The sequence below is a fragment of the Watersipora subatra genome, chromosome 5 (assembly GCF_963576615.1).
Source record: "Watersipora subatra chromosome 5, tzWatSuba1.1, whole genome shotgun sequence".
NCBI lineage: Eukaryota > Metazoa > Bryozoa > Gymnolaemata > Cheilostomatida > Watersiporidae > Watersipora > Watersipora subatra.
Genome location: NC_088712.1, coordinates 62,780,502 through 62,852,590, shown reverse-complemented (window position 1 = coordinate 62,852,590; position 72,089 = coordinate 62,780,502). Strand labels below are relative to the sequence as shown.

The following is a 72,089-nucleotide window of genomic DNA, read 5'->3' as shown; positions in this document are numbered from 1 at the left end:
AACAAGTAAATATATAAGTTTGTAAACTAAAAACTGTTACATCTCCTTTTCCATGGAAATATTAAAGCAAACATAAAATCATTGGTAAGTACAATGGTATGAAATATGATGTGAACATGTAACAATGTCACTGGTTTGGACTTCTAAGTTGGTTAGAACGTCAGATAGTCAGCGTTACAGGAGGGGAGTTTTCTATTCCGGGGAGGCAGAACACGTCTAGGGGTTTGGTCAGGGACACTGCTATCAGAGGCTGGCTCAGATAATGGTAACGAATGTGGAGATTCTGGCGGGTTGTTGGGAATGGGTACAGTGTCGTTTGAGGCTGATAGAGAACTATCTTGGGCTGTTTTTCTTGCCTGGGTACAAAGATTTTCAGCCTGTTCTGGGAAATGGTCAGCCAGGGTATAACTCTGATTCTGCGGCGCAGGAAGCTGTGATACCCTTATGTCTTTACGGTTGCGTCTTACGGTACAACTACCTGTCGATAAATGGTAACTGCGATCCCCTGCTATGTCAATTATCCGTCCTGGTTTCCACTCACCTTACGCAGCTCTGAAATACACGGACTGTTCTGGTTCGAGGGGAGATTTCTCGCTACCTGCCCGTCTATCGTGATAATACTTATCAGAACTCTTCATACTACTCAACATGTTTCTAACATGCTCCAAATCATAACTGTTGACTTTGTATCTCTCAGTAGATACTGGCATTGAATCTCTCAACAGCCTACTTTGAAGCAGTTCAGCCGGAGATGGTAGGCCATCACATACTGGTGTATTACGTATCGTTACCAGACCACCTAACCAATCGGTACCTTCATCTGCACACTTAGCCATCATTGATTTCACTGTACCAATAGTCCTCTCGGATTGACCATTACCTGATGGATGCAGAGGTGAACTTGTTTGATGAGATATTTTCAACTCAGTACAGAATCTCTTGAACTCATCACTAGAAAACTGAGGACCGTTGTCCGATACAATAACATCTGCCTGACCGAAATCAGCGAATATCTCTCTCAAGCACTTGATAACGACACCACTACTTGTACTCTTAGGCAAATGTTTCACTACAGGCCACTTTGACAAATAGTCAACTAACAGAAGATAATCACTTCCATTCAGATGAAACAAATCTACACCGATCATCTCAAATGGCGTGTTGGGAATAGGAAAAGGCATTAATGGCTCCTTCTTTTGACAGCCTTCCGACTTGAGGCACGCCTGACAAGACTGACATTTGTCCTCTATGCAACGCCTGAGACAAGGCCAGAACACAGACTGCATAGCTTTCTGTAGAGTCTTCGTGATCCCTTGATGAGCCATATGCAGCTGGTTCAACACATCATTCCTCAACTGTGTAGGAATGACCAATCTCTCACCATAGAACAACAATCCATCCAGTTCACAGAGATGATTACGCAGATTCCAGAAAGCCAGACCACGAGCACCACACGACTTTTTGTGTGTGGGCCAACCATTCCTTACATACTCTAGCACTACCTGCAACTCCTCATACTGAGAAGTAGCGTTTTGATACTTGTCCATAACTCCATCACTACGAATTACAACAGAACACACAGATCTGAGAGGATCTACACCCAGGTCATCATAGCTGTTCGCTCCCTCTGGACATGATCGACTTAATGTGTCTGCCAGGACTATATATTGACCAGGCTTGTACAACAGCTCTATAGGATAGCCCAGCAGTTTTATCCGCATGGCAGCTAACCTTGGAGATAATTGATTGATATCTTTAGACATAAGACCAATCAGAGGGAGATGGTCAGTCTCAACAACCACTCGTTTCTGACCAAGGCAGTAATATTTGAATCTCTCACAAGCGAAGACCACTGCAAGCAACTCCTTCTCAATCTGACTATACCTTGATTGACATTCTGTCAGGGACTTAGCAGCAAACTCGATGGGTTTACCATCTTCTAGTACTACAGAGCCGATACTGTGCGATGATGCGTCAGTACTCAGGGTCACCTTGCCTCCTGAGTAATATGCCAAAGGAGGAGCATGTATAATCAGGCTCCTGAGCTTTTCAAATGCCTGAATGTGGGCCTCCTCTCAGATGAACTGCACATTCTTCTTACACAGATCTCGGAGAGGCTTAGCATGCTCACTCAGATTTGGAATGAACTTAGCAAGATAGTTAACAAAGCCAAGATACCTCTGAACACCTTGCTTATCAACCGGAGCAACCATATCCTTGATAGCCTCGACTTTTGAATGACTAGGTTTTACACCCTCAGCTGTTAACTCATGACCAAGATATGACACAGAGTCTTTACAAATCACAGTCTTATCAGGATTCAAAGTCAACCCAATCTCTCGAAACCTCTGTAGGAATTGTCTCAGAAACTTGTCATGCAGCTCTTTCGATGGAGCGTAGATGACAACATCATCTACATAGACCTTCATGAATGGCATATCGGCGAAACTGTTAACAATTCTCTGGTGAAATATCTCTGTGGCGTTACAGATACCCATACCAAGTCTTACAAATCTGAACTTCCCAAATGGAGTGACAAAACTCAATAGCTTAGAGGACTGCTCATCAAGCGGAATCTGATAGAACGAAGATTTGACATCTGTAGTGGTGAAATATTTTGAGCCAAACATACTTGAAAATATCTCAGTGGTGGTCGGTATTGCACATTGAGCTCTTACCAGTTGTGTATTCCAGTACTGCGGATCTAACACTAGCCGTAACTCACCATTAGGTTTATTCACCAGTACCAGTGGTGATAGCCACTCTGTTGGTGATATATCCTTTACTATCACACCCTCACCTAGTAGTTTATCTAGCTCTCGTTTTAGTTGTTGTTTGAGTCGGTGGGGTACAACACGAGGAGGTGCAGCCCTTGGTTTAGCATCATGTTTGAGTTCTAAAGTAACTGGTTCACCCACCTTTCCTAGACCAGTGAAAACATCAGAGAACTCGCCACCTAGCACTTCATTCACTTGGTCAACAACTTTAACATTAGACAACAATCCTAGATCTTTGATAGCCGGCATGCCCAATAATGTTTGATTATCATCATCGGTGACATAAAATTTGACCAGTGCGGTTTTACCATCTTGTAGCTGCACATCTAGTTTTACTCTACCAACTACAGTGATCTCTTTGTTACCATACCCAGTTAGCTTAGTATTGGTTCTAGTAACTTTCTTACCTCCTAGTTTAGTGAAGAGGGAAATGGCCATAGTACTAACTTGGGCACCAGTATCGACCTTTGTTCTCACTTCATGATCTAGAATGTTTACTGTCAGTAGCCACTTGTTCTCATGAAGGACACCATTAGTTCTGACATCAGCCATATCCAGTGTGTGCACGTTGAACGTCATGTCATCATCTGAGCTAACGTCACCATCACCCGCTTGTAGAAATGGCACTCTCTGAGTTGTAGCATTACTCTTCTTCAGACCAGTATACTTTTTTTTGAAATGCCCTCGTAAGTGACAACCGTTACATGTCTTATTATAAGCAGGGCATCTACCTTTGACATGATCATAGCCACAGAATGAACAATCTGTGATCATGTGATTAGCTGCTGCATTATTCTGGCTTTGCGGTGTATAGTTTCTAGGCTTATATGGATACAAGCCTACTGGTTGTACTGAACAAACACCATCTAGTTCAACCTTTTGGTTTCTTGCGATTACTTCCTTAGTACGCATTTGCTGCTTTATCTGCTCAAGTGTTATGTCTGCACGTAACTGTAGCTCATGACTCAACTCCTTATCCTTCATACCTGCCAAAAGTCGAGTGCGTAACATATCCTGTCGGTGTCTATCATCCCAATTGCTACATTTCACAGCCAGTTCATGCACGTTCCTTATGAATTTCTCATTACTCTCATCAGGAAGTTGAACTCGGGAACCCAGCAGCACTGCATAATGCAAGTGATTATCACGAGGAGTGAAGTAATTATCCAAAGCTTCCACAGTTCTATCAAACAACGTACCATCTGCGTCCTCAGCTGCAATACCGGCATCTGGATTAGCCACACGGGGAGGGCGCACAGTCAGCTGACCATATATACTCTCCGCCTCCTCACCCATACAGTACAGCAGCATGTCTACCTGACGCTGAGCATTCCTTTCATTCAGTCCAGAAGCACTGCGATATCTCAAAAATCTCCTCTTCTATTCCGGCCAGCTCTGCGGTGCAGAAAAATTCATCTCTTTTGGAGCAGACACCTTGAAGTCACCCATAATGTTGTTGAATAAGACACCAAACCAGACTAACACCAAAAGTCAGTCACAATTCAGCACAAACACGCTGAAAAACAACGGGCCTATTCAAACTCCAACAATCTCACTTCAAGTAGTATTCAGTCCAGCTATACATCCAACAAAGCAATGTTCGTCGCCTACGACGCCATATCGAGTTTTATATATATTAGTTTAGTTAGAATTATTGTCCAAGTAGCATTTATTTTAGTCCAGGATACAAGAGAAACAATACGTCCTTTTTTTAGTAAGCCAAAACGAAGAATGCCGGATGTGAGTAATGAACAAGTAAGTCATCTATACAGGAAATACCTCACTGAGCATGTGTATGTCATCACCATGGTAACAAGTAAATATATAAGTTTGTAAACTAAAAACTGTTGCAAGAACGATAAAATCAGCCATGAGAATGATCATGAATTTCCTCAGTTAAGATAGTAATGATTGCTCATATTAAAGAAATGATGATTATAGTTTATTACTCTAATAAATGCTTATTATTTACAGCAATTCAATACCTACATGCCTTGCAAAGGCACTGAATAGATAGTGTTAAGTAAGTGAGTTAATGCAATCAGTTACTCCGATGATATACAGCCCCCACACATGGGGGCTGTATATCTTTGGTTACTCATATATAAGATAGATAGTCATACTGGGGTTGTATTACATTGGTGTGATGGGAAGCTAATCGACTGCCATCAACTGAAAGTATTGACATTGTATGGTGATAGAGTGATTCATTGACACCACAGTTCACAAACAGCCCTTGCATGTAATATTAGATTTCAATACATATCAATCAAATACATAGACTAGCTTGAAGCAAAGATGTCCACTAGTTAGTGGACATCTTTGCTTGAGGTAAGCAAGCAAAAAGTTTGAAAGTTAGACTGGCAAATTTTGTTATATGTTAGATAAAAATAAATTATACCTAATTATACTAAATTATAATTACTTAAAAATGAAATATACTTTTTTATTACTTTATTTATTAAATAATTTTTTACATGGTAATCATAGCTAAACAGATTATATTTAGCCATCACTTGCTAAATATTTTACATTTAAACACATTTACAGTTTTTTTTTCGTAATTTATTTCATCAAAACACTTCTTTCATGATACGAAATTTAAAAGTTGTAGTTGTTTGAAAAAGTTTGAAAACTCTTACAGTTGTTTTCTTTTTCCTCTTAATTCATTTGAACTGCTTAAAAATATTTTCTCATGATATGAAGTTTAAAAAGTAAAATGGTAAATGTTATATAAAAATAAACTTTCTGTCCAAAGACTTCTTCATTACTCGGGCAACTCAGGTAGTACAGCTCATAGTTGATGGCAGTCGATTAGCTTTCCATCACACTAATGTACTGCAACCCCAGTATGACTATCTATCTTATCTATGAGTAACTGATTGCATTAACTCACTTAGTTAACACTATCTATTCAGTGCCTTTGCAAGTCAAGTAGGTATCAGGGATTACGTGTATGTCACAATTTCCATTTCCATAATTCGTTTCCATATAATTTCCATTTCCATAAAATTTCCATAATTTATTTCCATATTAATTCCATTTCCATATCTTTCCATAATTCATTTCCATATTATTTCCATTTCCATAATTCATTTCCATATTATTTCCATAACATTTCCATAACATTTCCATATTATTTCCATAACATTTCCCTACTTCATTTCCATATTATTTCCATTTCCATAACATTTCCATAATATATTTCCATATTATTTCCATTTCCATAACATTTCCACATTATTTCCATTTCAATAACATTTCCATATTATTTCCATTTCAATAACATTTCCATATTATTTCCATTTCAATAACATTTCCATATTTCTAAAATAAAATTTCCATATCCATTTCCCTAAAATTATGGAAATATTTATGTTTATGGAAACAATGATATGCAGGGGGCTGTATATCATTGCTACGACTGACTAGCACAAAAAAGGGGCGTGGCCTAAACGCTCCTTGTTGGCACCAGAAACGCTCGTGTAGTGATCACTCTAGGGGGAGACAACTCTATGGCTAAATTCTAATATCAAGAGAGTCTATTGTCGATATCGTTTTGCCGAAAACAAATTACAGTAGCCCTAATACGTCAGGACAAAAAAGCATCGCGTGTCATGAAGCTTAAAGAAAGCCATCGAGTTGAAATTATTACGTCAGTTTTGTGTGAAAACGGCAAACGATGAATAGGTTATGTATACATGTAATAGAGGCATGTACTAACCAGAGATTCTCGTTAATGCGCCCTAGATACCTAGTAGCGGCTAATAGTCCGAAAAGTACGGTACTCTATAAAGCGGACAGATATGCAGATAGATAGACAGACAACGATTGCCGTTTATATAGTAGATTTACAACTCATTAATTTATTTAATGAGTAGTAAATTTTATTTAATTCACTTCTAATATTTACTACTAATTTAATTTTACTACTTACTCATATAAATTAGGTTTGCTTCGTACGAACGAATCGAAAAAGAAAAGACCGCTCTGTAATCTATTTATACTACTCGTATTCGGGAGTTATCGGTAACTCAACATATCAAGAAGACAACTCCAAAGGTTACGATATTATTAGCATATCAGTATTTATCGTCCATCCTTACGATGAATAGTAGGTTATGTATAGGGGCGTCTACTAACCGGAAATTTCCGTTAATGCGCCCTAGCAGTAAAACAAAAATCCATAGAATAGCCGCGCACTTTTATAAGCCGCATGGCTCACAAACCATCAGAAAAAAGTAGCGGCTAATAGTCTGAAAAGTACAGTACTCTATAAAGCGGACAGACAGATAGACAGATAGATAGACAGACAACGATTGCCGTTTATATAGTAGACTAGCTGCATTACCCGCCTACAGGAACAGATTCACGTGCAGCATGAGGTTTATTGAGAGTTGTCTTTCATACTGTAAAACAACTCCAAATATGCAGTCTACTGAAATTGTTGTCCTGATCAGAGTATGCATGCACATAATACATGTCAATGTTGGAGAGAACAATGGAAATCTGCAATGTGTTTTACAGCTAGATGCGTGTAAAATCTAGTAAATATTCTAGATTCATGTGTCTAGATTCATGCATCCTTTCATACCCGTCTATATTTGCAGTTGACGATCGCGCACTTCTGCCGCTGAGCCCCCGCCTCGGCTGACCAGTCTTTACCCGCCAAGCAGTTGACAATCACACTTTTTCACTCGCCTCGTAATCAATCGGTTCGCACTCGCAATCAATCGCCTTGCAATCAATCGGCCTGCACCCGCCTCGCAATCAATCGACCCGCACCCGCCTCGCAATCAATCACCTTGCACTCTCCTCGCAATCAGTCGCCTCGCAATCAATCAGCTCGCACCCGCCTCGCAATCAATCGCCTTGCACTCTCCTTGCAATCAATTGCTTCGCCATCATTCGCCTCGCAATCAATCGCCTCGCAATCAATCGCCTCGCACTCGCCTTGCAATCACCTCCCACTCGCCTCGCAACCAATCGCCTGGCAATCAATCGCTTCGCACTCAATCGCCTTGCAATCAATTGCCTTGCACTCACCTTGCAATCAATCACCTCGCACTCGCCTTGCAATCAATCACCTTGCACTCGCAACCAATCGTCTCGCAACCAATCGCCTTGCACTCGCAATCAATCGCCTAGCACTCAATCGCTTTGCAATCAATCGCCTCGCACTAACCAACTCATTTATCTGGAAAGCCGCGCCTGGAGACTCTTGCTGTACTCTGGGAAAAAAAGGTCTCCCGCGCATCCCCGAGTGACGCCACGGTCCCAAGCCTAGCTGTGCTACCCAGCGTTGCTCGGGTAGTAAAAAAAGTCTTTGCACACAAAACTGATTTGTATTTAACATATAACAACATTTGCCATTCTAACTTTCAAACTACATATCATGAAAGAAGTGTTTTGTGTAGTTGAAATAAATTAAGAGAGAAAATAAAACAACTGTAAAGGTTTTCAAATTTTTTCAAACAACCACAACTTTCAAACTTCATATCATAAGGAAAACGTTTTCTGCGAGTCTAATAAATTAAAAAAAATAAAACAATTGTAAAAGGGATTAGAGGTAAATTTCAAATAATTAATAAATAATAGCTAAATTATGTCGGTTTTACAACAATTACAATAAAAGATGATACGGTAATAATACAATTAATACAAACTGAGAAAAGAAAATAAAATTTGTGAATATGTTGAATTAATAATAACAATTCTTGCATAGATGTGTGTGGGTATAAAAAGGTTTCTGTCCCACCAGAAACTATCCATCAATTCTTTGAATACGACGATACTAAAAAATAAGACAGAATATCATAGTATTTGGTAGTTGAAATTTTATTAGAACAATGTCTGTCAAAAATGGTTGAATAAAAGAATAATATTAATAATAAAGATTGGAAACTAATCAAGTAATAATAACAGTGATAGGCAAATGAATAATGTCTTAACTTCAAACACGATACTCAATTTATGTTTAAAATAATGCAAGTTGAAATAATAACAACGATGAAACAAACTTTAAAAAACTTATATTTTAAATTCAAAAGTAATGAGAAGTTTATAAATGTAATAAGAGAATTTTAACTTATATATCTTCTATATATATATATATATATATATATATATTTCTCAAAGTATGTAAATGTATGTAAATATAAGAGAGTGGAGAATAATTGATACTTGCAATCTTACACGATAAATCTTACAGTAATCTTACAAATGTTTGTTGTAAAATGTGAAATTAATTACAAAAAACTAATTGGTTAGGTTTAAAAAGAAAGATGTGTAAGCTAATACATCTAGCTGTAAAACGCAGCGTTGCCCGGGTAATAAAAAAAACTGAACAGAAAATTGATTTGTATTTAACATATAACATTTGCCAACAACTGTAAAGGTTTTCAAACTAACTTTGTCAAAAAACTTTTAAACTTCATATCATGAGAAAAATGTTTCGTGCAGGTCTAATAAATTTTAAAAATAAAACGACTATAAAAAGGTTTAGATGTAACAGTGAAACAATTAGCAAGTAATAGCTAAATTGAATCTGTTTTGCTACGATTACAATATGAGATGATTCGGTAATGATACAATTAATACGATCTGAGAAAACAAAATAAAATTCGTGAATATGTTGAATTAATAATAACAATTATTGCATAGAATTGTGTGTATAAAAAAGTTACAGTTCCACCCACAGCTATCCATCAAAACTCTGAATACGACGATATGTTATGTAAAAATGAAATATTGTAGTGTCTTTGTCTGATCAAAGGTGAAAGAATCTAAATGCTATTCCTACTCGAGATAATACGATTGTCTGCGTGAAAAATAGTGACCTTAACAGCCATTTAGCAATTGAACCTTAAGAAAAGCCAGAAATAGAGGTTCACAAAAACGGCATCGTATTTCATAGAGTTAATAAAATTTATTCGCCAAATTTTAATATCGAGAGAGTATTGTCGATATCGTTTTGCCAAAAACAAATTAGCCCTAATGCGTCGAGGACAAAAAACATCGCGTGTCATGAAGCTAAAAGAAAGCCATCGAGTTGAAATTATTACGTCAGTGTTGTGTGAAAACGGCAAACGATGAATAGGTTATGTATAATAGAGGCATGTACTAACCGGAGATTCTCGTTAATGCGCCCTAGATACCTAGTAGCTGCTGATAGTCCGAAAGGAACGGTACTCTATAAGGCGGATACTCAATCAAACACGCAGACAGACGACGATTGCCGTTTATATAGTAGACTAGCTGCATTACCCGCCTACAGGAACAGATTCACGTGTAGCATAAGGTTTATTGAGAGTTGTCTTTCTTACTGTATAACAACTCCAAATGTGCAGTCTACTGAAATTGTTGCCCTTATGTATTATTATGTAAACTGTCTACTGAAATTGTTGCCCTGAATATGCATACACATATACATGTCAATAATGTTGGGGAAAACAATGTAAAACTGCAATGTGTTTTACAGCTAGATGAGTGTAAAATCTAGTAAATATTCTTGATTCATGTGTCTAGATTCATCCATCCGTTCATACTCGTCTATATTTGCAATTGACGATCGCGCACTTCTGCCGCCGAGCCCCCGCCTTGGCTGACCAGTCTTTACCCGTCAAGCAGTTGTCCATTGTGCTCTTGCAATCGCCTCGCAATAAATCGCCTCGCAATCAATCGGCCCGCACCCGCATCGCAATCAATTGCCTCGCACTCGCAATCAATCGCCTCGCACTCGCAATCAATTGCCTCGCACTCGCAACCAATCGCCTCGTACTCGCAATAAATTGCCTTGCACTTGCAATCAATCACCTCGCAATCAATCGCCTAACACTCAATTGCTTCGCAATCAATCGCCTCGCACTCGTCAACTAATTCATCCGAAAAGCCACGCCTGGATACTCTCGCTGCACGCGGGGCAAAAAAGATCTTTCCCACGCATGCCCGAGTGATGCCACAGTCCCAAATCGCTAGCTGCATTACCAGGCCACGGGAACAGATTCATGTACAGCAAGAGGTTTATCGAGAGTTGTCTTTCATACTGTAAAACAACTCCAAATATGCAGTCTACTGAATTGTTTTGCCCCGATCACACTATGCATACACATATGCAGTCATATATGTCAATAATGTTGGGAGAACAATGGAAATATGCAATACATTTTACGACTAGTCTACAATGCATCAGTCTCAAACCACTCAAATCGGCATTGCCCTATTTGTGTACAGAGAACTGATAACGAAATTGACATTGCTAGGCAAACTGAAGTTCTTCAAACTGGCAGTATTGAAAGGTTTTGCATCTTTTAAAAAATTATACAAAATATTTTGCTATCGCCAGCATTTATTGAATGGAGACTTCTACATTCTTAAAACACTAATCATAGCTCACCAGTTTTTCATCTATAGCCTGTGTTTTGACATGGTATATACAAACAGTAATGCGGTTGTGTCGATAAAATTTATATGTATAACAGCACAGACAGTATGATGTCAAGGCAGATACAGCATTAGCACCTTACAATAATAAAACATAGCGCCAATATGATAGCCTTTGTATGAGATACAATAAGGAAAACAAATGCATGAAAATATATATATACTGAAAAATATGTTAGGAAATGCTGCATGTGGTATAGCAGAACATGAAGAACATAACATTAACACAATGGTAGTTTAACGCAACACTTGCGGATAGACAACATTTTTTGTTTTTCTGTCGGGTGTATGAACAAACAGTTTTCGGCTTGTGCCTACTTTTGAGCAAGCGACGTACAGCTGGTCATGGCTAAAGCAGGGTGACAGTAAGTCGATAGCAGCTGCTCTCTTTCTTTTCACCATCGCCTATCGCAACCCTCGGAATACTTGTGCAAGTTCTGTAGTAGCTGTAGTTCTGGGTACTCGTAGCTGGAAAAAAAGTAAAAGTAACTCGGCTGCGGAAGGAAATGAACATGTTTACCATCGCCAACAGTGGCAAATCCAACGTTTTTAACCTTTTCACTGAAGTAGACTTATTTATGCGTTTTCTATGGTCGACCGCGTAGACGCATTTTTGCGATTTTAGCAGCAGTTGCTAGTAACTGAAGTTTATTATTCGTTGACAACATAACCGACTTTAGGACTTTTTATGGTAGTGACAGTGTTGTCCTAAGATTTCTTTATAAAATTAGCCTAAAGTTTAATACTTCAATCTTTTTTTGGGGATTTCCAACTTAAAACAAACATTTTTGTGTAAGTTCATCAAAGGCGTCCAAGTTAGAAAACAAATAACCACTTATGTTGATGAAACTATAGCCGATTCAGATTTTTGTGATTACACAGTTAATTAAAATAGCAATAGCAGCACTGACTCTGATGGTGGTGAAATTAATGGTTTTGTAAGAATAAGGAACATTGTAGAGGATCGTTTTAGCTTTGTAGCTTCACATCGCTTTATCAATGCACAAAGTATAAATAAAATGAATTTTTTGCATAGCAGTACTTGTTAACATGTTGGAAAAATGAAATATATAACCAGAGAAAACGTTCTAGGAGTTTGAAATTGAAAAAAATATTGTATACATATTAAGCAATATCGGCAAAATGGCTGGCAGTATGCCGATAGCTAAATTTGTACATGAACACAAGTGAAAGGGTTATGTATTGAAAGTGTGGCAATTCATAGACAACACAACATACACTATGTTTCCATGGTGTGCAGTACTGCGAAGCAGCCCCCTCCGAAGTCGAGGGGATTGTACGTTTCCATGCTGCGCAGTGGTTTTCAGCAAATACCGCAAATTAGCCAGAGAAGAGAAATTGTATAAATCGAATCGCCTGATGGAGAAATAGAAATGATCACGGATACCGAACGTCATAAACGGTCTTTTTATGATTCTGTCGTCATTATACTTTTATTTACAATACACATTCACAAGGTTTTACAAATCTTAACACACTTTTTACATAGTATTATATTTTTAATAAGTATTTTTAAGTAATATATTATTTAAACGTTAATTTAGGACTTGCCACCTATTTTTCGAAAAGTGTTGGCATCGATAACAAAGTCCAGGAAAGTAATCACCTCATCATCCTCGTGAATGCAGACCATAATTAAATTTAGGTGAAAGAAGATCGGAAAAATAGTAAAAAAACAAAATTAGCAGGACAACCTTTGTACTAGTTTATGGCCCTCGAAGAATCCGTCTCCACGGCATGAGAGCTATGCGCAGCAACTGCGCAGTCGCTGTTTCCTTGCTGCGAATTTGCACTGGCTTCGCACTGATCAGTGCGCAGTGATTTCAGTGCGAAGACGCTGTTTCCATGATTCGGAGATAGCGCAACTCCGAAGAACTGCGCATCATGGAAACATAGTGATTGTATAAGAAGTACTTACTTTTTTTATGTGTAAATTTAGTAGGTGAGAACTGCATTTTTCCGACGTTTACGTGACTTTCGCGGTACACGTTGGCAGTAAATATTAATGTCATGTAAATCACTACTCATTAATTTATTTTATTTAATGAGTAGTACATTTGTATAGCTGAATAGACACCTTTGTATAGGCCGCGGAAGTCAGGACGGTGCTTTTTAACGCGGCAGCAACTTTGATGTTTTAAAAGCGTGCTAACCGGAGATTTCGGTTAATGCGCTCCAGCGGTCAAAGAAAAACAACAGAATCGCCGCACTTCTATATAAGTCGCTTGGCTCAAATCGTCAGACAAAAGTAACGGCTAATAATCCGAAATTACGATATTCCCTACTCATATTTATTAAGTTGGCTTCGTACGACCAAATGGAAAAAGAAAGATCGCTCTTATAATTTATTTACTGTCAATACTCAATTACTCATACCGTATTAAATCAGTTCGCTTCGTACGACGATGAAAGGAGAAACCGCTCTATAAGGCGGACACACACACAGTCAACGATGGCCGTTTATATAGTAGATGATAAGTAGTGAGAGTTATGCTATTAGGCAGTTTAATAATGTGAGCGAACAGCTTCTCGTGACGTTATGCTATGGCCCGCGTCATACGTAAAGCAGTTAGGTATTGCTCTGATATAATGCCTTATATTGGAAGGCCAGCAATTTGACTTCCATAGTCCAGTGGGCTAGGCATAAGACTTGTGAATGGTTTGGTCCGAGATCGAATCCACTTCGGTACGGTATATATCTTTCAAGATTTTAAGATCTATAGCTGAAAAACTGACATATAAATGACATACTTTGAGAAATATATATAGAAGATATAGATATAATATATATGTATATATATTTCTCAAAGTGTCTGTGTATGTATGTCCCTCCAGCTATAGCTAGTGAAGTCTTAATATTAAAATTCCGGGTGCTGATGGATTTGAATTCACGACGATGCATCAACAACTATTTTATCCGAATGCTCCACCTTTTATCCGAATGAAACCACTGACCTTGAACGGCATATAAATCAAATATGTTTTCACATACCCCTTGCGCTTGCTAATTATTTTAGCAATGTTCCCATGCGTTACGATGCCTCTGTTAAGAAATGTTTTTGTAAGGTTTAATTACTAAATCTGGGCTCAAGGTCAATTCTTCTCACGTGGACAATTATATCGTCTCCGTATGGTCAGATTCAAAATTTTGATGGATAGCTTCTGGTGGAACAATAACCTTTCTAATACACACATACATACACACACGCACACGCAAGATCGTTTTAGTACATTTTTAGTCATGAAATAATGATGAACGTGTGCTCCATGGATACTACTGTAAATGTTTTTACGCGTTTTAAAAAAACTTTCGAACTGTTTTTTAATTTTAGCCCGAATAATGGCCGTGCACTGTTTTCTTCTGTTTGATGACATTTGCTGTGGGTTGCCTGGCTTTTTTACTAGTGTTTTACTAAATATCATTGTATTATGAACACGTATAAATATATTTAATAAAAGTTTAAAAACTTTGAATTTTTGGACAAATTTCGCTGGGTTACTGACTTGCATTGACAAAAACGGCCAGGGTTCAAAGGGTTAACACCAACTTGATCACAAAATTTTCTAATAATCACAGTTTTAGCAATTGTAAAAGTTTAAAATCATGCAGAAGTCTTACTTGCACCTATAAAAGCATGGAGTAGATATATTTTGTGAAAAAAACAAAAATTGATAGTTTCAGACAGCAAAAGGTTACCTGACAAGTGGTTGCTAAGTATTTCCTTAGTGTTTGGGCGTGAATACATTGAGAATGAACTAGGTTCTCACAGTTTAAAGCCACCTCCTTCAGTGCTTCAGCGCCGCAGTACGGTCTGGGAGAGTTCACCCTGCAACAAAAATTACATTATGTCATCAATGCACTGACATATACAATCTCCTTATACGTCAAGGACAAAGAACAGCACGAACAATCAACCAAGAATTTTCCTTTTTCAGATCATCAAGTTTAGATTTTGGGTAAAAGCAAATAAAATATGTAATATATAAATAAGAAAGTGTACTATTGCTATATACCTACAGGGCAAACAAGTAGTCTGTAGGCAGCGACATCTGTGGTCTTGAGGCTAACAGAACATCTAGTGCTTTTTTCATTTGAACATCAACAAGCACAAACACTTTGCTTATCTGACGTGTTGACTTCCCCCTGACTTCTACTAAATGCATTCTAAAAAACACCCGTGAATATTGAGCTACTATACCGTTTAGGAAACAACTAAATATATTTGCAAGCAATAAAAGTTTCTTGCAACTAACAAAATAATTCAGAAAATTTTATTTTTACTATTTCACACAAAAGTTACTTTGGCCTTTATTACATTATTTTTATTGTATAATAATAATTAACTAAGGAAAATTGCAAAAAATTAGATGCAAGATTAATTCTGACCCAAAAGTTATTTCCGTTCTACTGCAGCAAAAAGTTAGTTATAATTAGTGTGTTCATTCCAAACAGCCACACAGGTAAATCTAGTATGTATCATGTATGATACATACTAGATACTCTTTTGAATATTAGGTTTTAGTAAAAATTAAAAACTTGACAAACACTTTAATTGCAACAATAACCTTGCTATTACAAAAACGTATCAAAAGTACACATTGCTTGTCAAGGTTCAGTTTAGCATCTGAATACACAGGCCTCTATATTGGCACAATTTTAAGCTCACAAAAAACACACACACATACGACAGAAGGTATTTTAACGAGCACCTCTATATACTACTTCAGTAGCTAAATGTAAACCTAAATGGTTTGCCACTTGCTGCGTGTGTGTGCATGTGTGTGCATGTGTGTGTGTGTGTGTGTGCGTGTGTGCGTGCGTGCGTGCGTGCGTGCGTGCGTGCGTGCGTGCGTGCGTGCGTGCGTGCGTGCGTGCGTGCGTGCGTGCGTGCGTGCGTGCGTGCGTGCGTGCGTGCGTGCGTGCGTGCGTGCGTGCGTGCGTGCGTGCGTGCGTGCGTGCGTGCGTGCGTGCGTGCGTGCGTGCGTGCGTGCGTGCGTGCGTGCGTGCGTGCGTGTGTGTGTGTGTGTGTGTGTGTGTGTGTGTGTGTGATAGAACAGTTGGAATTTCTATTTGCTTCAAGTTATTAGAGAAATCATCAGGATTAACAATTGTTATTACATCAAACCTCAATAATGTATCACCCTAAAATAAGGAAAACTAACCTGCTAGCCACTAATTTCTCTTCTACAGACAAATTATTTGTTATTTCTTCTCTTTGCTCTTGGTCAACCGCCAAAGAAAGCCTATAGTCTGCAACCTTCAAATCCTGCACCTCCATTGGCCTTCTTTTGTTAAACAAAATGAGAGCTGAAATCACCAACTTCACCAGCCATACACGATTGGTAAGGGACGCCAATTGCTCGCTCACTTCTCGGTCAATAAACTTGACCGAGTTGATTAAAAGTTGATTACTCGATTAAGCTTCGCCAGTCTCTGTCTTTTGCAGATTGCTGACGCGACGTTTGTGGTCCAGCTCGCCAGGTATAGTTTTAAAAACTGTTCACCGCTTCTCTCACCATCGGCATCTGACGCCTTCACCGCTACCGCAATCCTCAGATGGCACAATTGCTTCACATAGTGACCAAGAGTCAAACCAAGTTGGCTGCTCTTCTTGCTTAATTCTCTTGATGCTCCTACAAAGCAATCGTAATACTTTGCACAGTAGTACGATGTAAAGTCATGCCAACTTTCACTCTCTGCCTAAACAGCCCGGAGGAGGCGGGCTAAACTTCTCAGTTTGTTGCGAATATTGTTGATATCGCTGAACTTAAGGTTTTCACCCATTCTCAAAAGCTGGTTTCTTCCAAACAGTTTGATCAATTCATCTTATTTGATAATAGCCAACAGACCTAAAAACAGTTTCAGAAGTGCAAATAGAAACACAGTTACAATAATAGTCGAAGAGCTAAAAAAATGCTTGAACGAATTATAACAAACACTCTTTTGACATTAGATTACTAGAGATTAAGTACAACTGTCAAGGCAGACTGTCTGTTGTAGAGACATTTGACGAACATACATAAAATAGTTGAGAGTAAAAAACAGAAATACTAGAACATGAAACTTTCAGAGCAATGTTAGGTAAAAAGTCAAAAGGATGAAAACAAAAGCAAAAAAGAATGAGCAAAGGGTGAAAAATTAGAAGCTGATCAAACTACAAGGTGATAAAAACTGAATTCAAGAATACATGAAGTATGCCATGCATAAGATAACTGTAGATAAAAAGAAGCCTAAAGGTAAATAAACATTTGTGAAACTAATAACTTCCAATTGTGTTGCTATACAAGACCGGTTGAAAAAGCTTCATTTTGTTTTTTCATAGGTTTTAGGATTTACTGATATAACCAGCTTGGTAGACGATTTAATTTAGACCAATATAAAGCATAATATTATTCAATTTTTAATACTAAAAAATTTACCTCGGTTCTCCTTTGTTTCTTTCATTCCTAGCAATATTTTTGTTTCTAGCTGGGTGTTTTTAGGCAGATGTGGCACAAGCATGAAATATCCTTCTTGGCTAGCGTTAGTAGGATTCATACTTTCATCTGCCAGGGGACACTTTCTGGCATGGTCTGATAGAGTTTCTTTATTAAAAAATCCTAAACACATTGTGCACGGCAAAAATTGGTAGGCAGGAACTGGTACTATACGTCTGCGAGTAATACCAGTTCTCCTTCTCCAGCAGCAATAACCTGAAATATAGATATTGCAATAACAAAATGTCATGCATACTGAATGACAATGTTTCTTTGCAAAGTAATGAAAACTCAATAATTAGATTAAACATGTATTTTAATTTTAAATCATAGGTCTAGCTATTTGCAATTCAAAGCAAATAATATAATTGTCCACAAGCATACATGTATGAGTTGATACCCTCACTCTTCTCCAAATTTTGCACAACTAAAACTAATTTAGCTAATGCACTAATGGCTGAAGCCTATTCAAGGGAGCTAGCAAATTGAACATCAAGGCACACTCTATCACCTACAGCAGCAAATGAGAACATACCGTGCAGTTGTGCTGATAATTTCCTATAGCTGTTGCAACTTGTAGAGCACTTTTTGCTTTTGCTTGTCTGGCAGCAAGGTAGCCTCTTGAACCAATCTTCAGTCTTTGTGCTGGCATTTGTAATGCCGCAATATGCGAGAGGTGAAGAGTTGTTTACAATTCAGACACCAATCTGCTCATGAATAACTTTTTTTGGCCATCTGGGACTTTGCAAACAGAGACTGTTACTACAGATTTAGTCATATGCAGTTGAGTATGCACGCTAGGCATTATAGGCGTTAACTTAATTCATCTTGAAACCGCTATATTGCCCATGTTTTATAACACCAGACACACAACCTGTTCTTTATCAATGAGGGTATTATTTTAGGCATTTTTTTATTTCATTAATAAAATGCAGTTAAGCACGCCTGCAATAAGCAAAAAGAATTATGTATATGAGCACTTTCAGCACTCACGCATGTTTATATACATGAGTGCTGAAAGTGCCTATTGTCTTAGTTTCTTAGTCTTATTGAGCAATAGTGTATAAATATGTTAAATGAAGTTTGTAAGAACATCTAAGTTTTTTTTTATAGCTAGCAAAGTCAGACTGACTAAGGTGAGGGCAGGTAAAATATACATATAGTGCAAAACAAAGATATTTATTTAGTCGTTACTATTTTATTGGCCCCACCAGACTTGGCCCCATGCTTGGTCTAATGACCTAATGACGGTATGGGCTGCCCGGAAGAAACTCGACCATAATGAGGTCACCAACAATAAACCGGAGAGGTCAACAAAACAGCTTTAGCGTAAACAGCAGGAAACTGGTTTGACCACCATGTCAGGGCCGTATCCTCCTATACTGCAGCTACTGTCATGGCAGTACCATTTTTTGAGGCTCAAAATCCCGGAATTCAAGTCATTTCTGCTTGATTTTAACAGTTTGGCTGGGGAAATGGCCAAAATCTCATTAATCGGTTGTGTGGGGAAACGGCATTTACGTCGCTTTTAGTATAAAGCCACCGTCTCGTAACGTTAAACAAAGGATATGAATGCTATAGTAAGTTTTAAATATCATCAACAAGGTATTAGTCGATAAATTAAGATATGAAACAATTATCCGAAAGGCATTGCTTTGTGCTAATGAAATCGTGCTTCCTTGGAAAAGAATAAAAGCTGGAAATACCAGTCAATATCGGCTCGACTTTTAAAACGGTAAAATAAAATATTATTTGATTCTCCGATTGTAAGTGATTTTTTGGTGTGATTAGAATAACAATAATTCAGATGATGGAAGTGATTAAAATTTTTTAGACTTTTATAATACTTGGAAAATACAGAGAAAAACGATCGTTGTGGTAGCTCGCACGGCAACGTTATAGCGTTGGACTCTACCGAAAGGAATGCTTCCAAGCATTTCATACAGAGACAATTGTAGCCCTCATGGTCGTGTTTTTTGTAGTAGTAGATATGTAAATGAATGTTTATGTACAAAAGAATTTGTTCATAGAAATAAATTAAGTTTGACCTATGCATGTAACATGCATATCTTAAACTTAAATCTAATCGGTACTACTAGCTCAGTATTATAGACTATAGTAGAAGTACATTATTTTTAACATAGTGCTCTATTAATTTTACTTTTCAACTCTACAATTTTATTTAATTAAATTATTTCATAGGAGACTACTCATCTCCTACACCATTCAGCATTGTACCCGGTAATAATTCTACCCCATGCTAGCTGTGGCCAACCCCTTTAGCAGCTTCCATTCACATTATATTTTTAATAAGCGTTGTTAAAGACAATCTCAATAAACATTTTTATATTTAGAAAACTGGATTATAATGTCAATTTTTCTGTTAGAACATGTGCCCCATCAGGAGCCAAGTGTGCCAGATTTGCACCATTTTGACTAATTATACTAAAGATTTTCCCAGGGGAGAACCCCGAACCCCCCCCCCTCCCCACACCAAGAGGGCGCTCGGTACCCATCTTGGACTCTCTCTGCAGTACCATTTTCAAACAGGTGGATACTGCCCTGCACCATGTATGTGCGTTTTATTGCTGGGATGATCCTACAAAGGGATGAAATCATTCCTTTGTCAGATAAATGTTTTTTATGAGTGAGAGAGTCTATTCGTCAGCATGCATTTAAAATTGTTTTAAAAGTATACAAATCTTTACAGCGTGAAAGAACCAACAAATTTACGGCTCCAGTCTTGCTGGAAGGTTGAACCTATGTGATAAGTGATAGAACTATTGTGATTAGAATAAGTATTTATTGTTGTACAAGAGAGAGAGAAAGAGAGAGAGAACTGACTAGCTTTTTAGAAACAAAGATATATATATATATATATATATATATATATATATATATATATATATATATATATATATATATATATATATATATATATATATATATATATGTATACGCATGCACTGAGCAGCATAATTATGTCACAGTTGTTGTGTAAAGAAATCTATGTGATGAGTATGGCCTTAATAAACCACAACACTGGTTGAAAGCTCCTGGTAAGGTCAATGAAAATGGCCGCGCTAAGATCCGCGCTATATATATGTATATATATATATACAGGACAGATAGCGCAGTTGGTAAGGTATCGGGACCGTGATCATTAGGTCTTCGTTTCAAACCCTAACAACTGCACTTTTCTGGAGGTCCTTGGACAAGACCCTTGCTTGTATAACGTCTACAACCTCTATGATGAGTGCAATAACCAAAGCCATGACGGCTCGGATGTCGCCCGGTCAAACAAGGTCCGCGCTGCCTGTAGCTGAACCAGGACAAGGCAGTGAAAAATGGGCTACTGGTTCAAAACGGATAAAATGGACTCGGACTGATAACACGAACCTCATGCAGTGTTACTTTATGAGTGAATCTCAAAAGTGGGGCTACATGGGAAGGATGCGTCAACTGTGGATAAACATGCGCCTTGAATTGAATCCAACATGAGCAAACAGTTTTCAAACTGTCTAGGAACTGCCAATTGGTACTTATATTTACTCAGCTAGATTTTCCTAAAAGTTAGCTTCAGTGAGCTTTAAAACCTGTTGAGTTCAAAAATAAAAAGTCATATTTGCTAATATTTTATTATTATTATTATTATTGCTATAATAAAAAGTCATATTTGCTAATATTTTCATGTTAGCAATGATCAGTCGGACTGGACCTAGTACAGCACCAAATTTTTGCCAAACTTTAGATCTCATGACTTTGGGTAGTTTTATTGATCAATAGTAATACTGAGTGCTATTATATTCTTATTTTACCAGTAATAATAATGCCTTGAGCTTTCAAAAAATTGATAAAACATCCTACTCGGACAGACTCACTTTCTTATGGAAAACGACCCAAAAAGAGTTATTTCTCATTGTGTAGTGCGTTTCTGATTTTGTTTAGTCAAGTACATCGTTCTAGGTAGGTTTTTTGGGTTTATCAAATTGATGAGTCGTCAGCAGGCTGATTCCTGCGGCACTTTCCCTCATACTTCGTTTTTTTTCTTTTTAAAAAAAATTTATAATTCATCTTAGAGTTTGTTTCTTGAATAATACATGTACATCATAGTCTACAGTGCGGTACAATAGATAATATCTATTGTCGGTATTGCATTATCTATCATTGGTATTGTTTTATGCACATACTCTGTACATAAAATAATAGCTAAGAATGCCTGATAGAAAAAAACTATACAAGTGCGTTACTGCAAAGTTGGTCTTGTTTAGTCTCAAAAAAGAGCTAATTTAGTGGCAAAACAAGCGCAATGATTACAAAAAGGTTCAACAACATAAAAAAAAATCCCTTTTTGCAGCCTTCTTCACCAAGTTGTTGGCTCGAGCCCAAATCATCATAATGTTTCTATTTGGCAGCTTTAGGTGCATAGCGTTCAACACCGATCTTGTTAGCAGTTTGCCTGATTTTCAGTCCAGTGCTTGTCCAATTCTGCTATTTCCTTTGCACTTAACCATTTTCTGCTGACTGGAATAGTAAATAATGTGAATTATCATTTATAAAAAATCCGATAAGCTATAGATTTTGATGAATCACATATCATTGCTCAGCTCCATTCAAAAGTTAAATAAGCTAGTTTATGTGTGGCAAGTCAAAACATAATTGACGGTTTCTCGGATACAAGTGAACAATAAGGATAAATGCTCGCTTGTGTCATTTGTCATTTAGTAATATAATACTTACCCGATGTATTGTAATTCAAAAACACACATATACTATGGAAGGTACTTTGATGAGCACCTCTATATACTACTTCAGTAGCTAATTATGAAACTAAATAGTGTGCCACTTGTGTTGTATTGCACTTCCCAATAGATCTTAGATCCAGCGGATTATCGGTTGTTAGTTGTATGTGAATAGTATGTTTATTTGATATATATGCATATACCGATATATCGTGAATCTAAAATGAAATTAAATGAAGAGTAAATAATAATAAAAAAGGCGATAGCAAATTTGATAGCAAGTGAAAGTAGCATAGAAGATGTATAAAAACTCGCAAATAATAGGTAGCAGATAAAACATTACTAACAAATTATGATTTGATATGAATGAGTATATAACAGATATAAGGCAGAAATGCGCATATACTTGAAAAAGGCAGCTGAAAACAAAGCATCAACTATATGAATAATAACAAATAAAAAAGGCACTCTGTATAATAATGATATTAAAGTAAAAAGTATTAGCTTGTTACATCCTCTCAGGAAATGCAATAAGAATTGTCCTGGTTGTCGTATAACGTGATAAATATTCTTGATCGTGCTTTCTGATGACTTAGTTTACTTTAGGAATATTGACGAATATGATAAGTGTAAAACACAAGTTACCAGCTTGAGGTGCACAAGATAAATGCCTCAGGTGGTCCAAAAAATAGAAAAGTGTTGCTGCCAATTGCTAATGAATCATACTTCCGATTATAAACCAAATACACAAATGTTGAAATAGTATTGAAAAACACATAAAATGAGGACAAGGCTTGGTGAAATCACAACTCTGTGGTTAAAATTGACTTGTTTGCTGTCTCTTGAGGACAGCTGATAGACTAGGACAGGGGTGTCAAACTCATTTTCACCGAGGGCCACATCAGCGTAATGGCTGTCCTCAAAGGGCCAGATGTAACTTATAATTGTAATGAAATGTAATCGAATAATATAAAATAACTTAAACTAGTCTTTGACATTAAATAACTCTGACTTTATTACTTAAAGTTGCAAACAGAACAGTTGCACAGCAAAACATGCAGAACACTTGTTTTCGAAAAAAAATCAGAAAAGTTACACAATACCCATCAACATGGGCATACTTTCAGTAAAATCAAAAATTGTTAGCTGCTAAGAACATGAATTTGTTGGCATACACACATTAAATCTGCAAACACAAAATAATTGCAACAGCAGCAACACAAAATCAATATGTAAGCAGCAAAAAATCAAAAAATTATTTGCTATTTGCTGAAACAAAGTTATACTTGCACCAAAGAAATTACAAAATATACAGTGTTTGCTTAAAATTAGTAATTTATTACATACAATACAAAGTTATAAATATTATTTATACATGTACAGTTAGTCATGAACATGAAAATCACGAAACTATAATTGCGAATTTTTCCCCGCGAGTATTATCTTCATAGCATAGCAAATCCACATCCCAATATAACTCAAATAAATTGTCATTAACATGTTTCAAACAATAAAATTATGTTCGGTTACTCTGTTCTTGACTTGTCAGACTTCAGGGGCCGCTCTAAGAATGAATATGATCCTATCGAGATTGAATGATAACTTTTGTCTGACTACGGTTGACAGCCTAAAAAGTGCATTTTTATTCGAGTGTAACGATGTAAATTGACAAAATAAAAAGTTAGTAAAAATTTAGAAACATTAAAAATAATGTTTCAATTTGATTTATGCAGTCTTTCACTGTCTTACCCCTTCTGAATCTGCATATTTACTTCTGGAGTTGAAAAAAATTGATCGCGAACGATAAATTTTAAAGTGACAGCGATGATTTTCGATTCAGTAGATGTGGCAATGGGCGTAATAATTAAGCTATAACTTTTGCCAGAGAGATCATTGAGGTATATATGTACGTTTGTTTGATTGGCCAAAAATTTTTTTTCTGACTAATCAAAATTATTCTTATGTAATGTAAAAGTAACAACACAAGGAATAGACAAATTTCAGAGGCAAGATAACTCTCGTTGGTGTGCCTAGCAACGTTATAAATACGGGAGAATGAGTCTCGGGCGAATGAGTAATGAAGCCCTCGCGGGCCACATAAAATGAGGTGGCGGGCCACATGTGGCCCGTGGGCCATGTGTTTGACACCTGTGGACTAGGACATTGAGTAAAGATGTACACATTACTACGTGTATAGTAAATAAGTTGCTGAATCTAACACTCCCACCTAAAATTTTAGGATGAAATTTTATTGGTAGCTTTGACTAATACAACAATTTTGCTAACTGGTTTTACCAGATGCTGTGGTTTATGATTAGGATAGCTTTTTGACTCAATCAATAGTTTTACAGCTCTTACCTCACCGTCATGAGATCGTTCTATATCTACGACCCGCCCGAGTGACCAGTTGCCTCGGAGTCCCTCTTCTTTGAGTACGTAAACCACGTCACCAACCGACACTTCGTCTTGCATTTGGGTCCATTTTTGCCTGGTTTGCAAGGTATGAATATATTCATTGCGCCACCTTTGCCAGAACTCGTTAGCTAGCTGTTGGACAACTCTCCAATGCTTTTTAGAATAAATGTCTGCCTTCTCAAACACACTGGGGGGTGGCAAGGTAAGTTGTGATTTCATCGTAAGAAGCATGTTTGGTGTGAGTAGTGTCTGTTCTTCTGTGACGACACCAAGAGGTCGACTATTCATTACTGCCATCACTTCATATAGAAGGGTCCGCAGTTGAGGCGTACTCAGTCTCCCACCATGCTTTTCACCCATTCCTTTTAGAATGTTTCTTGCTGATCTGATGAGTCTCTCCCAAACACCACCCATGTTACTGGAATGGGGAGGATTAAATGTAAACTTGATATCCGGATAGTGATGGGTAATACTTCCTTGCATATTTCTAGCTAGGTCATTGAAAGCTCCAACAAAATTTGTCCCTTGGTCACACCAAATAATGCATATAGCTCCACGAATCGCTATGAGATTTCTCAGAGCATTTATAAAGCTGTCTGAGGTCATGTCCTCTAACAGTTCTATATGAACAGCTCTGGAAGACAAGCATGTGATGATTAGCCCATATGTTTTTCTTTCCTTGCGTTCATCCTTGACTTTAAATGGGCCAAAGCAATCAAGGCCACAATGAGTAATTGCGGTTTGTATTAACTAATCGCAAACATGTACAGTGACCATAACCGGTAGTACTAGCATCGGTAAACATATGTAATTGAGCACTTTCAATTTGATTGAAAGCTCTGGGTGACACACATCGAGGTACTTGAACATTGTGTACATTGGAGAGGTCTGACTTCCATTTGGCCCAGCAATTTAGCAGTGATGATTCTAAAGGGGTATCATAGTTCTGCTTGCAGGTTTCCTGCAGAATAATTCTCCCTTTGAGTGTGAAGGAGGGATATCAGACCTAAAGGGTCAAAGACGGATGCAACTGAGGACAAAACTCCTCTTCGGGTGTTGGGTTCTGAGGGTGGTTCATGCTTGAAAGTGAATATATCTTGGTTAGTATCCCACAATACGCCAAAAGACCTTTTCTTGTAGAAGAGGTTCTGAGGTAAGCTCCAGACTGGCTAATGTGCTGGTGCACTCACTTTTTGGAATAGCAGCTATTACGGCTCTACTGTTTAAAGCTATTTTGTGTAACCTCAGTTTCCCTGTCTGACACAGAGCCTGAGATTCTTTGATCAGGTTTATGGCCTCAGATTCGTTTCTGACACTGGCAAGGCAATCATCAACATAAAAGTTATGGTGTATAAAGTGGTGCGATTGTGTGTTGTGGGGAAACGTGTCTCTGAATTTGTCAGCCAAAAATCGTAGCCCATAGGTGGCACATGCAGGAGAGGACCTGACTCCAAATAAATGTACCGTCATTTTATATGACTGAAGCTGCCCTTCTTTGTTGTACCAAATGAATCGTAAATAATCTTGGTGATTTTCCGATACTTTGAACTGATGAAACATCCTCTCAATGTCTCCCATGATTGCTATTGGTCTCAGTCTAAACCTTAGCAGGACTCCTTGTAGATCGTTCATATGTTCTGGCCCTTGAAGAAGAAAGTCATTCAGGCTTACTCCTCCCACGTTGGCAGCGAAGTCAAAAACTACTCTAATTCGATCTGGTTTTCGAGGGTGGTACTCCCAAAAGTGTGGAATGTACCATGAGTGGTCAGTAGTTTTCTCCATTGCAGGAATAGCTTCTCCCTTGTTTATTATATCTCTCATAAACTCATGGTACTGTTCCTTATAACAAGAGACCTTCTGGAATTTATTTTCTAGCAGCCTAAACCTATGTATGGCAGCTGATTATGTATTTACTGCATATGGTTTTGATTTGAATTGCAAGGGCATGGTTACCCTACCCTTTTTCAGAGTAGTTTGTGTTTTTAGTATGTGAAGGAATTGTTTATCATCTACAGAGAGGCTTGGTGTGTCTTCATGTGCACCATGAAATTCTTGGTTGAATATATTTATAAGTTTGTGCAGTTCTTTGTTTGATTTGGTTGTGCACTGAAATGTCACAAATTCATGTTTGGCTGGTTGGTCAACAATTGTTGCTAGTGTGGTATGTGAAGCACTGTCACCCATAACATTCCAGCCTATGGCAGTTTTGATGGCAAATGGTTCATCATAATGATCAGTGTCGACAACTTGCTGAGGTTTGAAGGCTTTGGTAAAATTGTTGCCTATGAGTAGACCGACAGGTACATCTTTGTGATTGTTAAGTAATTCATTAGCTACTTGTATGAGATGTGGCCAACGGCTCAGTACAGTTTTTTGTAGGTATTTGTCGTCTGTCAATAGGTATTTTGTGATGTGAATAGCTAGGGGGTAATTCATAGCAAACTTCGTGATTGTAGGCTCTGACTGTCAAACCATACACTAGATGAGTAGGGACTTTCTTTTTGTCAGATGTCATTGTTGTAATATCTATTTCTGTGTGGGTATAGTCTGGCTGTATCTTGTGTATCGTATCTACAGTGATATAAGTTGTGTCGGACATGAGTCAACAAGAGCATATACTAAAGCTTCCTTTAGAGGGTTTTTTTTACTTGAGACCCAAACAGGTAGTATCCACAAAAGTGAGTTCAAGTCCATGTTTAAACATGTATTCAAACATCATTTTTCTAGTCATTGAGAATTGTCTTTTGTTTTTAAAGGTTCTGCAGCTTTTGGCTGAAAGGAGCTGTTGGCTATAGGCTTAAATTGCTCCAGATTCGAGCTATTACCAAAACCAGATTTTACCTGTTGTTTGATGGATGAAGTTCGCATATTGTGCAAGGCTGTTGGGTGTTTACCTTGACAGACTTTACATATAGATGGTACTTCACACTGCCTGTAGCTGTGGGCATCGGTCAAGCAAGAGAAACATAGCTGTTTGTCCCTCATGAAGGTTTGTTGTTCGTTAAAGGAGAGTCGACCAAATTTCCCACACTCTGCGGTGGAGTGGTTTTTCATGTTGAAATAGACGACTCCTTAGTAATGATTTCGCTTCTGATACCTTGAGTTGATCCATTATGCTGAGTGGCATATGTTTTTTTCAGGTTTCTGCTTTGCTTGTTAGTATCATTTGTGTAGGCCTTGCCTGCGTATATGTTGGCGTACATAGGATTACATGACATCTCAAGTTCTGTACTCAAAAACTTGCAAAGTTCTTCAAAACTTGGGCTTTGGTTGTATTTCTTTTGATATTTATTAGCCTTTTGCACCCATTTACGAGTTATGAATTCAGGCAGCTTAGCCAAGATTTGTTTATAAACCTCATAGTTGTGAAGAAATGAAAGCTTGTCTATACAGACCTTTGCAGTCTTGCACAACAGAAGGAAGTCTATGAACTTCTACAGTCCATCATGGTCTCTAGGTTTGATGGCAGACCACTGTTCAAGTTTGCTTCTAAAACCTTGAGCAATTGTAAATGGGTCACTAAATCTGGCGTCTAACACTGCTCTGGCTTCAACATAGGTGGTCTCACTTTGTAGGAGAAAGTACCCGTTTACAGCTTCTAAAGCTCTTCCTCCAAGATATTTACTCATGTAATTTAACTTTTCGGAGTCGGAAAGCGGTTTTTTACCTATCAGGTTGTCAAAGCTGAGCGCCCAGTGATGATAGTCTACTGAATTTCCATCAAACACTTTTGGCTCTGATAGTGGTAGTTGATATGTCATAACTACAGTCTTAACAGGTTCTGCTAAGATATGCTGCCCTGAGCTTGTATTTTGCTGTAAGGAAGTAGTTACCGTAGTTGTGTTCACCTTGCAATTCGAAGCTATAGGAGGCCTAGTCGTACATTTTTGATTGAAGGTGTGCGCGATGGGCATAATTGTCTCAGGTTCAAGATCATCATCCTCAGATTCAGAGTCTAATGTATGTGGGACTTGATTGGCAACATGGTTTGTTGCTTTCTCTTTGCATGGCTTTGTAGTTGCAGGTGGCTTGCTGGGCGCAAAAGGAGATGCAAGGTTCAAAGTATTTGATGGTGCATGAAGTATTTGGTGGCCATTACCAGTTAGCATGAGACCAGATCCTTCGCATTCTTCTTCAGCTAATGCTTGACTGTATATGACAGCCTTTCGTTTTTCAGCCTCAATTTGACTCTCGATTTCAACTGCCTTTTTGGCGTTTTTTAATTTTGTCAGTTGTTCTTGAGTTGCTTGTGTTTTGTTGTTAGCATGTAGCTGCATTTCTAATTTGACTAGTCTTGCATTTGCTTCAGCTTGTTTTTGTCTTAAGATTGATGAAGTTGTTGAGCAAGAAGTGCTGCATGAATACTGTGAGCCAATCGCTGAATTCCTTGATTTGCGTGATAATGCTCTTGAGGTTTTTGGCCTAACTACTTTGCTGCTTACTATCTGGCTTTTTTGATTACACAACTCGTCATTATCATGTGTCAACCTGTTGTGCTTGTCAACCTGTTGTGTGACAGCTTTGCATGGCTCGCCATTCAAAACTCTAAATTCATTATAGAGCTTATGCACATGTCTCTTACTGGCTTCAAGATCCTTTTTTATAGCCTCATACCTAGCAAAGGAGGTGTCTTCTTGGTTTATTTCATTGTGAAGTGTGGCATTTATCTGAGCTTGCACTTTTATATCACTTCGCAGTTGCCGCTTTATTGTTTCACCTTTTACCCTAGCTGATCTTCTAGGTTGGTTTGAAAGTGACAAGGTGTCATATTGGGTACCAGTTTTACGGGTGGGCTGGTTGTGAAGTGAAGGAGTTTTATTAATAGAAATTAGATCGATACGCTCTGCATTTGCGTGGTGTGGATTGATTGACTCCAGCACGAGATTGGAGTCAAGCGGCGTTACGTCAGGTATGATCTCATTGGCACCAGCAACCGCGACGGCTGTACGAGCAAGCAGCCCTTCAAGCGGTGAGGCAGAGCTAGTAGCCATATTCATTTTAATAGTTTGGCTTATGTATCCAAAGAGCAATTACCGCAGCTCCAATAGACCAGCAGATAATTGTTATACTCAAAATAGTGTAGTTAGCTACTCTACATTTATATATGACGGTCAATATTTGGCAAACAAAACCTATGGTTGTGATTTCACCCGTGCCGAGCCTAACAATATACTGCGGGCAAATAACAAAAAAAGAAACAAAAAATACAATCTGTGTAACTAAATAATAAAACGATGAAGGCTATGCTCATGGTTATGTTAAATTAATTGCAGGCATTACACACCGACTTTTTGTAGACTTACTTCTTTTCAGCAGGTTGACTTGCTTGGTGGAGATATTACACAGCTGTTATTTCTTTCTGGCTGTTGATTTAGTGGTTGTGGTTCATCTGTGTATCAGTAGTAGTTCAGGCGTAATATCCACTCCATTCTATTCTTGTATCCTTAGGTGACAAGATTCACTGTATTGCACTTCCCAATAGATCTGAGATCCAGCGGATTATCGGTTGTTAGTTGTATGTGAATAGTATGTTTATTTGATATATATGCATATACCGATATATCGTGAATCTAAAATGAAATTAAATGAAGAGTAAATAATAATAAAAAAGGCGATAGCAAATTTGATAGCAAGTGAAAGTAGCATAGAAGATGTATAAAAACTCGCAAATAATAGGTAGCAGATAAAACATTACTAACAAATTATGATTTGATATGAATGAGTATATAACAGATATAAGGCAGAAATGCGCATATACTTAAAAAAGGCAGCTGAAAACACAGCATTAACTATATGAATAATAACAAATAAAAAAGGCACTCTGTATAATAATGATATTAAAGTAAAAAGTATTACCCTGTTACATCCTCTCAGGAAATGCAATAAGAATTGTCCTGGTTGTGATATAACGTGATAAAAATTCTTGATCGTGCTTTCTGATGACTTAGTTTACTTTAGGAATATTGCCGAATATAATAAATGTAAAACACAAGTTACCAGCTTGAGGTGCACAAGATAAATGCCTCAGGTGGTCCAAAAAATAGAAAAGTGTTGCTGCCAATTGCTAATGAATCATACTTCCGATTATAAACCAAATACACAAATGTTGAAATAGTATTGAAAAACACATAAAATGAGGACAAGGCTTGGTGAAATCACAACTCTGTGGTTAAAATTGACTTGTTTGCTGTCTCTTGAGGACAGCTGATAGACTAGGACAATGAGTAAAGATGCACACATTACTACGTGTATAGTAAATAAGTTGCTGAATCTAACATGTGTGCACGCGTTAGAGCAGTTTGGATTTCTATTTTCTTCAAATTATTAGAGAAATGATCAGGATTAACAATCATTGAGCAGTCTCAATGGCCAATGTTCAGAACGATTGCTGCTAAGCTTAAGGGGTGGTCACACGAGCGCCGAACTGAACTAAATGACACAAAACGACGTCGCTCTCAGCTGTAGAATGTTCGGCCAAAGACATTTCTGGCCGAAACGAACCATTTTGGTCCTGCTCGAAATTCCGTGGCCGAACCCTTGCTCTTATTAGCTGGTTAAAAATCTAGCATTCTAGCGAGCACGCGTCACATTTCTCCTTACGTCCGTGTGATTAAAGTTAAAAAGAAATGGGATGATACTTTTATTTCTTTAAATAAACAACATGAAACAATGTACGACAAGGTTCACCCGGACTTGTGATTGTGTTGCATAAATGTAAGATGTTGCACTTAAGTTTTGCATAAATGTAAGAGAATGGTTGTGATTTTCTTTCATGTAGAATATAACTAATGTGTCATATTCATCCTGATGAAGTATCGTTGACTGATTTATTTATGTAAAACCACAGTACTATGATAAAGACTGTTTTTGTTTGTTATGTACTCAGCATAGAAAAACATTCATATGCTAATAAAAAATATAATTATGTTGATGGGAAGGGATGGCAAAATCTTTGTATCGGGTGATTTATTTTGAGCAGCTGAACGATCTTCTGATATATCTGCTGTGTAATTATAATTTATAATTGTTCCTCAAAGTTTTTTGTTTACAAAAGAAATATTTAACTCAAATACATAACAACTACCAATGAAACAGTGTCCTGTCTCTATACGTACGGTATCTAGGAAGCAAAGTGACTTCGGATGCCGTGTGACATGTGCCACGAACCGAACCAGCCTCCGAACCGAACCGATCCTACGTCGGTTCGGTGCTCGTGTGACCACGCCTTTAGTGTGACCTGACTGGTTACCTATTTATTGAGTCATTAATTAGGCTAATGCTTGACCTATGGGGTCAAGCGCTGCGGTTAAGCACCCATTGTGCAGGTGTTCATTAAAACCGCTATTGCCTAGGTTGCTCTAGATACCTAAATGTCTCTGACTAGGAGAGCTACATATGTTTTGTAACCTGACAGCAGCAGAACACAAAGACTAATGTCAGAATTTATGTAGGCAATGAATTTGACTGAAATACTTGAAAAGCTAGACACCGTTATTTTTTCCACGGCATTTGAGCTACAGCAAAATAATCACGCTTGGTTCTCATGTACATTGTGTTAGTTTAAAGCCACTTATCATAATATTACCCACCTTTAATCTGATGCCTGAAAATCACTCTTTGTTGTTGATAATCCATGTATGTCACTGCACTTATCTAAAATCAATGCATTTTCGATTAGATGCTACTCTACAAAAAGAAATATACCCTTGAGTTCTTTTTTAAATTCATGCATCAGTGATTTGCAAATATATTAAAGCGGAGCCTCATTCAAAACTAAAATCATTTTGCGTCGATATTTGCAAATTTATGCTTGCTATTTTAACCTTGACCCAAAACTCCAATATTATTACATTCTGAAAAAATACAGCTGAATTGACATAATATGTCAATTCAGCTGTATTTTTTCAGAATGTAATAATATTGGAGTTTTGGGTCAAGGTTAAAATAGCAAGCATAAATTTGCAAATATCGACGCAAAATGATTTTAGTTTTGAATGAGGCTCCGCTTTAATATATTTGCAAATCACTGATGCATGAATTTAAAAAAGAACTCAAGGGTATATTTCTTTTTGTAGAGTAGCATCTAATCGAAAATGCATTGATTTTAGATAAGTGCAGTGACATTTTTCTATCGATCATGTTAAAATTTGGATTTAAAGATCAAAGAATGTTGAAGTGGCAGCCAACTGGAAGTGGCTGTCAATTAAAGCGTGACACTCTAGTTTTCAACACTCCTAGAGTTGCACTCAAATGAACATGGCCTTCAAATTAAGGTTTTACCATATTATGGTAAAACCTTAATTTGAAGGCCATGTTCATTTGAGTGCAACTCTAGGAGTGTTGAAAACTAGAGTGTCACGCTTTAATTGACAGCCACTTCCAGTTGGCTGCCACTTCAACATTCTTTGATCTTTAAATCCAAATTTTAACATGATCGATAGAAAAATGTTAACAAATTGTTACCAATAATGACTCAGTTACAACAATAGCAATTAATACATTTGTCAATGCATATTGAAGCGAGTTTTCTAACTTCTAAGCTTTACAGTGTTTTCGTTAAAGCTTTGAAAGCAGCACCATAGAAATAATTAATAACTGTATCAGGCTGATAATAATTTTATTGTTTAAGCGGTCTTGATAGTTCGGCATATATGAACAAAACGGTTTAGCAATTACGATGAAATCTGTTTGAGGCTAAAATTTCTTGCACATGCCACAGCATTGGAATAAGCAAATAACAGTGGCATTTTGCAAGCTCAAAGCCCAGTGTATATGTTATCACTGGCTCAAAGCTCAGTTTGTGTGTTATATAGTTTTTTTATGTGTTTTTCAAAAGAGGTAACTTTCACTTGAACGGTGGCGTTCTATTTTTAACCGTCTTCTATTATAGTGGTGGTCAAATAGAGAGGCGTTTAAATGAATGGGGGTTCAATTAGAGATTCCATAGTATTTTATTAACCCTTTCACTGCTGCATGCGCATTTAGGCGAAATCAATGGACGACCGCCATATGTGCATGTTGCAAATTTTCTGGCAATTACGTAGTAACTTAATTTTGCTATTCGTTGACAACATAACAAACAATCTTTAAGACTTTTTCCGGTATTGACAGTATTGTCCGAAGATTTTTCTGTAAAATAACCCTAAACTCACGAAGCAATTTAAAATTTTTGTTTGAGACTTTTCAACCTAAAAAGAAACATTTTTTCTTTCTGATTTTCGAAATATTTAGTGCTATTATGGCTTTCGCAAGTACATCCAAAGTTGAAAAACAGAGAATTACTTATGTTGATGACATTATTGATGATTGTTGATGACGGATTCAGATTTTAGTGATTACACATATAATTAAAGTAGCAGCTCCAATAGTGGCTCCAATGGTGGTCAAAGTAATAGTTTCGTAAGAGTAAGGAACATTGTAGAGCGTCGTTTTTCGAGCTTCGAAGTGATCGTAGCTTCACCTAGCATTAGCAATGCACGAAGTAGGAATGCATTAAACTTTTTGAATAGTACTATTTTTTAGCGTGTTGGAAAAATAAAATCTATGACAAAAGTGTTTTAGATAGAGTTTGAAGCTAATAAAAATTGAACATATATTATGAAGCACAATCGACAATTTTTGCCGCTATAATTGGAAGGGTTAAAAAATGCAGTGCCATGGCATTCAAACAAAGGTTTTACAGTAATCTTATTTCTTATAAACTTTGCGAAATAAAACTTTTATTAATGTGGCGCGCTCTTGTGTAAATTAACCGTTAATCAGCAACATACCCCCCTTCAAGAAAGCATTCAGCTTTGCTTCATACTATCTTCCATCTGGTGGATAAAGTGCTCGGATGCGGTGGCCAGGTTTCTACCAAAATAAGAAAAACAATTTGAATAGCCCAAACAGATGTTAAGCAGATTAAAAATTGATGCAAAAGATGCCTGATGTTTTTAGGTTTTTCAGCAAATTCGTGTCCCTGCCTCCCATTACTAAAATTCCATGAAGCAGTAATATTTTATCTCATGCGATATTCTACTACAAAATTAAAACATAGATTTTAAAGCTTCAACAATTTAAAGGGCTCCATTTACTCCAGTCACCTACTTATGACTCCGCCTCTAGTTCAAATCCGTATCAAATTACAACTAAAATGCATCAACTTGTTAATTACAATGAAAATAATGCATTATCATAACTTTATAGTATACTAATAACTTTGCCTGTTTGGTGCTATCAATCTGCTAACACTACTAATCAGAACAAAAAGCATCCAAAATTATTTTAATGCTTTTTAACAAGTTACAAAAGTTAGGAGCATCGACAGAGTCGAAGATATTTATCAATTGCTGGCTACCATGCTATATGTTACCATAATTATTTTAATGTGTGTCGGTTAATTTCACAAAGCTACCCTCATGTATTTTCATAAAATGCTAACAAAGTTATTATTTTATGAAAATTAGTAATAATTTCATTCTTTTAGCATTATAAAGTTGGGGTTTCTTGACCTTTTTAACTTGACAATATTACAATCCTGCAATTAAGGCAGTAAAATCCAAATTCAAAATAGCTGCGAAAACCTATGCATTGTTGTTTGCCGTCGCAATTTGATGACATGAGTAAGTTTCTTAGAAATAGTATTTAAAGTGGCTTGCGCTAAAAATCAAAAATGGCCACTACCGGTCTAACCTTTTGCATTGGTATTGAGGCAAAGTAAAATACTTTTCATGATGCCTTTTCACCATAATATGGTACAATTGGTTCAATGACAAAATTGGCAAAAGTAATATAAAACACTTACCAACTGTGACATGCTTACTCTGTTCTTCTGCTGCTGCAAAACCCTAAATGGCTAGACGCGTGAAAAAAGCAAAACATTTAGCGGCTACAATCTCGCTAGAAGGTTGAAAGTATGTGATAAGTCCTTAGGTTGTGTAAAAATGAGAGGTTGACTTGTTTCTTACAATCTATTTAATCAATTGACTAGCATGCAAGCCATGCCACATTAAGAGAACAAGCGCTTTAAACACAAACCACAATTGCGTAAGTACAAACCACAACTGCGTAAGTACATAGGTCATTTCTGCTAGCTAGTAGACCTTGGGGAATAAGACCGCATTATGCAATTCCGTGCAGATTTTATTACTGCAGTTATACTTGTGCTGCAATACTTCTAATAGAGTGAAAAGCAAATGAGCCGCCCAACTACAACCTCCTTCATTATAAAGTTACAAAGAATAGGAATAACAACATTAGATTTCATTGGGAGGCTGAGGCTATTGAGAAGTAGAAAGTGAATTAGCTAAGCAGGCAATAGTAGAACACACATAATAAGAGCATAAGCATGATGATTTACATGTATGCAGACAATGAATTTATGTACAATTTCACTACCAAATATTTTAGTAAAACTAGACACCTTTGGCTAAAGAATGCTAGATATAGGTCAAAACTAGCCAGTGACAAATTTCATGTTATGCATCCTTGTTTGGACACTTTATTTCTAAAGTGTTTAATGCATTGGAAGTTTAACATAAAAGTGTGCCAAGAATGCACAAAGAACATTGACAGCAATAACTGCATAGTACTGACAGCAATAACTGAATAGAACATGGTGTTTAATTAAACTGTAACATAAAATTAAACGTTTTATTTTGTTTTGGTAAGCTTGCAGCAAAAATGTTTGATTTGCACATAAAATATTATTTTGCTCCAAATACTTTACAAAACAAGTAATAATAACTTTATTGATGCAAGTTGTACTGAAAAGATATTTGCTATGAGCACCAATGGAAGTCAAAATAAATAAGTAATACAATTCTTACAGACCTTTTAAAAAACAATGGCTTTTGCTGCTACAAAACAGTGAGTAGACCCATAGGAAAAGAAGTATATGTTCTTATACTGCTAAAACTACCTTTGGTTCAGAAATCAGATTTGAAAAGAGCAATGAATTATTATATGCATTGGCAAAATGTTTGTGATGGCTAGGAAACAAAGCTGGGTATTGCACATGCAGGTAATTTAGCTAATGTAAATAGATTTCCTACACTATATAATCGAAAGCATCAATGCAAAATCTAAATACATGTAAATACTTACTAGCCATAGTACAGAGTGACCTTTTAATGTTTGTCAACATAACATCCGTACCGCTTTGAGCATCTTGAAATTCTATTAAAGTGGATTTCATTATGAGCTCCCTTTGACATTTTGAAGTATTAAAATGGGCAAATACAAATTGCATTTTCAGAGAACTATTCACTTCAAGACATATGCCACACAAAAATCCTCTGCGTTGTTTGTAGTATATTCTAAAAGTGCTAACACTACATTTGTTTTAAATTTTAAAGTTGACACCAATAATTGAGCAAATTATGTAGCTTATTAGTAAAACTTTTGTTAACATCAGCAAACAAACTGCATACATGCTGCCCGATACTGAAGGCCAAAAATAATAATATATATATTGCTATTTATATTTTTACTAATAGTTTTGCAGTTTTGTCTTTGTATTGCAAGTTGTATGCAACTTACTGTATTTCAGGTTTGAGCAACTATGAGTTTTAGTAGTGTTCTGGCCCTTCCTATCGCGTGTTTTCAACATTTTGAGGTAGCAATGAAAAGCCATGAGTTGAATTTCTAACAAACTATTAAATGCAAGTCATTGAGCAACTTCAGCAGCATCTTATATATATCATTCGCCAAACTCATTGTATTGAATCATCAAAGTTCACCAAATCATTCAAAAAGGAAATACATATATTTGTATCTCTAATTCTTCTATAGCTTAACCCTTTTACTGCCGCCCATGTACAAATTAAGCTGCTGGCCTACTGCCAGCCATTTTACCGAAAATTGCCAATTTAGCTTCATGATATGAATACAATTTTTTTTCAACTTCAAATTTTATCTAGAACCTTTTTGTGATATATTTTATTTTGCTAAATGTTAACAGTTATCATATAGTGCTATGCAAAAAGTCAATGTACCTTCACTTTGTGCATTGCTAAAGCTACGTGAAGCTACGATTGCTACGAAGCTAAAACAATGCTCTACAATGTCCCTTACTTTTACAAAACTATTACTTTCACCCTCATCAGAGTCACTGCTGCTACTTTAATCATCTGTGTAATCACAAAAATCTGAATCTGAATTGGCTATAATGTCATCAACATAAGTAATTATCTGTTTTCTGACTTGCGCGGTACTTAACAAAACTTACACAAAAAATGTCCATTTTTAATTTGGAAATTCCCAAACAAAAATTTGAAACTGCTTGGTTATCTTAGGCTAATCTTTTAGATGAATCTTCGTACTACACTGACAATACCATAAAAGTTTTAAAATCATTGGTTATGTTTTCAAAGAATAATAAAGTTAAGTGACCACGCAATTGCTGGAAAATTCGCATAAATGTGCATACGGCAGTCGCTGATAGATTTAGCATAAATGTGCATACGGTAGGGAAAGAGTAAAAACAAACAAACTATTTGTCCATCTCATGCCTTTAGATATGATATCTCAAATCTGATAATTACTCTCAGTGTTGGCTGAGTAACTAAAAGTGGTAATGGGTAACCATAGAAAGCTATTCATTTTATATAATTATGCAATTGCTAAGCATTTGCTACCATGATGCATAAAGACTAAAAAGAGCAATACTAGACATCTTTGCTAGGCTACATTCCATTGATTGGTTTGTGCTATTTGTATTATGTAATCTGCCAATAATAGATGAATAGAATACAAAAGTAGCATAATGGTTTATGTAAGCGTTTGAAACAATACAATGCCTATAAAAAGTGACAACTTTTCTTATTGAAGCTATGGCTATATCAAGTTATCACACTTGGCTCGCATGTATAATGTGCTAGTTTAGAGGAACTTATTGCAATATGACATACCTTTAATTTGATGTCTGCAAATCAATCTTTGGCGTGGGTCATCAATGCTTCTCATCCTGCACTTATCTATAACTAAAGCATCATTGATTAGTTGCAACTATACAAAGAAAAATTACTTTTGGGCATGCTGTTACATTCTTACGTCAGGTATACATTTGCTAGTTACAGCGGAATTACATTTTTGAAAACACATCTTGTGTTGGTGTATTTAAAGTTTTGCTTATTATAGTAACTTTGCCAAAACGTCAAACATTACTACATTTTGAAATACAACCTTACTGATATAATGTTTTATAGTTTGTAATCTATAATTACTGTATATGTTCAAAAATTTCATAAAATTCGGCAGATAAAACCTTGATTATTTTGACATATTTTTATGCAAACCAACGTTTGATTAGCAAAATACCTTTTCTAAAAAAACATCCAACTTTGCCTAATACTCTCTGCCATCTGATGAATATACTGGTAATAATGCTTACCAAGTTTCTACAAAAAATGAAAAGGTAATTTAAATAGCATAAACAGATATACAGACCAAAATGAATGCAAAATAAACATTTTAGTTTACTGGTTAGGTTTTTTTGGCAAACTTGAATATCTACCTCCTACTACTGAAGTTCTATAAAACAGCTAAGCTCTTAATTACTACACAATTACTACACAAGATTCAAACTAAATACTAAATCTTTTAAAATTCAAAAGGCTTCATATACCCCACTTACTTGCTTATGCCTATGCATGTACTACTATTACTTACAAAATCATAACTGAAATACTTAAACTCTCACTATTCATGATAACAATAATACAATAACATAATGATCATGATATTCTAATAACAGTTTTGACTGTTGGTAGAACCACATTAATAACTTTACTTATCATTGTAAAAAGCATCAAAAATTATTATAGTAATAACTGAAAATAGAATAAAGTTGGAGAATTAACAGACTCACTAAAATAACTATTAATTGTCAGCTGGCATGTCTGTGTTGATGTTACAAAACTAAACATACGTGTAACAATAATAAAGTCCCAAATTAGGAATTTATGAAAACTTTTGATATTCTCCTTCTTTATGGTATTATAATGCTGACCTTTCTTGACTTTTCTATGCAGAACAATATCAGCAGTTGAATGACATAAACGAGTGTAAAAAAAATATATGAAACGTCTTCTATGCTACATTCTTTAAAAATTATAATAATTGAAACATACTTTTTTCACACTAGTCCTAATTCAATATTAAATAATTTTTATACTGCTTTTCTACAGCTGTATGTTTTAAGTAAATAAACTGTAAATTGGCTAAAATAACATGAACAACTTACCAAATGTGACGTGCTCCCTTACATGTAGTTCTTCTGCTGCTACCAAGCTCTAGTTGACTAGATGGGTGAAGAACCAATAGTCTTAACAGCAACAGCAAGAGTATAACAGCCACATCTCTGTAGCTGTTATATACTGTGGTTATACTTTTGCCGCTGTACTTCAATAAGTTTGAAAAATCAAATCTTTTGCTAAAAAATCATCTCTCAGGTATTGCGTTCGGATGCAAAGTTTCAAAAAAAGATTTATTTTGTGGCTAAATGCAACGGCAGCGAAAATATGAATTGTACTGATCGTAGAATTATTTAAACTTTTACTACATCCATGCTTAAACATCAGTTGAAACCAAAATGTGCAATCATTGGGGATTTTCACAAAAAAGAGCAGATCAATGAGAAACATTGCAAAAAAAGGGAGTGCTTAAATGACAGTCTTGAACACCATAAAGAGGGTCAGAAAATAAATTTTAATGTATTGTATGTTGTTAATATATAACTTTATTTCTCAAATCTAATAAAGCTATTCAGAATATTAGCAAAACTGACTGTATCCAACATAGCTGCTAGTTCCTTGTATTAGTTGATGCTTAGTCATAAGCTTATTGCAATATTTTTTTAAATAGATTGTGCTATCAACTGAAACGACACCAAAACACTTAAAAGTAAGAATATTTTAAAATTGATATATGCCTACTAGTTTCATATATAAGAGCCTCCTAGAGTTTACAATTTATTGATAGAAAATTACACATTTTTGTTGGAGTTGTCTCCTCTTTTCTATGTATATGAATATAGATAAATAAGGCAATTATGGGAATCATGTTTAAAATACTTCTATAGGGTTGTTAAGCCCTATAATCACGGCTAGAATTAGGAGGCTCCCTAGACGCCTCCTAATTTTTCAGAGCCTCCTCACATGGATTATATATTGATAGAAGCCTCCTAGTTGGGAAATATAGATATATATATAAATATAAATATAAATATAAATATAGATATATATATATATATATATATATATATATATATATATATATATATATATATATATATATATATATATATATATATATATATATATATATATATATATATATATATATATATACGCCCATACGGGGTATCCGGGGTGAGGAAACAATTTTTTTTAGATATATATATATGCAGTCAACTCTCATTACTTCTCATTGTGTATAAGTGGATTATTAATACCATTTTCCATTGGCGGTATGCCAGGCTAATAGCAAGTGGTAAGTAACTCTCATCACTTCTATTTGTATTTGAGTCAATAAGTCCCTACTAATTCACAAGTCTCCGCTTCTTCATAGCTACCCATAGTCACGTCAAACATTTTATTAGAGTCCTTCTTTGACTCCTTGACCAAGTCATGTCATTTTGAAATACAAGCGATTTTTTTGCATGTTGTATGATTGTCTTTTCGTCTTCTGTGATTTCTGTTATGTTGCTGGCAAAGTCTAATGTTTTTTTTAATAGTGTCTCTGTTATTGAAGGGTAAAATTCACAAATGTCAAAAGTAATAAATGCTTGCTGTTATTTTTCCTTTATTGCTCTAAACCATTTCAGTACATCACCCGTACTTCACCATAATTTTACATTTGTTTCTCTTGTCACTTTGTTGTTGATATTTGTGAGGAGGGTTTTGCTAATTTTTCCTATTTCAGATTTTGTTGGATTGATTAGTCTCATGGATTAGATATTGATTATATATTATGTATATACATATATAGGCCTATATATACACCTGCTTTTAGTTACTATATATATAATATATATATATAGTAACTAAAAGCAGTAACTAACTAACTATATATATATATATATATATATATATATATATATATATATATATATATATATATATATATATATATATATATATATATATATATATATATATATATGTATATGTATATATATATGATACCCTATATGTATATGTATATATATATATGATACCCTAGGACACTTATGTATTCGCGTCATCTAACTTTCGCATTTTCGCGGAGTCATCCTCTCGCCAAAATTTCATGAGCGAAACTAAACTATCATAACGAACGAGCGAAAACGCGGAGTTAAATCGCTTCATTCATTGATATCCACAATAAAATCGTCATAATAAAAATGCAGGTAATTATCATGTGTGGTTGGGCTCAATGGGAAATTTCTGGTAAACTCATTATAGCTAATACACGACTGAGCAGCATGGCAAAGCAAATTATGATGATATTAGTTTAGTCACCGAATTTGTAACTGATGAGGATGAAAGTCTGGTAGGTGAAGTCATAAAATTGAATAATAATTATTGTAGTGATGAATTTTATTACCAACCAAAAACAATATCAACCCTCACCAGGTCCAACCACATACAGTTTTGGTTGTGAAGTTGGTTGTTATCTATTTTCTTCTTCTTGGGACTCGAGTGTGAAAGTCACGGCGGGAGGGACCTAGATGTCATTGATAGTCTAAAAAACAAATGGCAGCAAGTGATCAAATTGAATTATCGATCTCACCCACACATTTCAATCTGCGGTTTACAAATACGAACTAGTCCAAAATTAAAAGAAATTTCTTATTAGCTGGACCCGAGGAATGTAATCTGTTTGTTCCACTGCATTTATTTTCACATCACTATATTTTCGTACCTATCAGAGCCGCAAAATTAAGTTGCAGCAAAAATTTACTCTGTGTGCTACTCACGAAACTAAATACTAGCAAAATAAAAGTGTCCTAGGGTATGTATATATAGACCCTATATATGAATATGTATATATATATGATATTTCTTTGGTGCTGACAGAAAATACACTACGTCATGTATTATCATAGATATCTTATGTTTTGCCTTGTGTTCTTATTGAGCATTCATAGTTCATATCATTTACACACCATCTCTTATGGCCATTCCTCAAAGCTCAGGAAAGTTGTTTTAAGTAGTCTAAAATGCACCATATGGCTTGGCGGCCGGGGCTTCGCGCCAGCTGCCAAACTTCAGCTCCAAGCCCCAACCCTCGCAATGGGAGTTGGGGCTTGTCGCATGCACACTAACACGGACACATATACACACACATGCAAACATGCATACACATACTCCCACATATACATACTTACAAACATACACACACATTAGCCCTAAGTCTTACAATGGAAAGCCCACACTAACCCACTGGGCTAACCAATAGTAAACCCAGTGTTTCATGAGATTTCTCAATTCTTTAATTCTTACTCTTTTTTGTCAATTGTCATTCAAAAGCTCTTCATTAAATTGACAGAGAACATGCAGGCTGTGCAAATGTAACTAGTATTCATACTGAAAAACTCCTGTACTTCTTTTTACAAAGGCATGACAATTTTCTAGCCTGTCTTGACAAACTGTTGTTTTCGCGAAGTTGTCCTCCGGCAAGCGGAGCGAGCAAAACAACAGTTTGTCATAAAACGCACTGTACCTGATGCATCAGCTGCACTGACAGGGAGTTGTTCTCTTCTGTCTATGCGGCTTAGCCGCAATGTTATTTCGGTCGCTCCATTGGTAATCATAAAGGATTTAGCCCAAAAAGTTATGTATAAAAAATTAAGATAAAAACGTTTAACCAGAGACCAGTCTCTGCGGTAAACACGAGTAGAGCAAAAATAGTAGAATAAAATAAATTAAAAATAAAATCAATAAGAAGAAATAGACCTGACTGAGCGCACAAATAACAACATGTTTAGTGGCTGTTGTTGCCTAAGTTTTTAAGTTCTACTAAAGTTTACCGCAGAGACTAGTCTCTGGTTAAACGTTTGTATCTTCTTTTTTTTATATAGGTCTTTGGGCTAAAACCGTTATGATTACCAATGGAGGCACCGAAATAATGTGGCAGTCAAGCCGCATAGACGGAAGAGGACAACTCCCTTTGAGTGTAGCTGATAAATGAGGTGCAGTGCGTGTTGTGACAAGCTGTTGTTTTGCTTGCTCCGCTCGCCGGGGCACAACTTCGCAAAAACAACAGTTTGTCAAGACAGGCGAGGCAATTTTCTCAAATATTCACCTTGGATGCTGAAGTGTTATGTGTTTGCTGAACTCACAAGAGCAGGCTCGTGTGATTCTCACATTGATTCTACAATTTTTCATACAGGTATTTATTTAAGGTTGCCAGTCAAGTAGGTATTCAACTTTCATAACTGATTGACTATGAGAAGAGCTGAGCAAGTTGCCATTCATGTAGGCTTTCAACTCTGACAGCTGATTGGCTGAGAATAGGTGAACGCGAAATGTTTCGATAGACATTTTAGTAGCAATCAATTATCTAACTACTCTGGGGATATTATTGTACTAGTATAGGCTGCATAGTCTAGTATTGGCAAAATGCTTAAGCATGGAATGAGAAAACAGTATTTAGGATATGCTTTCTTTCTCTGCATACTGGTTTTTATTGGAATATCCTGGAGGCCTTGGAAAGCAAATGGTGATGATTATAATGAAGATCATGTGAGTCCATCATCATCGTCAGTAATAACTCACATGAGCTCACCAGAAAATAAGACCATATTCTACATGGGAGATTTATGGACAGGTATGGAAGAGTTCTTACGATTTGATGGGTGTGAATATTCCAACTGCATCATGCAGACAAGTGACAACCCAGCCTATCTCTTACAGGCTGATGCTGTAATTTTTGCGCAGAACTCTCCTCAAATTACCCAGAGAGTACCGGAACATATTCGACAGCGTCAGCTTTGGTTCATTTATGGAGTTGAATCTCCTTCAACACCCGGCTACAGCTGGAACTCAGTTGTTAACGATTTCAATGGAACTCTTAGTTACATAAAGTCATCTGTCCCATTCAGTGTTCCCTATGGACGAACATACGCACGAGAGAATGCTAATTATAAAAATTTTAACTTCGCTAAAGGAAAAACTAAAGGGGCGTATGCCTACGTATCAAACTGTAACTCTAAACAGTACGACAGGCTAGATTTTATGAAGCAATTGTCAGCGTATGTCGACGTGGATGTATTTGGAGGATGTACTAAATATTCTCCATGTCGGACTAGATTTAATACTACTTGCATGTATAACTTACACTCAAAGTACAGGTTCTACCTTGCCTTTGAAAATTCTCTCTGCACAGAATACATCACGGAAAAGTTCTGGCGTACATTTGAGTCAGACAAATACTTTGTTCCAGTCGCTTTTGGTGGTCTCTCAATCGATGAATATGACAGTGTTGCCCCTCCGAATTCTTTCATCCACGCTTACAACTTCTCATCTGTTGCTGAACTTGGCAAGCACCTGCAGTACTTAATGCGCAACGATGAGGCGTATAATCGATATCATCGGTGGAGAGAGAGTTTTTACACCGAAAGGGAAGCGTCGAAGCCCGCAGTGTGCAATTTTTGTAAAATAATAAATAAGCCGGAAATGCTGACATCAACAAAAACTAGAAAATTTGCAGATGAATGGAATGACCCTAAGAACTGCCAAAGATTTACAAAATGGGATGCCAACAAAGACTAGTAACCAGTTTATAAAAATAACTTGTTGACATGTGCCATTATGTGCCCATAAGTTCGACCATGCGGTTAGACCATGCGGTTAGACCTTGTATATAAAGGTAGCCAGCAATATGTTAACACAGATTAACAGCTAACATATTTTTGAGTTGGCGCATTGTGTGAAGCTTCAAATGTTACTGTTTGAAATTGTTGCTTAACATCATAGATTCATCTTACTAAATTTGCTTTTGTTTTTTTTATAAATGTTTTCAAACTAGAACTAGTCAGGCTACATGAAGGCTTATTGCCAATCAATAAAGCTTCTTTATATTAATCATGGCTCAATGTATTTGTGGGTATAAAGTGTAAACTGATTATTTCATAGCATAATAGTCTACTAGTAGAAGTACGAGAAACATGATGCAGCAACAAAATGCAAGAAACTTCACTTAGAAACACGTTCAAGTTGAGTATAAACGAACCTATATATCAATTACTGCAAATACCATTAAGAAAGTTCTTCTCTTCCCTCTATTCAAATCATTTATTTCATTGCATGGCATAATCTTTACTTCAGTAAGTGTCATATCCGTCTGTCCAAAGCCAGGCTAAAAGTGTAAAGAAAAATAATTGTTTCAGCCCTGAGCACCAAATGCAAAGGCAAGCTTACTACCACAACACCACTTAGTCACCTTACCACTTCACAAGATAATTATACACATGCTGACTACTGACAACAATCTTTCACAGTGCACGGGTCTTGCAAAGGAGACTGGCTGGCATGCTAGTTCCGATAACTGAGTCTGATGATCAGTAAGAGATCCTTGAATTAACAAAATGAGAGTACAAGTTTGAGTTCAAGGAGTTGCAGATTAAGGTATTTGTGAAAACAAGAGGAAAGAAGTCATGGCGAAAATGTCAGTCTATCCAATTAATAACGTTGCCATGACTACTGTAGTCATATGAATATATGCACACCTGTGTCCGAGTCTGCACATTGCCCTGTTAGTCATAGCGTCCTCTTTTGTGCCTCATGCATGATGCATGTACATGTATAATAAGTGTAATAGGAAAAATATGCTTAGCATACCATTGTTATTTATTGTGCTACAAATTTGTCCCTAATATATCTTTTTAGTTGGCTAATTCTCTGTCTGTCTTGTTTTTATTCAGTTATTATTCACTTGCTAGCATATAAATCTTATTACAAGGTCTATGTGTAACACACTACATGTTTGAACTTTGAACTGAGCAACCCGGTTCTGCTGTGTGAACTTATAAACTTCAACAATGGCTTTGTATGACTCAAAATTAAGAGAGTGATTTATTAGTTTATCATTTAACCCTGGCTTTATTTATAACAATCAAAACTTCCAGAGTCACTTCGTCCAGTTATAGTTTAAAAGTGTCTGTAGAGTTTTATAGAAACTCTAAAACTCTGTTATGGGATTGTGGAGGGGTTCGACAATTAGATGAATTAGCCTGTTTATTCCTTTATTTAATTCATCAAGTCGTGAAACCTGTTAAATTACATATAAACAATAAGTCTCGGTGCCCATAATAGAAGCTGATACACAGTTACATAGAGTTGAAAACATTGTGCATCAATTGTGGTAAAATTGCATAATCATACGTCATACATAATAATGCATCATAATTTCAACACAATTCAATTCGAGTAAATTAATTAAAACAAAAATTTAAGACAAATTACTGACCTGTGCCTCTATAAATCCCAATCTGTTTACTCTGTAGAAAAGCTGATATATGTTGCCTTGAAGTAAAACATTTTATCATTAGCTATAAGTGCTCGTGGATTCGAGTTTAGGTGCAAACTGGCAACAGGTCAAAATCTTCTCTGCCAGGTAGATCACTCTAAAGTTACAATTGGCCAGAAACATCAAGTCACAGGCAGCAAGGACCAATGATGAGGAGCCCAGCCAACTTCCGACAGGCTACCACTGCGAGACAGAGAGACTTCGTGATCGTAGACACTTTATTCTAAGCACGATAATTTTTTAACCATTTAATGAGTTCAACAGGTACCAAAGCTCAGTTGCACCTGGCTGAGATTTTTACACTGATTGCAAGGTTTAATTGAAAAAGCAGCCATGAATTTTTGGGCAAGAAAATGAGTGATTGTGAGTCACTACACTCCCACCTTAATTTCTTGAAATTTACTAATTTATCTTTATTCATTTATTTTTTTTACAGGCATTTTCTTTGGGTTTGTACTTTAAACTACATGAGGTTATCAAATTCCATTATTCAGAACAAATGATGTAATAATTGTGTTAAAATACTTGTTAGATTATTTTGCTTTACTGCTAGCTCATGTGATAGGAGTCATGAGCACTTGATTAATTAAACTGCTAAATCTAATTGTATTACATCTACAACCATTACTACTACTACTATGCGTCCATATTGATGCAGCAAACATACTTGGCTTCTCTGAGACCTAGGCTTCTACCAGCAAGACCAGCTTGTTTGCTGATCTGATCAGCCTTGTAGCCGGCTTGATGGGTTTCCCTTTCTTGTCTAGCATGTGGTTCCCTCTGCTCTGCGCACCAGTCCATCAGATCCAGGTTTGACATTAGTGACTCTCCCTATCTTCCAGTCGTTTCGGTCCACACTGTCATCCCAAAGTACTGTAGAACAACATCTCCCGCTTTGATATTTTTGACTTTCGCAGTCCATCTTTGTCGTTGGGTTATGAGACTAAGATATTTCGTTTTCCAGGCTTTCCAAAAGGCTTCTGTCACTGCCTGAGTAACGATCCACCATTTTCTGGAGTACACATCCTCTTCAGGAAAGTATCCTGGGGGTGGTGCTGAGAGCTGCTCTTTGCCAGTCAGTAGAATATTTGGGGTCATTATTCCCTCATCTGGGTCTTCGATTGCTGTTCCAGTCAGCGGTCTGTTGTTCACAACGTTGGCAACCTCACTAAAAACAGTTCTTAGAGTAGTAGAGTCCATTCTGTACTTCACATTCAAGCCATTCATGACTGCGCGGATCGACCTAATCATGCGTTCTGTGACTCCTCCATGGTGGCTTGCTTTAGGAGGATTAAACTTCATAGTAATCCTGCTACGTTGAAGATAGTCGTCAACCTTTTTTTCAGCTAGATTGAGCTGCCTTTCCATTTCGTTCTTCATCCCAACAAAATTTGTACCGTTGTCACATATGATTGTTCGAACCGGTCCGCGTATAGCCATGAAATTACGAAGTGCGAGTATCAGACAATCCGTTGTCATCTGGTCGAGCATTTCAATATGAACAGCCCGAGAATAGAGGCAGGTGACTACTAGTCCCCAGCGTTTCCTCTCCGTACGGTAATCCTTCACATGGAATGGGCTGAAAACATCCATTCCTACATGGGTGAATGGTGCCGTAAGTTTGAGTAGCTCCTTTGGTAGGTTGCTCATTTGTTGTTTCATAGGTGTCTTTCTCAGTCTCTTGCACAGTATGCAATCACGTAGGTGTTTCTTTACTGCTCCTGGTCCATTTACCAACCAGTACCCTGCTTCTCTCATAGCGCACAGCGTTGAGCGCTATCCTAGGTGCTGAATCTCGTCGTGTTCTCTGGCTATAATCAGCCTTGCAATGTGAGTATGTTTTAGAATTATTACTGGATGTTTATAGTCATGGCTCCAGTTGGAGGCATTGGTTGCTCTCTCACTTACGCGCAGTATTCCTTCTTCTGTGAATGGAGAGAGTGACGAGATCCCTGCTTTTTTCTCCCCCTTCAGATAGGCCAACTTCTGTACTTGACTTACTATGAATTTCTCTGCATTTTCTAAGTCTGTGACAGATATTTCTGGTTGTCTCCATGCTTTCTGTCTTACGCAGCCCTTTAAAATTGCTATGCTTTTCACAAGTTGTTCCATATTGCTGTAGCAATTATATCTGCTGGCCAGATTGATGGTGGTCTGAGCCGAGAAGGTTTTCATCATTCGCACCTCCTTATCGTGGTCATCCACTGTCACATTGACGCTGTTCTCTTTAATGTATCGCTGAATACACGGTTCATGTAGAAAGTCTGGTCCCTTAGTCTATGTGGTCTCCTCAACAAAATCTTTTGTGGAGCATCCTCTTGATGCCCAGTCTGCGGGATTGTCTTTTGAGCATACATGTTGCCACTGTTCCACCTCTGTTATGTTTCTGATCTGAGTAACTCGGTTTGTCAAATATGTATGAAAGCGCTTGTTTTCATTTCTAATATATCCCAGAGTTATAAGAGAGTCTGTCCAAAATACTTCCTCGCTTATTTCCATCTTGAGTTCTTTGCGCACCACACTGGCGATCTTTGAGGCTGTTACAGCTCCTTGAAGTTCTAGACGAGGTATAGTTGTTGGCTGCTTCAGTGGGGCCGCCCTGGCTTTTGAAAATACAAGGTTACAAGTTTCAGTTGAGTCTGTGTGCTTCAGCCTGACGTATGAGCAGGTTCCGTATCCAGCTTCGCTTGCATCATTGAAATGGTGCAGTTCTGCTGTGGCCACGTCTCTTGTCTTGTAGCATCGCTAAAATGCGATAGAGTCCAGGTGGGTCAGGTCTTTCAGCCAACCTATCCATTCTTTACTAACCTCTGGTGTGAGAAGTTGATCCCATGATGTGTTTTCAGCGGTGACTTTCTGTAGAATCTTCTTGCCTCTGAATACTATTGGGGATATGAGTCCTAAAGGGTCATAGATTTGAGCAATGGTCGACAACACTCCTCTCTTGGTCATCTGTGTTTCTATCTTTGGCGAATTGAAGCGAAGTGTATCTGTGTCGACGTTTCATTCCATGCCAAGCGTTCGTTTCTGCGGTAATTGGTCTTTGAAGAGGTTGAGATTTTGTGCGGACTCTACTCTTTCAGATTCAGGAACAGAAGTGAGGACCTCCTTGTTGTTCGATATGAACTTGTGCAGCCTTATGTTTCCTTTAGTACATATGGCCCTTGCTCCTTGGATGAGACCTTTGGCATCCTCCAATGTTTGGAAACTAGTCACTCCATCGTTTACGTAAAATTCCTCTCTCAGAAAGCTAGCTGCTGCAGGGTGTATGGTTCTATGGTCGTCTGCAAGCTTTCGTAATCCAAATGTTGCTACCGCTGGTGAACTTGTATCGCCAAATAGGTGCACGTTCAGACGAAATTCCTCAATCTGCGTCAGTGTTTTATCAATCCATAAGAACCGTAAGTAGTCCCTGTGATTGGCTTTGACTTTGAAATTATAGAACATCTGTTCTATGTCGCAGGTTATAGCTATCGGTTCTTGTCGAAACCTCATCAAGATTCCGATCAGCGAATTCATGTGATTCAGGCCACTGAGCAGTCTATCATTGAGTGAAACACCATTAAAACGTGCGCTAGCATCCATCACCACTCGGAGCTTTTTCTTCTGCTTGTGTCGAACACTGAAGTGTGGTATGTACCACACCTTGCCAGGTTCCGATGAAAGAGGAACTTTTTCAACATGGCCTTGCTCAATAAGCTTATTCATGAACTTCCTGTATTCTGCATGGTAGCTGGGTATAGCCTTAAACTTCTTAACCAGACCTCGAAGTCGGCTCTCTGCTTGCAATCTGTTATATGGCAGATCTGCTTCATTCTTGAATGGTAATGGTATCACATAGTTTCTGTTTCGATTGTGAGTAATTTCTGTTCGCATAATTTCCAAAAACTTTAGGTCGTCTTGTGAGATGTATTGTTGGTCATTGCTGGTGTCCTTGAAGTTTTGTTCCAGCAGATTTATACGTGCTGTTGTCGTTTCTGTTCGGAAGACATACTTACCTGGTTTCTGATTGCTGCTAGGTCCTCCACCCATAGTCCAACCAAAAAGGGTTCTGACTCTGAAAGGAAGACCTGTAGAGCCTGAGGGAGCAGGTCTCGTCTCAAGCGGCTGTAGAATTTCTGGATGATCCGCCCCGATCAGTAGTCCTACTGGTATATCAAGTTTTGGAGGAATTTTCTGGAGATGCTGGTACCTTTTGGCTTTGCTGGTGTCTGATATCTGGTCGCGTTTGCAAGAGACATGGTCTCTTCTGTATGCATTTATCTGCGCATTAGTGTTCATAGTATAACCTCTGAGCATCAGATAGTCATACCTCTCTATGTCCACACACTCTGATCCATTTATGGTATGAATTGTGACATCTCTTTCTATGTCATCTGGCTTTGCCTGTAGCATCTGTACTATATTTGAAGAGATGTAGCAAGCATCCGACATACTGTCGAGCATAGCATAGACCAGTATTTCTCTTCCTGTCTCAGCTGACAAGTATACAGGCACTAGCATGCTACTTAAGTTGCCCCTTGTTCCGATTGCTCTGCAGCTCAGTTCCTTTTTCTGCTGGTCAGTTGATGGAGCTTGAGATTTCTCCTGTGCCTTCTGCTGTGAAGCTTGGTTTGTTATCGGTTCCTTTGAGTTGTTCGTAGCTTCCGACTTACCCTTAGAATTGTCCATTTTTAGGGGTATCCAGTTGGGGTCATGGTTGACAGTGGCGTGTCCCTACTTACAGACATAACACTGCTTTTTGTTTTTGCAGCCTTTAGCTCTATGTCCAACGTTCAAACATCGGTAACACCTTCCTTTTTCCTTAATCACCTTTTCACGTTCTTCTTTCGGCATCTTCTGCAGTTTGAAGCATTCAGATGTGACGTGGTTGCTCATTGAGCAGTAGAGGCAAAATTTACTGCCGTCTGGTTTCTTTGTGTCGCTTTCAGTTAGGAAGCTCCCAACACTCCTCTTGTCCAATCTCTCCTTTCTGTCCTTCTTTTCGTCTTTTCTTTCCTTTCTTTCGGATGTCATACTCTGTGTTATCTCCATATTGACAATCTCTGCTTCATCTTTAACAAACTCTTCAAATTCTTCAAAGTTTAGGTATCGTTTAGCCATTCTATTCTTCTGTGCGACTACCCTCGGCCATCATAACTTTAGCCACTCCGGTAGCTTGGCTGCCATTTTTTCATTTTCTAGGGGGCTGTCTAAGATTGATAGCTGTCCCATAGACTTTTTTGCACTCCGCAAGTATCCGAGAAAATCACTATACTCTCTCAAACCCTTGTAGTCCTTTGACCTATTGCTTGGCCAATCAGAGAGCTTTTTAAGAAAACTTCTAGTAATGGTGAATTCATTGCCATAGCGATCTTTGAGTAGACTTATGGCGTCGTCATAAGAAACAGTTGTGTTGCTACATAGGTGGCTTTCCACACATTTTCGAGCCTCACCGCTTAAGTACTTCTTGAGGTGACGTAGTCTGTGGTGCCCGGTTATCTTCTCAGCTGTCAAGTACTCCTCTAAGTCTACTTCCCAATCTGAGTACTGCAGAACATGTCCATAGAAGACGTCTGGCTTCACTGATTTTCTGTTGGTATCCTTCAACGCATCTGTAAACCCTTTGATTAGTGTGTAGTTAGAACAGTAGAGTCGGAGGTCTCTGAAAAGGCTGGTGATGATGGTGGGGTTATCTTACTCTCTGGTAAGCTGTTGAGTAGCCTTATGTTTCTCGTGGGGTTGCTGTTGAGTAAATCTGAATCTTCTCTCGATGGTTTCTCGGTAAAAGTGTTGGATCTAGCAAGTATGGAGATTTGTGTAGAGTTACTCTTTCCTGATTGCTCTGTTATTGACATGCTTTGGACATCCTTGGTCATGAGTGATGTTGCCTGTTTTTGCTTCTGAGTTGTGATCTTGATGTTTGACGGAAGTGCAGCATCGACATCTTTTCACAGCTCTTGGAACAGTTTCTTTTCCTCATCAAGTTGTCTGCTCCTTTCTTCGGCTTGCTGTTTCAAAATTTCTTCTTGCTCTGCTTCCTGTTCCTTGATCTTGTTGTAAATGAGTGCTTTGCATCCATCTGCTTTAGAGATAACTGTTGTATACATCAACTTTGTGCGTTCAGTTACCTGATCCTCGTCACTATTGCAAAGTGCAACTAATGTGTTGTACATTTCACATGCATTACCTATGTTACTATCTAATTCATCACATACATTATATAAATGCTCTAGAGTGATACCCTCAGATAATGCCTTTTGGTTGGGTGCTAAAAATCGCAGAACTAAGTTTACAGATTTACCGGTTTTCAAGTTGAGTTCAGAAATTTTACTCTGTTTACTGTTTTCGGATAATTTTTTATCTCTATGTGGTCGGGTTTGAGTAATAACAACTGAGCTTTCGGTACCCTTAGCCTCGTCAAGTTTGCTATCAGAATTTTCAGGATTATTTTCGCTTATCTCATGTGTCTCTCCGTCACGCAGTGGTATCCCCTCATCCGCGGCTGAGTCATCCTCAACCTCAGACATGATGCCACCCATGCACCCAATATATCCGACCAAATTTAACCCAGAATAATCCACCCAGTTGGGATTACAATGTAATGCTACAAATCAAAATAAACAAAGCCTATGCTAAGTGAACAAGCGCCTGGGTTAGGCAGTAGAATAAATGCCAGTACAGTAGATAATTAATTGTCAGGGAAGCAAATATCCCACACAAATTTATACTAAACAAGATACTATATAAGAATAATGCACAAGGTTACTATCTTTGACTGAGCTGTCAAAACAAGATGCAGTGCGCAGCGATTCTGAATCCATAGTTGATGCTGGCAAATTGTCAATTTAAAGTGCATACCATTTGTGATAAAGGTATGTGATCAGCTGTTACTTTCGATAACCTTTGGTTGCTGATTCTGACTGTTCTGTGTAACTTACAGAATGTAGATCTGTAACTGTGTAGCTTACGATATGTCGGTCTTCAGTTTGTTTCGACATCAAATTCGGTTTAGATCTGTTCTGGTTTTAGTTCTGGCTCGGTTCTAGCTCAACTCTGTTCCGTTTGACCTTTGTTGCGACGTGTGTCGCTTCTGTTTCTCCACTCAAGAGGGTAGGTTTCACTGTAGAGTTTTATAGAAACTTTAAAACTCTGTTATGGGATTGTGGAAGGGTTCGACAATTAGATGAATTAGCCTGTTTATTCCTTTATTTAATTCATCAAGTCGTGAAACCTGTTAAATTACATATAAACAATAAGTCTTGGTGCCCATAATAGAAGCTGATACACAGTTACATAGAGTTGAAAACATTGTGCATCAATTGTGGTAAAATTGCATAATCATACGTCATACATAACAATGCATCATAACTTCAACACAATTCAATTCGAGTAAATTAATTAAAACAAAAATTTAAGACAAATTACTGACCTGTGCCTCTATAAATCCCAATCTGTTTACTCTGTAGAAAAGCTGATATATGTTGCCTTGAAGTAAAACATTTTATTATTAGCTATAAGTGCTGTGGATTTGAGTTTAGGTGCAAACTGGCAACAGGTCAAAATCTTCTCTGCAAGGTAGATCACTCTAAAGTTACAATTGGCCAGAAACATCAAGTCACAGGCAGCAAGGACCAATGATGAGGAGCCCAGCCAACTTCTGACAAGCTACCACTGCGAGATAGAGAGACTTCGTGATCGTAGACACTTTATTCCAAGCACAATAATTTTTTAACCATTTAATGAGTTCAACAGGTACCAAAGCTCAGTTGCACCTGGCTGAGATTTTTACACTAATTGCAAGGTTTAATTGAAAAAGCAGCCATGAGTTTTTGCGCAAGAAAATGAGTGATTGTGAGTCACTACAGTCTCAATGCACTAAATAACAATTATCTTCAACGGTATAAAATAATTGAACATTTATCTTCTTAATAAAATATAATTTATAAAATTAGTTGAACACTCAATTTAAATTTAAAACATCTCCCTCTAGTGTTTTCCATCTGAAGTTTTAATAACCTGGTATCAACACAAAACACTTACTTGTGAGTAAGTATTACTTACTATGTAAGCTCTGTGTGCTCCACTTCAGTCTCGTTAAAGCGCTGGCAAATGACTGATGAGCCTGAGCACAAGTTGGTCTTTTATATTAAAAGTAACGGATGTTTTTCTAGACTTGTGCGAGTCAGATTAGGACCTATTTCTTCGGCCGCAAGCCGATTATTTTTGACGTAGGTACCAGTTCTGATCGGACAGAAGTTGGCTCCAAAATCGGATTTATGCGGCAAATTTAATCAGCTCTGTTCCGCACAAATCCTGAGCAATTCCATTTGCAGCGAATTCTAAATCAGTTTAGGCGGCCATTTGAACCAGCTAAAACTGTTTAGCAATCTATTTTTCTGACCACAAGAAGAGCTTGCCCACTGGTCACATAGATACACTATCTATGTGTCTAAATAGCATGAACCTCATTTTTCATACTGATTAGTGAGTGCATACCTATGTTGTACAAGGTTATGTATATGTGTATCATGCATTGTTAGTTAAACTACCAATGATGATTATATATTGATAGATATCTATGTATCTATGAGCTCTGTAGATCACTGTCAGTATGCCTATCAGTGACCTACAGACCCATAGAGTGACCTACAGACCCATAGAGTGACCCTATCAGTGACCTACAGACCCATAGAGCTTATATGAGAATGCTTGCCAATCAATGTGGCATATACAAATATACCGCATTGAAAGGCTTAGCTTAGTTTTATTGAATGTGGCAGGCGAAGCAAACAAGTATTTGAATAGACTAGTGTTACTTTAGCTTGGGCAGGAGTGATTCATGAGTGTGAATTTAGTTGTTATCAGCCTAATTTTGCATTAAATTTATATATAAAAATTGTTTTTACTTCATTCATTCAACTTTATACAGCTCCATTTCATGCTGAGCGCTATGGCTTTAGTTCTACTTACAATGAATTACAATATATAAATATACTAGCGGAATGCCTGGCGTTGCGCGTGTTTTAAAAACCAGCTTGTAAACGCTGACAGGTAATGTAGTTGCTTGACACTTGCCCCAAGCCAGGCACATTGACACTGGCTAATTTGAGTAAGCTAGCATTGCTTAACTTACTAATATATGCCGCAATATTTTCACCAACATTGCGACATATATTGCCCAACAAATCTTTCAATTTTACGTAGCTCAATATATATATAAATATACATATATATATTTTGTATATATTTATATGTAGATATATTTATTTATGTAACATATACATCATATATTTATATATATAAGTATATATATTATTAATTGAGTTGATGTTTCAAAATATTCTGATAAGTAGACAAATTGAAATTTGTAATATGAAACCATTCAGTTTGGTGAAAAGATAAAGGAAAGAATATATATACATACATATATATATATATATATATATGTATATATATATATATATATATATATATATATATATATATATATATATATATATATATATATATATATATATATACATATATATATATACATATATATACATAGATACAGTGGAGCCTCGGTTCTCGAACACAATCCGTTCCAGAAGGTTGGTCGAAAACCGAGTTGTTTGAGATCCGAAACAGGTTTTCCTATTAGAATTAGTATATATAAGTTTTAATCTGTTCCATGTCGATTTAACAACCTCGGCAAATTATCTTTTAACATTTTACACCATAAACTGTACTGTAGACTGCATACTATAAATAAAATCGGGTAGATATAGATCGTGTTTAACTTTAATAAAAGATTTTTTATCTATGAGGATGAAAAAAGAAAACAAAAAGTAAACACTTTATATGCTTTGCTCTTAAAACATCAAAAACATTAATGGTTGCGATACAATACAAAAGATTGCAGAAATTGATAATAAAACAGCAAAAAAATGCAACAGATCAGTTACGTCAAAGATCGTGTGAAAAAGAAAATAGAAACAGCAATGGCAAGTTTACTTCACATCTTTGAAGAAGAATTCTCCTCCAAAACAATTTAGGGTAACTCGACTGGAGGAGTTGAGTCCCCAAAAAATCTCTTAGGTAGAGGCGACGTCCTCCCAGATGGTTCCATTTTGTAAAGAATTAAGGACGTGAAACTTCTCCGTTTTTTAGAACCTTCTGAAAGTGGCTCATAACAACGTAGTTAAACGTATAAACATGCTGTTTCCGAAACTGTTCCGAATGTTTAATTCAAATGCGCATGGTCCGGTTCAGTCGAGAACCGAATTTATGGTCGAAGCCCGAGACGAACAAATCTCAAAGTTTTTGGTCGAAAACCGAGTTGGTCGATAAGCGAAGCGTTCGAGAAACGAGGTTCCACTGTATATATATAGCATATATATATATTTATTTATATATATTTATATACATGTATAAATATATTTATATATATTATATATATACACAAAAGCCTCTATGTCAATATATGGCAAGCTTCAAAAGCTTATTGAAACAAGAAGATGGAGAAAATCTTTTAGTCAATATTGGTGGCATGTCTCTTAAATATCTTGGGACAGTCTATAAAATTGTACAAGAAGAAATCAAAACAGTAAAAATGTTCAACATTCTTCTAATTTTCAACTATGTGAAACGACTAATATATGACTGCAAGACAGGCAGAGCAGCAACTTCAACAGTCGAGGCATAGTGGTTAGAACCGTGACATTAAACAACAGGTTGATGTTCAATTCCAAAAAGGCCATCAGTGGTGACAGAAATGACATCCAGCCTCAAAATTCTCTCCGCAACTGATATCAAGGTTTCCTTGCCACTGAATTCAAACATGTCCAGCCAAAGTCACCTTCTTATAGATCTGCCCAGCTTTTAGTGACAGTAATCGTAATGGCTTGCATCATACTCGATCTGCAAGGAATCGCTCACACACCACAGGGCAAATATGGTAGTAGCTGTGATTTGAAATTCGGAAATTTGCTTTGCATAAAATCAATTGTTTAATCAACTTTTGTCAGCAAAGATTTTATGCTATGCTTTGGAGCACTTTGATTTACAACCATATGTAGGTTAATGCAACAACTGCTTGGGCTGATTTGGATAGTTTTGTTCCATTTGCACTACAGACCCTTTCACAACGCAGTTGAAAATAGGCAGCTAACCAAATCTAGACTGGAAGTGATCCACCCTATTAAGTGGCGCTTTATTCAAGGTGACGCTCAAATAAAGGGTGGCGTTGTATTTTTCAAACATCTCGTAAAAATGTTGAGAAGATGCAAGGAGTTTGCTAACTTACCTTCAACACGTCATATATCTCCAAACAAATATGCATGAGGAAGCTGATACATGTCTTCACCAGCTGATATCTATTGATTGCGATCAACCTATTTGATCGCAATCAATTTGATCGCAATCAATCAATCAATTTGATCGCAATATTCTGACCTTGGCAACTCTGACAACTGCGCAAGGATTGTGCTCAGTCTTAGCAATACAATACGTCTGCTCAAAACAAAAGACCGTGGCTGGCCTAGACTTATTTCCTTTCAGCTATTGCAAGCAGCATACCCATGTTCAATTTATTCTTTCTTTGATTAGAATACAATGAAGGATTGACCCCAGTGTTTAGTTTTCAAAAATTGTTGTATGATTGTGGGGGGAAGTTAAACATTAATAATCATGATAAAAGGTTTTTGTAGTGTTGTGAAGCAGTCAACAAAATCAGTTGCCCCTGACAACAGGAAGTATTCATTTCAATGCGTTTTTAACAAAACCTTTGAGTGCCTCAAGGACAACCATGTAAGTGTCACTTGCAAGTCACAAAACTTAGATTTCACTCTCGAATCCATTAGTGAACTCTTCTTAAACATCTCTCAGACCCGTAGCTGCAATGTCTTACATGTTAGAATTTTAATAGTTATTAGTAATGAGATGAAGCGCACAGACCAGTCTAAAAATAAACACAGTTTTTGGAAGTATTCAGCGATTTATCATGCTTGTCAGGCTTTTAGTATTTCGTCACTTCATGGATCAAGTACCACAGTGTCTTTCGTTTATGTAAATGGAACTAGCCCTACAGGCAAGCTGGCCTTCTACTTTAAAAAATTGATGTGTCAAAGCATTCTGACAAGTAGAAAAATAGAAATTTGTAATATGAAACTATTCAGTTTGGTAAACAAATAAAGGAAAGACCGGATACTACATGTCAGGTTGATTTGACGCATAGTTAAACTTCCTCAAGGATGATTTCCTCAGTTGAGCCTTTTACACCAAAAGACTCTGGTTCAGGATGGGACTCAACCTTTGTTTTACATTGATTAGACCCTTTCATGAATATAGAGAAGTTGACAATCACCACGACAAGCACTATTCCTCCCGCTGTCGCAAATGTACTAGACTGTAGATTGGTATTGTATTTCCTTCTCTCAACAGTGCCTGCCTCCTGCATAAGATTGAATATAAAATATTTGAATATCTCATCAGAACGCAAATAAATATGGACAGTCAGGTTTAAAAGTTCAAATATGCTAACTTCTGAAAGCTTATAGTTCTCTTTTACAAAAAACCAAATTATCTAATAAAAAATATTTGGCAAGTCTTTTTAGTTGTGTGGTAGGATATAGGTTTTGTGTGTGTTTGTGTGTGCGTTTTATTTTATCAATTTTATCAATAACATTAAGCAAAAAATACATAGAGTTGCTACAATATTAATTAAATAGAAAAAGATTGAATGAAAGCCTAATTCCTACAGATTAAGTTATGATGTGGCCTACATGCGCAGTAGTACTGCAGCTAGTTGAGGTCCTGGGCCCACAGAAATTGGCATAACTTGACAATAGAGACAACATTCACTGGTTCACTTAAATTAGAGAATTAGGCTAGTATTGGTAAATTCAGGTTTAACAGGTGGCTCACAATAACTCTTTTAAAGCTACTAAGTGTTGAAATTTTACGTACATCTATTGGGCGGTTGTTCCGTAGTGATGGAACTCTGTATTCAATTGTTGTTGACTAGAAGCAGTATAAAACATTGGTAATGGTAGATTAGTTTTCAAAAATCTAGTTTCGTAGTAAAGATCATGTTTACGGTGGAAGCTGAAGATTTCATTAATTTAATTATTATTATTTCATTAATTTCAATTAATCTGAATAAAGACTACCCAATTTTTGCGCCGTCTGGATTAATTCTTTAACGTAGAGTCAAATATATTTCACTAGCAATCAGACAAGAGAGCAGCACAATGCAAAGCTTTTTTTGTAGACGAATTGACAAAAAGTTTTGGTGGGTTCAATCTGGAGGTATCAGATTTTTTATTACTTGCGATTGTTTTTTATGATTAAGGTGATCTGATTACCAGAATGTTATAAAATTAAAACTGACAAAAGCGAATGTATGATTATTGATTATTGATTGGCTTACTGCGAGCAGAGGCTGTGCATGTTTTTAAAAGCCATGTTGCAAAAGCACCGGCCCTGTGATCTTGGCTGAAGATGTCTGAGTGCAGTGGTAAGGAAACCTCAACAATTGGAGATATGCCCAGTTGCAGTTTATGGTTGGATGTCATTCTTGTCACTACCAGTAGCATTTTTTAGGAATTAAACTGCAAAGTGTTGTTTGCCAGTCTTACGTTGTAGACCACAATCTGTCTACTGCTCAAATCAAGATAAAACTGATGCATATTGGTATGTGTTTCCATGATATGGGTGCTGGGCAAGCTTGTTAACACCAGCTAGATGGAAACAGCAAATATTCGCCTGTCAAGCGAGTTTTATTACTCACAAACTTTTATAGAACCTTTCATGCATGCGAATGATAGAAGCCGCTCTTGCGAATGATATCCCAGAAAGTTCAACGCAACTCATTCCATTTTAAACATTTTCACATTTCAGTCATTTTTATTTTTATTTGAGCAGTTTCGAAAACTCTCATGTTCTGAATGCTGCTTAGCGTGACAAGACTATGCCGCTAACTATTGACAAATAGTACAAAACTAATTGCCTTTTGTTAACAAAACGATCAGCGTTAGTCCGCTCCATGTGAATGTTCATTGAAAAACTTATCGCGCAGTAATTCAACAAGCAAACAATTCTGAATTTGCATAATGATAGCCATGGGACCATTGTAAATAAATAAATGGATTTTGTTCAGCGATTTAATGATAAATGCTGCTTTATCATATCTGATCTCGCCTTTGCCCTTGGTTAGTTTCTCAAGGCAATAAAATGACAAATAACAGTTACTCAAGTTTAACTTCAAGCAAGTCCATTATCACAGCATGATCAAACACATAAACATTTTCATTAAAGTTATCAGTAGTGGTGAACATGCATGCTGAATCTGAATAAATACTACCCAGTTTTTGCGCCCCCTGGAATAATTCTATAACGTAGAGTCAAATATATTCTACCAGTCATCAAACAAGAGAGCAGCACAATGCAAAGATTTTTCTTTATAGACGAACTTGCACATTCTAGTAGGTTTTATCTGAAATTATCAGATTTTTTGTCTTTTGCGATTCTTTTTTATGGTTGAGGTGATCTGATTGCCCAAATGTTATAAAATTAAAACTGACAAAAGCGAATGTATGATTATTGTATCAATACTTACAGTTTGGCAAAGAAACCAACAGAAGAGAGACGAGAAATGCTGCAACTTGAACGCAGTAGCCAATAACCAACTGCAGCATTGATTCAGCACGTTTTGTTCTTCTGAGCATTTGAACTGCGTGCAAGTTTTCTCAATTTTACTTTTGAAACATTCTAGTAGTCAGATAATCTCTAACATCAAAAACAGTGGCAAATGATAGAAACATACTGCTACTTTCTGATAAAATCTAGTAAAAGTTTAAGTTAATATTTAATCTGGCTGTTTGCAAGTTATGAGAAAACAAGTGATCTGATAATACATACGGTTGAGTATGGTAGCAAAACGGGTGGATCGACAGTTTCTCCAGCTGCACTGGTTAGTACTCCAACAGTTTGCGATACAGAGGCTGGTGAATTGGTAGCAAGCGTCATTGAAGCAGTGGTTGTACTGGTAGTACTCTGTAACCGTGTGACAGATGGAGTGGTTCGGGCCGTTGATTCTGTTGCATTACCTGATGTTGAGTCTGCTGCTCTGCTAACGGTTGTTGCCGTACTACTACTTGCTGAGGCAGCGCTTGTACTTGTTGTAACAGTGTTCCTGCTCGTGGTACTAGCATAGGCTGTTGAACTTGTGCTAGAGGTTGTTGTAGGTATAGTAAGTGTGGTGGATGTGGTAGGTGTGGTGGATGTGGTAGATGTGGTGGATGTAGTGGTTGTGGTAGTTGTGGATGTAGTAGAAGTCGTGGATGTTGTAGAGGTTGAGGTAGATGTGGAAGTAGATGTTGTGCTTGTGGTGGTAACAGGAATGCAGGAAATTGTTATTTGGTTAGCATATCCAATCTCTACTGCCTGCGGCACACATACAAAAGTCAAATTTTCCTTAGTTACCAATAACGCATCCGCAATTGTGCTCGCATTTGTATCACTCTGGTTGACCAGGCAACCAAGCGGTACCAGCTGAATTTGAGCAGATGTGTTGATAATACCTGTAGTTACTTCCATGTTGTTGTCTGTTGTGGTAGCTGTTGTTGTATCAGTTTCAGTCTTTGCTGTAGTATTAGTTTCAGTCCTTGCTGCTGTTGTTTTGGTTTTTGCTGTTGTTGTTAGAACTGTCGGTCGGTTTGTGCTAATGAACTGTTGTTGGGGAGTAACCAGAGAGTAAACCACAAGAACCCACAAAACCGCAGCAAACTGAATACAAAAGAGAGCTATGAGCACAACACACTGCCATGTCCGCATTTTAAACTCATGGTGCATAAGTAGAAAAGAGTGGCTAACATTTTCAAGATCTCAAGTATATATACTGGTTTGTTTGATATTAAAAGCCGGTTGTAATTGATGTATTGTAGAGTGAGCTTTTCTGTCAGAGTAAAGTATAATGAAAGTATTGTTGTTAAACAAATATTGTACCAAATGCTGCATTAGTATGAAAATAAAAAATCATTTATTAGTTGTAAGGTATTCAAGCGCTTTCATACAACGAGACCCTTTTCAAAGGCGTTGCTGACCGTTTAATTGACAGCTTCAAGCAACTTCCTCTGCCCACAAGTCAATGCTTGTTCAAGAAAAATTGCCAGTAATTTACAAACATTTTGAATGACAATATGCCCATAGCTTTGAATTTATTGTTTTAATACAACGAGACTCTTTTTTTAAAGGCGTGATTTACTGCCTAATCAACAAAACAACTTCATTTGCTCTCAAGGCCTGTATTTTACACATAGTTTGAGTGCATTAGGGTGTGTTGCATGCTGCCAAGTTGCCCATTGAATTACGGAGTATGGAGTTATAATCTATGTTATATGAGTGTTGTTTTTGCATGCCACCTGAATGATTGTTATTGTGATAGTCAGTGAGTTAGAATTTAGCAAGCAATAAAGCAACAAGTAAAATAGTAACCTCTCCTGAGCTTCTATTCAACAAAAGTAGAATATTACATTGGCGACAAGTGTTAAAGTACGTAGAGGAGGGTTTTAGACTTATACAGATTGGAGTGTTACAGCGCAGCGCAGGTATATAGCTTGCCAACACAGTATGGCAGTGTCAATGGATTCGTCACACATAAAGCTGTTTGCCGTTATTTCGGAACCACTTACTGTGGGTACTCGATGGAAAAAGTGGAAGCGTGGCTTTCAATATTTCGTAGAGGCAAGGGTAGTTGAAAGTGCAGGTCAGAAGCGTGCCACGCTTTTGGATTGTGCATGTGAAGAGGTCCAAGACATATTTGACATTTTGCCATTGGAGACAACTGGCGATGCATTTGAAAAAGTTCTAGGTGCACTGGATAAATACTTCACACCTCAGACTAAAATTCTGTATGAGATGGCGGTGTTCCGCCGCACAGAGGTGAATGAAGGGGAGACAATCCCAAACTATGTGACGAGGCTTCGACAATTGGCCGTTTCATGCGAATTTGGTGATGTTGATGCCATGATTCGAGACCAAGTTATTGAGAAGTGTCGATTGGATGGCTTGCGGAAGATGCTGTTGGAGAAGGGTTTGGATTTGTCACTAGATAATGTGATTACATCTCCTAGGCTATGGAGGCTGTTGTTAAGCAGTGCCACGACATTAGGTATGCGGGTAATGGCAACATGTCGGAGTTAGTAAACGAAGTACACGGCAAAAGTCAAAATAAGCAGTGCGTGACTGGGGGTGATGTAGCAGAGAGTTTGGGCCGTGCCTGATTCCGATGTCGTTCGAGCAAACACCTGGCATCATCAAAGGAGTGTCCAGCTCAGATTAAGACATGCCGGCGCTGCCATCCAAAAAGGACATTTTGAAGGAACGCGATACTGCAAGGGCAGTCGGCCGAACAAACATTTCGGCCGAACAAACATTATTAGCACTGTGGAGTATTATGGCAGTGGAGAGCAGCTATCTACAGATAAGGAGTTGTTCACGATTACGGACGCCAGTGCTGACAGTAGCGAGGGTAGTGGTGAGCAGTATACACTTATGTCTAATTCTAGAAACTGCTAGAATAAATGTGCAGATTGATGGCACGGACATATGGGCATTGATTGACCCTGGTGTGTCATGTAACTTGATGGACAAGCACACCGCTAGCCAAATAGGGAGCAAAGTTGCCCAAACTGGCAAGAAATTGTTTGCTTATGGTAGTGGTGGTAAATGCATTGATTTGGTTGGTGAAATGAGTGTTAATGTTTTTGCGCCATACAACGGTAAATCTGAAAATTCAATATTTTATGTATTTAATGGTGAGGCTACCACATTGATTAGTAAACAGACATCAGAGGAATTAGGTGGGTTGAGGGTGGGTCCTGTTGTTGGGGAGATCAATGGTGTTGAGGCTCCTAGTCATGCCGGTCCTAGTTGTAGGTCCATGGGTTAACCATGGACGCTGTCCATGGGTAGACCATTTGCTGGTGTTGGGCGATTGAAGGACTTTCAAGTGTCATTACATATAGATAAGGAGGTTAGGCCAGCTGCTCAGCCTGTCCGGCGTATGCCATTTGGTCATAAAAAATTAGCTAAAGCCAACATTGAAGAGCTTCTAAGTGCTTGCATTGTTGAATGGGTAGAAGGCCTCATGCCATGGGATAGCCCGATTGTGACAGTGCCAAAAGACGGAAATGATATTCGTTTGTTTGGATATGAAGAGAGCCAACAAAGCGATCATTAGAGAAAGGCATCCCATCCTACCATAAAAGAGCTATTATATAATTTCAATGGTGCTAAATTCTTTAGTAAAGTTGATCTTAAGTTAGGGTTGCACCAGTTTGAGTTGGATGAAGGTTCTCGCAGCATAACAACTTTTGTGACACCTTTTGGGCTTTATTGTTACAAGCGCTTGAGTTTTGGTATTGCTTCTGCACCTGAAGTGTATCAGTATCAGATTCAGAAGGCCATATCAAAACTTGAGGACTGTCAAAATTATGCGGATGACATCATCCTACACGGTTCCAGCAAAGCAGAACATGGTGTTCGCTTGAAGCAGTTCACGTACGCATGTGTAGTTTAGGCTTGGCATTAAATACAGGGAAGTGCCAATTTAGCACAGACAAGATCTCATATGTGAGATAGGAGATTTCAGAAAAAGGTACAGTGCACCCTCGAGATACGATGTTAATCCGTTCCAAGGCTGGCATCGTATGGCAAAAAATCGTATGTCAGGGTATAGAAATCATTGTAATTATACAATGGAAAAATGCAAGGTATAAATCGTCCAAAATTTTATAAAAATGCGGTACATATTGAAAATTAGTAACAAAATAGTATGTTACTTTATGTTTTAGTATCTATTTTGAATTAGTTTACTGAATTTCAACTTATTATCACGAAATTTTATCCTTCATAAGTTTCTTTCTTCACTTTCATTATAAAATTTAGCGTTTGTGGTTGAAACCTTTTTCAACCAGAATTCAATAAGAAAGGCCAAGCGATGCAGTTATCGAAAGCGGCCTCTCACACACCTGACCATTTAATGGCTACCAAAAAGAAAAATGAAATTTTATTTACTATTATACAGGACGTACATACCTTTGGAGTAACGTGACTTTAGCTGGTACATGTAGCGAATAAAGCAGAGAGGTGAAAACGTATCAATGTTAATTATGTTGCTGTACACTTGAAGGTTAATTTAATACGTAATGAAATGGAATTTTTAGCAGGCGAAAGAAAGTTGTCTAGTCCTGTCCAATTTTTCTTCTGATTTAAAAGAAAAAATGCTAGTGTAATGCAGAAAACTGCTAGCTAGCTAACGCTTGTAGAAAGATCCAGATAAGGTGCTACAGTAGTTTTTCTTGTATGAAACGTGCACAAGAATCAATGTAACCATACGTACAAAGTTTGTACAAATTTATACACTAAAGGACAAGGCTTTAACAAGTTTCAGAAAGTAATGTGAATGCATAAACTATCTAATCTATATCTATCATAAACTAGAGTAGCTAGTTATATGAGTTACATACATACGATGAATTGTATTCACATAGGAGATAACAAGCCCATCTGCAAAGACATGGTTAAACAAGAAAATAAAACAAAATCAAAAGGAAACAAATAAAATGAAAAACGTGCCACACAAGAAATAAATAATATATAGTATACATGTATTGTTTTAATGTACCATTCCACATCGGTAAATTAAACACTTGAAACATTTCTGCCAATGTGGGGGTTTTCTGTATCTTCTACTTCCTCGCCCTTGCTAATTGGTTGCTCCTTTTGAATGCTGATCGCGTGCATGGCCTTCTAACTCCTTCAAATCTTCAGTCGGTAGCTTCTTCTTGTGCTTGCTTTAATGGAGTTCTTGTTTTAATAATAATAGCAAATGCTGATTGGTTGCAATCATATTCCTTGACAATGTTAATAATACGGGTGCCTTCTGCTTATTTACGACATCCAACTTTGTTGACATAGAAATCATTTTTCCTTCGTTTTGGATCAGTCTCAGATTCCATAGCTAACGAATTAAATGTAGATATTCGTAGTTATATACGTATGCTGACTAAAAGTTTATAGTAAAATATATTATAACGCTACAAATGAATATTTCCACTGCCTTGAATATTTTACATGAAATTTTTCACGCGGAATTCTGACATGAGAGAAGTCGATCATCGTGTCTCTTCTAAACGTTCTGAAAATGTTTTCGGCACACTATGTTTTGGTGTCTTTTTTTATTTCCACGTGCGTTATGAGCACACCAACTGCCAAATTTTAACTGGGGCGAAACTTTTCTCACAATGGTTTGGTGAAATAAAATTCGTATAGCGAGGTGAAGATCTCACAATGTTTGACTTCGTAAGGTGAAAAAATGGTATATCAGGGTATTCGTATCTCGAGGGTACAATGTATTTCAGTTAATGACAAGAAAGTGCAGTCTATTGTTGGTGCTAGGATACCCAAGGATGTCACCGAGCTGCGTAGCTTTATGGGCCTGGTGAATTTCTTGGGTAAATTTATACCTAATCTGCCGACTCACGCCGAGCCGCTTTTAAAGCTGACTAAGAAAGTGAGCGCTTCAAGTGAGGCCATGAACAGCAAGTTGCCTTTGATAGCACTAAGGCACTAATGGCTAAGAGTGACACGCTAGCGTTCTTTGACCCCAATGCTAAAACCACCATCACTGTTGATGCCCGTCCATATAGGCTAGGTGCAGTATTGAGTCAGAACATTGGAGGGGTAGCACGGGTTGTTGCATATGGCCATCGTAGCTTGTCCGTGGTGGAGAGTCGTTATTTCCAGACTGAGCCCGAGACCTTGGCAATTGTTTGGGGTTGTGAGCATTTTGCGCTTTATTTGATTGGTGTTAGATTCAAGTGGGTCACAGATCATAGGCCTTTGCAATATATATTCAACAGAGTGAATTCACAGCCATCAGCTAGAATTTAGCATTGGGTATTGGGACTGCAGTCGTTTGACTATGAGGTTGTGTATAAACCAGGTGCACTTAGTATAGCAGACCCTTTGCCTAGACTCTCAGCTGGCTCCAGAGAGTATGAGAAAGTGAATGTGGCTGATGACTATGCTATGATGATAGCAAAATCATCTTGCCAATTGCTATGTCTTTTGATGCTGTGAAGGCTGCCTCATTGAAATGTGCTGAAATTGAATCTATCAAAAATGCATTAATGGATGGTAACTGGTCACGATGCCTGTCAGCTTACAAGGAAGCTTGCAAGGCAGTATTAACAGAGCTTAGTGAAGTAGAAGGGGTTGTCTTGAGAGGTCATAGAATTGTTATGTCAGTGTCTCTGAGATTGAATGTGGTTGAGCTTGCTCATGAAGGCTATCAAGGTATAAGTAAGAAAAAACAAGGTCTTAGGTCAAAGGTCTGGTGGCCGAGTATGGATAATGATGCAGAAAAGGTGGCCCGCCAGTGCTATGAATGTCAGCTGGTTAGGGCCCCAAATAAGCCACCACCTATCAGTAGCACCCGGATGCTAAATCAACCATGGAAGCATGTAGCATGTGACCTGCTGAGACCTCTACCAAATGGAGAGAGTGTATTTGTAGCCGTGGACTGCTATAGTTGTTATTTTGAGGCTTGCTTCATGAAGTCCACCGCATCTGCAAATATTTTTGAGGTTCTCGACCCCATGTTCTGTCGGTGGGGTATTCCACTTGGTTTGAGAACCGATAACGGTCCTCAATTTGGCAGTAATGAGTTCCAGTCCTATCTGAAAGAGTATGGTATATATTGGATGTCGAATACGCCCATGGGGCCTGCTGCCAATGGCAAAGTCGACAGACAAAACAGGAGTTTGTTCAAGCCTCTAAAGATAGCAAATCTCTCAGGCAAGGATCACAAGGGGGAATTGAGAAAAAATTTAATAGCTTATCGTTCAACTCCACACTCGGTGACAGGAGTTTCTCCAGCAGAGCTAATGACAGGCCATCAGATGAGGACAAAATTGCCATGTTTGGTTCGGGGTACAACCCATAGTGAGGAGGTGTTGGCCCAGGAAAAGAGCTGTGAGCAGGCTAACGCCAGCAGAGGTCATAGTAGTGATAATATTCAGGTTGGTGATACTGTACTTGTGAGGCAGAGCAAGGTTGATAAGCTGACACTAACCTTTCACCCAGAGAGCCAGCAGGTTGTTGGAAGGCAGGGTTCGAAGGTGGGGGTCAAGAGCCATGAAGGTAGAGAGTATTGGAGAAATGTTTCAGAGACAAAGCAATTAATTGAACGAGATGAAGGACCAGTTGTAGCTGAGCCAATTATTAGTGAGACCAGGCCTGACTGCTCTGATACACCTGCGCAAGTACCTGAAAGGGTGTCTGAAAAACCTAGTCGAGTTAGAAAAGCACCAGACCGATGAGGTGTGTCTGTGAGCCACTTGCTGATGCCATAAGGGATTTCTTACTTCAATAGTTAGTCATTAGATTAGTGTGGTAGAGTGGTTGGTCGAGTCCAGTACAATATTATGATGGTTTAGAGGTAGTCAGAGGGGCAGTCGCGTGTTATTCATGCCATGGTTGTGAGTCAATAATGCTGGCCTGTGGCTGCATTGGTATGACTGGCAGCACAAGGTGCTTTGGTTCTGTTGTTTTCCTCCGGGATGGTGCCTATCCTTGGCGCATGGCTTGTCTGAGGTGTTCAGTTTCATCAATGGTAACCTATACATATTTTATCTTTACGTTTTTTTATCAGCATATAATGTAAGTCTTTTTTAAAAGGCTTAGCTTGCCATTTTTATGAAGAAAGAAAGAAAGAGTTGTCGCCCATTGTATTACAGAGCATGGAATTATAATCTATTTTATATGAGAGTTGTTTTTGCATGCCACCTGAATGATTGTTATTGTGATAATCAGTGAGTTGGAATTTAGCAAGCAATGAAGCAGCAAGTAAAATATTAATCTCTCCTGAGCTTCTATTTAACAAAAGCAGAATATTACAGGGTGCTAAAGATAACTTCAATAACACTGTCTCCATGTATGCATTCACGTAGATATATATTCTTTCACTTTCTCAGTGTCAGGAATTATCACGATTGCTCATAAAGGTAAACATTTCAGGTCTGTCCATGGCTTATCTTTAGTATGCTTTTGACACTGGCAGCTGTGGATGGCAAGCATTAACAGGTGAGCATTACCCCTTCCCTCCCTGATAAATATCATATGCGCTAAGTGAAAGAGAGATTAGATGCTCTTCCAAATATTTAGAAAGAGCATCTAATCTTTTTTTATCTTGGCGCATAAGAACAGGAGAGATAGTTGCTAGATGGGCCTACTATCCTTCGTTTTTTTGTGACTTCATTTTATCATTGTCGGCCATCTTTATAGACAGTTTTATCGTTAAAAACACGGAACTTTTGCAATGAACTTTTGAAAACGGTGCTTTTGTTTACAATTTTTTTATTATAGCATCAAAAAAGTACTATTAAATAAAATAAAAACGATCATTTTCTACAAATATGGCGAAAAAAACGATGGATAGCTGAGTAACACATAACCATTTTGAATGTGACATATCGCCGCTCTAGAACGAGTTGCTGTCAACACACGCAACACTCATGTGCACATTGACAGTTGGATAACAAGACAAACCAAAGGTACTTGCCACTGCTTATATGCAGTTTAAAAAGGCCAGCACAGCACTTAGTTATATCTAAGAACTTCTTACACACCACAACACCTTGTGAATGCGCTTTTCTGTAGGCTGATTCAGCTTCCAAATATTACAAGTTCTCTGTGTCACAATTTTAATTAGAAGGTTTTGTAGATATATCTGACAACAGTTTACGCTATTTATCATGTAAACCATATTTATATATATATATCTCAGTGTTTGTCTTTACATTGATCTTTTTGTTGGTCTCTCTATTTTCATCCCTATGTCCAGTTATGGCGGTTAAAATGTATCAAATGTAGCGAAAAAAAATCCACTTTGCAGAGGATTTCCACTCGTGACATTCAAATTGAAAGCCTACAAAAAACCGTCCCTAACCACTAGGATAATTATTACCTAGCGATACTAGAATATATTATTACTATGATGCTATCCAAGCCATGCCTGCTATTCACCTAGTTCCTACATGTATATAAAGACTAAGTGAATACCCAGCATTGACAGGACACTGTATCTTGCTCGGCAATTCAAAATGGTCTGTTGCGCCAACAGGCAATTTTGACAACAATGTTAACAAAAGCTGTTGCTGTACTATCGTGTAAGTTATATTTTATACAATTTTTATTATAAATAATTTTAAGATATAGCTTCGAAAGCAATAGTAACTGAAATTGTTATTATTAATTCAACATACTAATGTTTTTTTGTTTTTATCAATTTTTATTAATTGTATAGTTTCTATTTGTACATCATATTTGTATCAATTTATTGTTTATTGCAATCATTGTAGTAGAACAGACCTCATCTAGCCATTACTTGCTAACTATATATCACATTTAAACGCCTTTCTTCATGCCTTATTTTTTGTAAATTTCTTTGAGCTGTGCAAAATGCCTTTCTTATGCTATGAAGTTTTATAGGATTTTTATTTTTATATGGTAAACTTTGTGCACAACAATCAGTCTCTTGGGATAATACAACTAGTATAGAATTTCGGCGTTTGATATACCTACTATAGGATCTGCCACCTTAAAAAATAACTAATGCGCCATTTGTCTACCTCCTGGGTAGTGTTGAAGTGACATAATTAGGTGACAGCCAGCTCAAACATGGTGGCCAAAT

The 72,089-nt window shown here is 37.3% G+C and overlaps 5 protein-coding genes and 1 pseudogene across 5 annotated transcripts; 2 read left to right on the top strand and 4 right to left on the bottom strand.

The window, feature by feature from the left end:
• Positions 1–25,975: 25,975 nt before the first annotated feature.
• LOC137397573 (uncharacterized) lies at positions 25,976–26,656 on the bottom strand. The gene has a single exon (XM_068083865.1). The coding sequence runs from the start codon at positions 26,654–26,656 to the stop codon at positions 25,976–25,978; it is 681 nt and encodes a 226-aa protein (XP_067939966.1).
• A 17,804-nt stretch (positions 26,657–44,460) lies between these two features.
• On the top strand, positions 44,461–45,612 carry LOC137397572 (alpha-(1,3)-fucosyltransferase 7-like). Its single transcript, XM_068083864.1, has one exon. It carries the CDS (start codon positions 44,461–44,463, stop codon positions 45,610–45,612), a length of 1,152 nt encoding a protein of 383 aa, XP_067939965.1.
• Positions 45,613–48,051: 2,439 nt separating this feature from the next.
• On the bottom strand, positions 48,052–50,320 carry LOC137397571 (uncharacterized; annotated as a pseudogene).
• Positions 50,321–50,371: 51 nt separating this feature from the next.
• LOC137397570 (uncharacterized) lies at positions 50,372–51,763 on the bottom strand. Its single transcript, XM_068083862.1, has one exon. It carries the CDS (start codon positions 51,761–51,763, stop codon positions 50,372–50,374), a length of 1,392 nt encoding a protein of 463 aa, XP_067939963.1.
• A 7,804-nt stretch (positions 51,764–59,567) lies between these two features.
• On the bottom strand, positions 59,568–63,166 carry LOC137397569 (uncharacterized). Its single transcript, XM_068083861.1, has 2 exons — positions 62,252–63,166; positions 59,568–59,783 (listed from the first exon to the last, which is right to left on the bottom strand). The coding sequence occupies exons 1-2, from the start codon at positions 63,164–63,166 to the stop codon at positions 59,568–59,570; spliced, it is 1,131 nt and encodes a 376-aa protein (XP_067939962.1).
• A 795-nt stretch (positions 63,167–63,961) lies between these two features.
• On the top strand, positions 63,962–67,967 carry LOC137397568 (uncharacterized). Its single transcript, XM_068083860.1, has 4 exons — positions 63,962–64,502; positions 64,900–65,265; positions 65,359–65,532; positions 67,756–67,967. The coding sequence occupies exons 1-4, from the start codon at positions 63,962–63,964 to the stop codon at positions 67,965–67,967; spliced, it is 1,293 nt and encodes a 430-aa protein (XP_067939961.1).
• The last annotated feature ends 4,122 nt before the right edge of the window (positions 67,968–72,089 follow it).

What these genes read in the sequence shown, in the direction of transcription:
- LOC137397570 (XM_068083862.1), bottom strand. Translation starts at nt 51,763, where the DNA reads ATGCTACAGGCAAAGCCAGATGACATAGAAAGAGATGTCACAATTCAT.
- LOC137397572 (XM_068083864.1), top strand. Translation starts at nt 44,461, where the DNA reads ATGCTTAAGCATGGAATGAGAAAACAGTATTTAGGATATGCTTTCTTT.
- LOC137397569 (XM_068083861.1), bottom strand. Translation starts at nt 63,166, where the DNA reads ATGCGGACATGGCAGTGTGTTGTGCTCATAGCTCTCTTTTGTATTCAG. An exon ending in TTTTGCTACCATACTCAACC is followed by an intron (nt 59,784 to 62,251) that starts GTATGTATTATC and finishes AATCTTATGCAG; the next exon opens with GAGGCAGGCACTGTTGAGAG.
- LOC137397568 (XM_068083860.1), top strand. Translation starts at nt 63,962, where the DNA reads ATGGCAGTGTCAATGGATTCGTCACACATAAAGCTGTTTGCCGTTATT. An exon ending in TAGTCATGCCGGTCCTAGTT is followed by an intron (nt 65,266 to 65,358) that starts GTAGGTCCATGG and finishes CATTACATATAG; the next exon opens with ATAAGGAGGTTAGGCCAGCT. An exon ending in AAAAGACGGAAATGATATTC is followed by an intron (nt 65,533 to 67,755) that starts GTTTGTTTGGAT and finishes AATGTATTTCAG; the next exon opens with TTAATGACAAGAAAGTGCAG.
- LOC137397573 (XM_068083865.1), bottom strand. Translation starts at nt 26,656, where the DNA reads ATGGAGAAAACTACTGACCACTCATGGTACATTCCACACTTTTGGGAG.